The sequence below is a fragment of the Wasmannia auropunctata genome, unplaced genomic scaffold, assembly GCF_000956235.1.
Source record: "Wasmannia auropunctata unplaced genomic scaffold, wasmannia.A_1.0 LD336037.1, whole genome shotgun sequence".
Taxonomy (NCBI): Eukaryota; Metazoa; Arthropoda; class Insecta; order Hymenoptera; family Formicidae; genus Wasmannia; species Wasmannia auropunctata.
The window spans coordinates 346,703-417,388 of record NW_012026853.1 but is presented as its reverse complement, the minus strand read 5'-3'; the positions used below and the strand labels follow the sequence as shown (position 1 = coordinate 417,388).

Sequence of the window (70,686 nt, the reverse complement as noted above, 5' to 3'; positions counted from 1 at the left end):
TAATATTCCGACTTTTTTATTTTAGTGTACTAAGGATGGTGGTTTACCAAGTGATATCTTTTTAACAGTAATTAGAATAACGGACAATTTAGACGAATTAATGGCGACGAAAAGTATAGTCTGTAAAGAAATAGCGCACCTGCGCTCAAAGGATTCGGGCGGAGATGACGATCTGTCGGTGAAGCAGCAGCTGAACAGTCTGGTTTACGTGAAGAAAATCCTGGAGACGAGGATCATCGGTATGCAGGAGGGCTTGGAAACGGAAACGGACGGTATCGGCGCTCAACCGGAGTGGAACAGATTGCTCATACCGGGCCAAAAGCTAGTTAATTTACCATTAGATGAGTTGCTGAAGAACAATATCGCTCTCAGTTACTTCATCGATTACATGACCTCCATAAATGCAGAAGCGTACCTGTTCTTTTACCTGAATATCTATGGATGGAGGGTCTCGGCCGAGCAACAGATATCGGACATCGAGTTACAGAAGATCCATGCCCAATCTAACGCAGGTGCGATCGGCGCTAAACGTAAGAACGCGGATCTGGATAATCTGAAGGAGGCAGCCACAAAGATCTATCAGCAGTACCTCAGCGACAAGGCGTCGCCCAAGCTGCAATTGGATGATACTTTGGTGAAGGGCTTGCTCACGAGAATGAAGACGGAGTTGGTCAAGGAAACGTGGTTCGACGAGCTGCGAAATTGTTGCTACGAGAAACTGCAGAATGAAGACAGATTTCTGCCGGGTTTCAAGAGATCGTTGGCTTACGTGAAACTGCTCGCGGAGCTGGATCTTCTGAAGGATCCGGTGTCCGAGGACGACGCAAAATCCTTGGACAGCATAAGCTTGTCCAGCACGAATCTCGAATTGGACACTTTGGAGGAATTGTCCGAGACGTACAAAGCCGACGACGCGAAGCTCGCAGCCGCAAAGGAGGGCACTAAAAAATCGAATTCTTCGACGAGCTTGACGAGCATAGGAGAGGCGAACGAAGGTAGGGCATCCGATGAAGTTGATGCGGACACGGGCAGTCTTAGAGGCGTGAGAAACACGCGTACGGGTTTTACCGCGGAGATCGACCAAATCGGTGAGAAGAAGGACGTTTCGTTTTACGTGGAGACCAACGCGGAGCAATTCGTCAAGCTGGATGAGAACAACTACGATCAGAATGCGATCAAGAAGCTGCAGCAGGGCCGATTCGAGATCACCGCCACGATCATAGAGACCGGTATCGTCAGCGATCGCGGAAAAACGTACGGCATATACGCGGTGGCGATCACGAAGAATTACGATTCGGGCTACAAGGAGAAGTGGCATATCTACAGACGGTACTCCGACTTCTACGATTTGCATCAGAAGATCAAGGAAAAGTATTACGATCTGGCGAAAATACCTTTCCCCGCGAAGAAGGCCTTCCACAATATGGAGCGCACGGTGTTGGAGAGACGAATGTTGATGTTGAACGCATGGTTGTGCCAACTGACGAAACCCGCGATCATGGATGGGCACATGGGATTGCAGAATCTCTTGTTGGCCTTCTTGGAGCAAGGGGATTACGATAAAGGTGTCACTGGCGGGCAAATCTCGAGAACGGTAAATATGAATAGTCTATTTATTTAGTCTGCTTAATTTTTGTTTAAAAGCGAAAAATTAATTCTGAAATTAGGAGATGGGAAATTATATATACTAATCCTTATAACGATTTCGAATACATAATTAGAAAAAAACTAATTGTAAATAAATTTGCTTTATACAGATAGATACCTTAATGAATCCCTTGAAGACGTCTATGAAAAGCGTCACGCAGGCGGTTAAAACAATGCCGGACAACATGCTGAGTACGGTGGACGGCGTAATGGACAATCTGAGCAAATTTTTCGGCAATCCTAAAAAGACCAGTATATTTTATGAGAATACCAAAGTTAGCGCCGGTCTCGATACAGAGGTATTTCTCTATTTTACACATTCGCATTACATCTCTAGGATATCGATACAACTGATCGACTCGTTCGATTCGTATTTTCCACAGACCGATGACAATATCCCGTTGCGAATTATGCTCCTGTTAATGGACGAGATCTTCGATTTAAAAGTGCGAAATCAGTGGCTGAGACGGCGGATCATAACGCTACTGCGCCAAATCATTCGCACGATGTTCGGGGACATAGTGAATAGAAGGATAGTGGAGTACGTGTCGTTCATGACCAGCCCGTCAAAAGTCGCGGGATATTTGCGCTTATTCAAGTAAGTGGGATAGTTGATGTATCTCATTAATATAATTTCCATATAAAACTGCCAATTCATCAAAGAACATCAATTTATCAAGAACATCAAAGAACATTGATATTTCCATATAAAATGATCTCTATGTATATTTTATCATTTTAATTGTTCTTTACGGTGATTATAATTATTTAATTTTCACTCAACATTTAAAAGTAAATCTGGGAATATATAGAGGGAAATTATTAAGTGGGGACATTATTAACGTGAATTAATAACAATTTTACAGGAATAGCTTCTGGCCGAACGGCGTGAAGGCCGAGAGTAAACCGCCGCGAGACACGGAGATGAAGAACAGAACGCGAGTGGCAGCTAAGATAGCTTTGCTTTCGTGTCTCTCGGATGAATTGAAACATATCATAGGCAGCGAGACGACGAGGCGCGGTTTGCTAAGAGTGTTCGAGCTGTTTCAGCGGCCCGTACTAAACAGAAGGCTGTTGTACGTGCTGCTGGAAGGTATCGTCGAGACTTTATTCCCGCAGAACAATCTAGTGACAGTTTTCAGGAAACTCTATTCGGTCTCGCCGCGGGTGAGGAGTAAGAGTAAAGCGAAGTCCTGATGGAAGAATAGGGCGGACTGATGTCCGAATGCAATGGTGTGAGAGCGACTCGTGCGGTCGAAAGAGATCCACGGGATTAGAAATTTCGACTTCATTAGCAATTTTCAATAAAGTGCATCTCTCTTCTCTTTGAGTAGCTTAGAGATTCACGATATTAAAAAAAAAATACTCGTGCAAAGTGTCCAACGGAAAAGAAACATATTTAGGATATCTGTGCTCTTAACCCATTGAACTCTTATTCTACTTCACTCTTGTATTTTCTCTACAGAGAAATGTATTTGAAAATTTGATAAAATATCTGCTTGTAATTCGAAATCTTGATTATTTTTGTAGGAAGACTTCATTTTTACTCTTTTGTTTTAAAAATGGTAGCAATTAATGTATATTAATTATAAGGTGTACTTAATAAGTGTGTGAGTTTAGTAGATTATGACAGTGTTCAGACTCTTCATCATTTCACTATTTTTCTGAGATAAAACACAAAGTGCTGAATGCGGAGCTCAATAGGCTAAGGAATCGTCACAATCATTACGCTTATTAAGATATTGGATGTTTTAGCCTCTTCAAACAGTTCTCTGAGCTGCAGTATGCATATATATGCCATTGCATTGGACACCCGTCGCGCCTATAGCTTTCGACAGGGAACAAAACGAAAGTCATACGCTTTCATATTTTGACGATTTATATACGTTCAACGATGCGCACGTCGGAAAAGTTCCTGTTTTCTTCATTAGTTAATCGACGCCGAAAACTTTTTGGAGTATTCCCAATGGACAAAAATATCTCAAAAATATTGAAGCTTTTTGAAAGGAGATTTGCAACGTAAGAAATAAGTAAAAATTGTCTTGTGAATAAAAGATAAGGTACTCTCTAGATTTTAGAAAAATATAAATTATACATATATATAGAAATTATACATTGGAATACTAAAAAAGTAAGATATTCAAAGCAAGCTTGAGCTTGCTTATTTACAACTTAGCTTCTTTCTATTATCTCGTTAGGTCACTTGTAGGTAGGTCGTTTCTTACATAATGTGTACAATAATGATAAGACTTTTCTCTATTATATTCCTGTTGAATGCAATAAGATTTTTCTATTTCCTCGAAAAATAAATTACACTCAACGAATAACTGACTGCGCGCGGTTAGGGAGGCAGGGCAGTGCCGAACTTTTCCAGACGTGTGCAACTATTCTAAGTGATCTAGTGGCCAAAAAGTACGATATGTATATATATATATATATATATACATATACATATATGCGATTTCAATTGCGTAACCGAGTCTACAGCTCGGGCTGCTACTCTCGTCGTAATTAATGTAGGGTAACATAAAAAAGAAACTCACGAATTTCTTGTGATTACCTCGTAGGAGAATGCAATAAGGTCCATGGTAACATTCCACTTGCATTTTAAGTGCTACACCGGCTAGTTAGTTAATTATCCTTTTTACAACTATCCTCCGAAACTGCAACGTGCTACGTAGACGTAAAAGGGGCACCGTATACACACATGATAATTTACTTAAGTTCTAGGACGATGCGCGAAGTGACGCGAAGGAGATCAGTTTAGACGTATAATTTACCGCCGACGTTATACTTAATTATATATTTATGTTGGGGACTATATACTGAAGTTTATTTTGTGCCATCCGATTGAACAGTACCTATTTATTTATTAGCAAGAAAAGAAAAATTACTAACGGTAGTCTCGATGGCGCCCTTCGGATACTTCTATGGAATTTATGAGGACTCTACGCCCTTCGTTAAAAATGCGAAACGCAATTGTATAAAATTGTTGTACATTACTCTATCGTACGTCTGTATAAAAAGTTATTTCTATTTCATGTTAAAACGCCATACACTTATCACGTTTACTTATTAAAGGAACTATTTATAACATGGGTAGTTCCTGGTTTCTCCTGAACGCATCCCCGTACGCCAGAAGTATGCGACGTCTATTTTTGTAGATAAATACACCCTCGATAATTGGGTATGCGTAAAACTGCCGATGATAATTGATTTTAACATAATTTCTTTATCAAAGACTATTGTATTTTTATATTGATTACGTGTATGTATTATACAACAAAATTGCGTTTTACAGAAAAATTAGGAAAGTTTGTTTTAAAAAAGTCAGCGATGAAATTAATGTATAAATACTGGTATTAAAAGTTATTCCTGCAAAGAGATGCGAAAATTAAAATTTAATTAATCTTCTCGAGTTTTTAAGAAAATATACACATATAATACAACTGTTGCACCGAATTCCTAAATTTCTTTGGCTCAAATTGGAGCAATCATTAGCTTTTAGTCCATCTGTGCTAGGGTAAGTCGGAGCTAAAGCGAATGTTTCTGGTTTCGAGCTTGGTTGAGCGCAGAGCTGCCCGCCGATTCAAACGAGCGTGCGATTGTTCGCTCGTCGGGCACGCGCGGGCCCTCGCTTTGTCGTCGACTAAGAAGCAAAAGCAAAGAATGGGACGAGGGTGTTCGAAAACAAAAGAAGTTTATTACCGTGCTCGGCTTGTAGAACGCGCAGAGGGGCGGAGGGGACTGCCGCCACGAAGACGAGGAAGGCAGAAAGGGATGCTCGGAAAAGAAAGACTGGAGAGGGGGAGAGGGGGATCAGTGGTTCCGCCATGGGCAACCCCCGCCTGTACCGCTTCTCTCTTAACAAGAACTTGATGAGCCAGCATGTATTTTCAACACGCGGAAATGGAAATCGTCTCGCGAAGAGTATTTCCCATTAATAAATTTGCCATGAAAAATATCGTAATGATAAAACTGTAACTCTGGGAAAATGATTTTCCCAACTATGAGAGGGGAAAAAATCACTTATTCAATTAATTTTTCCTTGCGAAAGGAAAATTATTCTTTTATTTTTATCAGAGCAATAAAACAAATTAAGTATATCGATGTAAAACTACGCAGATTAAAATTAATCCCAAAGATTTGCATTTCCAAATTTCTGTGCGCGCTCTGTCTCGGGGACATTTTACTGGAGCGTAAAATAGCGTCGCAGGGGGGTTGAAGAAGTGATGAAGCGTCGGAGGTACAAGAGGGGGGGGGGGGGAAATAAGCGTCGAGGGCTTCATGCGACGTAACGAGGAGGGGTACGCGGAGAAAAGGACGAGGGTAGCAAAAGAGAAGAAAGAAAGAGAGAGAGAGTGAGGGAGCAAGGGGGCAAAAGAAAAGCGAGAATACGGGCCATTGTGCGAAAAGAATCAGGTACTGCGCGCGTATGCGTTTTCAGAAGGGGGGTTCACCCGTGGCGCGACACGGCCCCCGGGCTCTCCGTCAGAAAGAAAAGGGGGTGGGAAGAGAGGAAAGGGGCAAAAAGAGAGAGAGGGAGAGAGAGAGAGAGACGGGAAAGGGTAGCGGGATACGAGCATACGTGAGCGACTACCGAACGGCCCTCGCTTACTCCAACGAAAGAAAATCGATATGCATGATTCACGCACGCGAGAGCGTGCCGAAGAGGGTTGGAGGGGGACGAGCGGGACGCTCTTGCTAGGGGAGCAGAAGGATGGAGAGAGAGAGAGAGGGCGAGAGAGGGGCCGAAAGAAAGTCGTGCGACGGAGGGAGAGAATGATGGGGGAGGGGGTGAAGAGGGGGGAACGGAGAGTCCACGCTCTCCGTCGCCAGCGCACTCGTCTCTTCCCTCGAACCGCCTCGTGTTCACGAAACGAAATGGGGGGACGAGCCTCCGGGTGTACGACAGTAGTATACGCACACCGTGTCCGGACACACGCGTAATTCTATACATAAGCGTCAGCGCGCGTGTTCCCGCGCGTGACGGGGAGGGGTATACCCCTCGCGATGCTACCCCCTCGGTCACTCGATCAGTCGTGTCCGAGGTACGCGCGTTGTCACGTTAGCATTGTGTCGCGTCGCGTCGCGTCGCGTCACGTCGCGTCGCCGCGTGTCTCTTCCTCGCCCGGCGGCGATGCGCCACTTCCGGTTAACCGAGTTTTCACCCCCTCCCAGGCAGTGGAAACCGTTGTGTAATTCCGCGACGAATCCGCCGTCACGCGCGCGAGACACGGGAAAACGTGCGCTTCTACGCAGCAAAACTCGTCGCGTTCCCGGGATCATCCTCGACGGATGCGTCACCGAATTCGATATTTCATATTCAATTATTCTTCGCTTTTCCAAGAATTCTAGCGTGTGCTTCTCAGATGGAGTAGAAATTTTATCACGCGTGATTCTTTAATCGGACGTGTGTCGATGTAATCGACGATGTAATCGAAAAGTGTGTGAAAAATCTGACAAGAGTCCAGAAAGCGCTTGAAAAATTAAGGACGCCTTTTTTATTAAATGCCTCTGCATCATTCTTTTTATAGTTTTATTGATTCTCGCACGTAATTTTTAGTTTTTGACATTAATTGTTATTTGACGATCGAGAAATCTCGAATTAAATGTCGAAGCAAAATGCAAATTGCTCTTTATTTTGTTTTATTATTTATTCAAGTTAGTTCAATTCATATTAATCGTCAATTAACGTTGACGATCACCGCTTTGATCTGTGCGAAACAATATAGATCATTATTAAAATTATTAAAATTTGTCCATTTTACATGTAATCTTGAAATAATCAAAAAAATTATCTTTCTCATTTATTTCTAATTATTTCACGCTAGATACTATATATAATTGTTAGATAATATATTTTGGGAGCGCTTCTCTCATGCAAAACTGAGCTTTCGACGTCTGACGTGCAGCTACCTTAATGCGTTTCTGTCCAGTCAGGTCTTCGTGATTAGAGTGAACTTGGAACGAAGGCTCGTCGGAAGTGCGACGAAACAATTTGGAGAACAAAGTATCCGCCGCCAACGCGGCTGCGCGCTTTCCCGCCACGAGGTGTAGTAAGGGTGTAAGAATGAATGGAGCGGCAGGGTGAATCAGCCCGCGTATGTCGTTCGCGTTGCGAAATGCGCGTCACTTTCAATGAGGACGATCAACGCTGGTTTTTGCATGCTTTCGCGCTGAGACGTCTCGATCTGCTTCCTTTTTTTTTAATTGAAACAAAAATGATCGTTGTTATCCCTATTGTGAAAAATTCAATGGCTGAGGCATTAAACATAGAGGAACTAAAGGGAGCTTTCGTATAAAAATATTTAAATCGGTGAATTTTTTAAATCAAGGTTGATCGCTTCTTTTGTTCGTTTCGACGATACTTTATAATTAGAAAAAAAATCAAAATAAATAGCTGATATAAATATCGGTAGTATTTACAAAATAATATTAAGACTCAATAATTTCAAAATTAAATATTTAAAATGTTCATAGCGCAACAATTTAAAAATTATGGTTCGCATCCCGTTATAAGAATCTACAGCGATCGGATGCAAGAATTTGTATGCGTTGCCGTTTATGGGATAACCCTTCGATTGCGGAAGGACGATCGATTTCGAGAATTTGCGCAATCGTGCTCTCTTGAACCCTACGGCGTTGAGTTATAGGCGTTATAATAGGATTACGTAAGGGACGCGTGCAGATCGATTACGTGCAAACAGCGACGAACTTTTCCGCTCGGCACAGGATCAGTATGACTCAGACAGCGCGGTGACAGTTGCGTGCATGAGAGAAAAATGCGTATGCAACGCGCGGAATCTGCGTGACGCATCCTAGACGCTCGCGAAAGTGCGTCTCTACCATACTTTCTTTCAACACACAAATACTTTCGTCCGTGTCCGCAGCCGATCTCTTCTCGACAAAATCTTTCTGTAAACAAAGAAAAAAAAATAGATACCTTCCCAACTAAACTCTGATAGATTTTTTTCTTCGAGAGAATCAGTTTAGAGATATGTATTTATTTAAACGTCAAAAAGTGACAGAAGGAGATAACCTTGTTTTCTATTTCCGATTTGGGCAAATACATATCCATAACATGATATGATGATAACATGATAGTTAACGAGGATAGTTAAAACGAAACTGGGAAGTCGGAGCATATTATCGATCCACATCGTGTGTACGTCTGTGTGTATATGTGTGTGTACATGTGTGAATGTGTAGTTCGAAGGATCAAGGATTATAGCCCATTTGTTGGGAGATCGTGGAATAGTAATTCACGCCATAGGAGTGTTCCGAACAGAATGACTCGGCACTGCCGAACGGGGGCGATCCGATGTTCGTACAGGGGGCGGCTCCGGGGATTTCGATGCAAGGCGCGCGGCGTCGCGAATCAAACGCAACGCACGATGTCGGTGTCCCATGCCGCGTTGGTTCCCTTTTCCTCCCTATGCAATCGTAATTTTTATTTTATATAATATTTCTACGATATTTTTACAGTAGACTCGTAACAACAATACGCTACAATTCCGTGTTATTTCTATATTAATTCTAACCTACATGTGTGCGTCTGTACTGTATCTTCTTTAGGTCAACTGTGCAATCTTATTGACTCACGGATATCTTAAAATCAATATTCGCACGTTCCATCGTTAGATTAGATCGCACTACATCATCGCTCGCTTTATTCAGTCCCGATTTATTCAACTCGCGACACCTTAGATTTTTTATCACGTCCTTGTTTACGTTACGTGTTGTTCTTTATTTTTCTCGCGCTGCCTTCCGATACGTCCGCGAGATTAAAAACCGTCAGCGGGATTAAATTACATATTACATTTTTCGATTTTGCATAAATATCTCGAGGAAACCTTCAGACAAAGCGTAACTCCATTCCGTTTCTTTCCTCGACATTCCTCCGTTCTTCGGCATTATATCGCGCTCCCGATTTCTTCTTTCCGCTTCTGCCTTTGTTTTTCGCTTATTCCGCGTCGGCGTTGACACGGTACGCGCGTGTAACGTAAGAGAAGAAAACGGAAAAACGACGCCGGGGCCTGCGGTCGGCCGGATCTGGTTCAGAAACGAGATACGCCTGAGAGACTTGACGTAAACAAACGGTAACGTGTCGCGTCTCCGTGGACGATAGACTAGTACGTGATCAGCGCTCGATACCTGCTTATCGATCACCAACGCAATCAACTCGTAAGTACTCGATAACTAATTTTGTATACTATACTAGACAATTTTGAAAAACAGTTTCAAGATAGGTAACATATTTCCGCTTGTCGTCCTTTTTTTTGAGCCTTCCGATATGCTTTTCATATAAATTAAGATTGAGAAATCGCTTACTGAATACAAGATATTACCAGAGCTCGACATTTTTATTTATAAGAGAAATACAGTTTGGAAATAATTTGTAAACAATTTTTCAAGTTATTACAAATTACAACCGAAATTGAGAACGACAGAATTTCAGAGCCGTATCTCAACCGCGAGGTTTAGATCTTTATATAAAAACTGATATAATACATATTTTTTAATTTATTTCATATACATAAATCTTGAGTTTTTTTTTGTTATAACACAAGATCGATTTTACGGTGATATATTGAGTGAGATATGTGAATGATTTAAAAAATTTTTATTTCTCATAGGATATATATCTTCCCGCAAAAATTTCAAATCACACCCTTCCTGTTACCTCGAATTCCTGTGTTCTCTTCCGTTTTAATATTTTAACATTTTATACGGCAGAGAGAGAATAACAGTGACGTTCAAACACGTACGAACATCACTCGGATTCGCTTCACAGCCTTAAGGGTCAATATGCCTTTTCAATATGCCAGGCAACACCTGCGCGTTGTTGGAAAATGTGCGTTTTACGCGAGCATCTGCCCCAATGCGATCCACTGGCCCATTTCCAGCTGTGCTGCGTGTCCCCCGGAAGTGAGGCGCTTGCCTCGATTATAATTATGAATTATGCGGGATGTGTTGTATTTTCTCGGAGTCCTTTTTATTTACACCCGTCGTCAGCAACGAGTTAAAAAACTGTGAATAGAAAATACGTAATAGTAGCGCTCATTCTCTCCTTAGATAATTTTCGAAGTCATTCGGGAAAAAGTTGAAAATTTTGAGGAGCAACACTACTTCGGATACTTTAATTGCTATATCGTTTTATGGATAAAAAAAATATTAACAAATCTTATAATTAGTTAATATCGTCTGATAACTTTCTAAATACAATAAATAATTCGGTAATAATTTATCAATGTAATATCAATAGATATTGAAATAAATGAGAAGGGACTTTAATCAGCATATGAAATATACATAACGCGTTTAAAAGTCTAAAAGAAATCTGCGTTTTAAAATGTTACAAACAACATATAACAAAGAAATGCATAGATGATAACGTAGCTGACCTTAACGCCAAGGCCGTACTTTGAAAACACCTGTCTCGCATTTCGTTAAAAATCACTCGAAGACTACAAAAGGATAAACGTAACAACTCGCTTTGTCTGTAACAAAAGGCAAGGATTTATCACGATATTATCGCAATTCGTTATACGAATGTGATCGTGTAATGAACAGTTACCACATTTTAAAAAAATTTCTTTCTGTGCAAGCATATAGATATTCGAGTTAAAGTAAAAGCTTAAAATATACTGAAAAGAAGTCCGAAATTTATTTACAATTTTCTATATTATTAATTATCGCTAAGAAAATAAGTATATTATTGTTATTAAAATAAAATTTTGATGCGTGATTTCGTGTGAGAGTGGTCGATTTGACGGTTATCAGATCCGATTTCGATCCTCGTTCTAATAAACTTCGGTTTTCTAAGAGGTTGATTGGAGAAGTTAATAAAGAATTAAGGTAAGAATAATTAATCTATTTCGGGAAACTATATATTTTATTGTATTTTAATGCGATATCTGAGGGCGTGAGAGAGGGGGAGGGGAGGATACAAGGTGTAGACTTACTTTGGACTCGGGTGTGGGATTACCGTACTTATATTCAGCTGTAATATTAAGTTACCACTTCGCTTTACGGCAAGTGAACAGGCCGCCTGCATATAGGAAGCCATCCGAGCGCTCCTGGGACAGTCTGTCCCGTTCGTCTGGGCCCACCTACGATTAACAATATTCGTCCGTTCCGGGGAAAGTCCCGCGGTAGATCGACGAGCGTTGCTCCTTTCGTATCTTCAATCGCGAAGGGAGCTCGTCCCGATAATTGGAAAGGAGGAGAGCGTGATCGTTCTGCAAGACAGCCCCACCTGGGCCCACCCACGATTCGCGCTTTCTCGCACTTGAAACGCATCCCCGTTCGTTCATCTTAAAGGATAGCCAATCGAAATCACCGAAATGTGGGACAAGCGACGCAACGAAAAGAGGTACGTATTATATATAGCACCACGAGGAATAATTCCGTCAAAGAAAATGAAATTAAATAATTTAATAATAACACTATAACTGTGAAACAAAATTTGATCTTCTTTTGCATCACGAGTGTGAATAGTCATTTCCAATGTATTTTTGCTTGCTGAACAGAAGTCCGTTGGCAAAAGTTGGCTATCACGTCACAATTTTGAGAAAAATGCGTCAAAAAGGCCGAAAACGAACTCGTCGTGACATGATAGTCAACTTTTGCCAACGGATTCAGCAGGTAAAAAATACGTCGGAAGTCACTATTCACACTCGTGGTGCAAAATGTTCCAAAGTATAATAAATTGAACGAAACTGGATCTTGGTGTCTAATAATATATGTCTATGTGAATTCTAATTCCAACAACAATTTAATAATAATTCGACGCGCACTTTAAATAGCTGAAAAATGGATTTAGAAGTTACATAGACATATTATTAAGCGTCAAGATCTAGCCTTGGCCGTAAAAACCGCTCTCGAATTTAATTGTGTTAAATATTTTATTCTACAAAATTGAATTCTCCGCATTCAAAGACCATAAAAATTGGCCTCAAGAATTGTTTGTGATATCGTAAAAAAAAGTTTTTCGCAGATACTTGACTTTCTTCCGACGAACATCATCTCGTTAAAGCTTCGAGGTAATCCCGCTTGAAAATCGCGTTTGCGCAGCGCGCTTTACGTTACGACGATAGAGAGCGATAGAAATTTTGCATATAAGAAAGTAGAGGTACTGACTTCTGTGCGTGCTGGGGTATGCGCTGAACTTCCTAGCACCATTAGAAATCAGTACTACTCTTCTTAGCATTCGACAATTAGGGTCCAAAGCGAGGCAGGATCGTTCCCCGTGCGTGTAATCGCGCGTAACCCGGGGGGATCGGGAGAAGATAGGACGGAAATCAACGCACGCTGTGAAAATAATTAAACATCTTTTCCCTTTAATCTTTCTCATACATCATTGTCATCATCATTTACCTGTACACATCCTGTTCGATTGCTTTTCTTTTTTATCTTTGCAGCTTCGAGCGCAGTCCTGTGGCTCAAAGACATGACACTTATATAATATTTATAACTAATGTGGTGCCCTGCTTTGTTAAATTATAGTTCTTTCTATTCGCTTCCCTCTCATGGAGCTCTCTCCGGCATTACGGTCGTTATTATAATATGCACCCGTGAACAATGATCTGACCCCCCCTAGTTGGGACGAATTAAGCGCAGTCGCAGTTGTCCGAATTATTTTGGACAATTGTCCACACGCGACACATGCCTGTACTTTGCGAGTGAAATTAATTACGCAACAAACATCGTGAATATTTAGTATTTCTAATTGTCAAATTCATTCAGTGTTCGTCAGTAACTCCGCTCAATTTAATTAAAAGAGAAAATGTCATTATATGCAATCGGGCATTCGGTCGGCGAACTGTGCACGATTGAATTACAAAATAGCTGGCACTTTATTGAAATTACTTGTACTAGGAGGGGCCGTACCATTGTTTTCCACGAGTATAATATCGTACGCTTACTAACATAAGTAAATATTACATACACGTATGTATATACATATCTATGAATATATATCCCTCCGTCGGCAATGTGAAATTTCCAACTTAGATTCCCTTAGATTTTAGGAAATGAGTCCTTAAAGTCTACATCAAATATTTTTATTGTTCCGCACTATATGTAAAAATTTAAGATAATTCATGTATACTTGTGAAAAATTTTTAACAAGTTTTTACCATAACAGAAAATTTTTTAGGGCGGAATACCGAGAACTTCACCATCTATTTATTCTCTTAAAATTGCAATAAAAAAATCGGCTATATATTAAAAGACCAGGATTGCCGACGGAATGATATTTACATAAATATGTATACCTGTATAAACATACTATTTTGCGAGGAAGTATGAAATATTATAATAAATAACTTTATATTCATACACAACTCGGAACTATACGGTAATGACTGTGGCGATGGCGATAATAAAGGAATATGTGTGCCTATATACAATAATATTAAATTCGCCCGTACAAAATACAGCGTGCAACAGGCCAACCCTCCTGATGTCTTCTTATACGCGTATCTAGCGAAAAAGCGACGACAACGAGCACCCAGTTGAAAAGCGAGAAGATCAAGGACACTTGATACCCTCCTTACACAACGCGGTACGTACCAATTAAAATAAAATGTCTACGAAAGAGTCTGGATAGAGAAAAAGTATATAAGCGAATAATTATGAATTCCATAAGACACTTAAAAAAGAAAATATATATAAATCAAATATATAAGAAAAAATAAAAGGATTTAAATTTATATTATAAATAAATTTATATTAATTGTTTAAATATTATATAAATTTATTATATTTATTTAATTAGAGGTCAGATTCAAATTTCACTTGTAAAAGATGTAATTTACAAGAGGAGCGAATCAATGAATTTAATATTCTGAATAAATAGTAATTCCACTTTTTTGTAGGACGATGTTCGTAGTCGTAAATAATTTTCAATAATTTTTATGAATAATCAGAGATTTATAAATCTATGATTATTCATCATATAATTATCAACTATGAATACCGTCATTAGTCCATTATTTTTTAACTTTCTACTTATATTCTTTTTCTCGATATTTCCCAATTATCGAAATCAATATAAAAATCCAGTTGAAAATATCCTGCATTTTTATAAAATCATATCCTAACATGTGCGTTTATTTCTCTTTATTTATCCTTTATTAAATCTTTTCGTCCCTAATTATAGTTTTACTTGAACGTAGGAGTTCCTCGAATACAGTCGCGAATTCGGCTAATTCTTATCAGGTTATGACTTATCATTAATATATATTTAGCGAGACTGGAACGATTTTACCCCGAGTGGGTTACCACGGTCGTTAAGCGACGGCGAGGACGACGACGAGTAGGACGACAAGATTTCCGGCGAGACTGTCCGGTAGTTAGGTGGACTCCTTATTTCGATTGATTGCCTGAAGCCTCGTCCAAGTTTCGCCGAGCGCTTTCGCGAAATGATCGTCAACTGCGCAAAGAACGCTTAAGGGTTCTGGTCCAGGCAAAGGCGAGGCTAAGACAAGACTGGATCCAGATTGGGCCAGCCTGGACCATGGAAGTTATCGTCACCCAGGGCCGGTCCATCCGGACTGTCGTGTCTACTTTATCCCTCACGGGGCATACATATGTTTAATATCTGTCTGTACTTACCACTCAAGCCAGTTTCCTTGTCCGTAGTATTAGCGTTGAAGACGGCCGCGTACTTCTTCGGACCCAGAGACCGTTTGAAGTGCTCGTCAATCGCGGGATCGCTGACGCCACCCGCCATCCTGATAACGGTCCTCTGTCCACCCGAGGCCGTGGTAGACGTCGTTGTCGACGTCATAGCCGTATCCTCGATTGTGATACCTGGAGAAAAGAAACATGGAGAAATGTTTTCATCGTATGTTCAACTACGTCAATCCTAGTTAAATATTTATATATTTAAATAATATTATTTTCAGTTTGCACATACGTAATGTTATTGTACATATATGTAAATACGTATCGTACGTAAAATTACTTTCACCGTTTTACACGTAATATTAAAATAAAAATTAATAAATTACAAAAGCAGATATAATTTTAAGAAAAAATCTAAAATGAAGAATATAACAGTCATTTAAGTAAGTTAAATAATTTTTAACAAGAAGCTAGAACATGACAATGTTCTGTTCGAAATAGATTCTCCGATTAGACTAAAGAAATCTAATTGAAAATATCATAATAGTATATTATTTACATATTTTAGCTAATTACTTAAATAATATTTCATAATAATTTATCAGATATAAAGCCACTATTAGTTTTAGCAAAAAAATTAACTTCTAGAAATGATAAATCTATCTACTATATCATTATAATAAATGGATATCCGCATTAATTCCGTCTATAACTAATATGAAGATGAATGTTTTAGAAAAATAAACGTTAACACGAAGGTATGCCGAGGAATTAACTGTATTTCCGTTGAGATATATGTCGCATCTGCACAACATCCCGATGCAGCGGACGATGCATTGTCATAAAAACACCCTCCATCACTTCCAGACACCCTTGGCAACAATAGAGACTACTAGGAGATGCCTAACGACGACTGGTACCGTCAGATCTTTCGTTTTGTTAGTCGGAACAATTCGGTAAGAATATTTTGAAGATGGCTTAAAATTTTGAGACGAGATCAGTTAAACGCACATTTATTGTCTATGTAAAATGTTTCCTATTATATATAATATAATTATATATAATAATGGTAAAATTCAATTAAAATCTGATTGTCTTAAGTTATATTAGAAATCGAGCGGACGAATATGTCACTATTCGTTTGCTGCTACGAAGATTAATACGGGTTTCAAAATATTTAGTATTCAAGTTTCGTTTGGTAATTATTTACTAATAATCTTTATTTCGACGTCAAAATAAATCATTTTATTTCATTCTTCCTATAAAAATTAATGACAGTGCTAAAGGAAATATAAATTCAATTTAAACATAAATCTATTAATTAATCTTCAATGTTGAAATTTATACTAACATTTCCTTGCACGAATTGAAATTGAATTCTTTTCGTTGTTCATAGAACTATGTAACCTGACGTAAGATTCTCGCATCTTTTTTCGATATTAAAATTCTCAAGATCGAAACTTTTCATCGTCAGTCATGTAAAACGAAACGATATCACGCGTCAGAATCTTAAGTCAAAATTCGTCTTGCACTTTAATTGTAACTGATAGAGATAGTAATTACATATCCTTTTTCTTTTCAGAGATTTTCCTGTCATTATTAATTATTGCTTACCAACTTGCGTGGTAGGAACGATCACACTCGGTCTGTTGTGATGATGATTCGTTCTTCCTGCCGACATGTCCAACGCTTCGCTCTGAATTGGATCTCTTCTACGGTCTTTACGCCACGCGCTGCTTGGCTTTCGATGCAGATTCGTCACCTTCGATCTCTCCTCTGCAATATACGAGGACACCGAAAATACCACTATGAATGACAGTGTTGTTCCTCGAGATGGAAATTTCAGACAAGGAATAACAACAGTCTATCGATCCAGATAAATACTCTAAGTCTAAAAGAAGAGAACAGAATTCGTAAAGAATTCTATACGTTATCCCGACTATTTCATACTGATTGTGCTCGGTCTGCTGTAGCGACAATATCTCTATACTCTACAAACTACGCATTTTGTTTTGAATCGGATCGCTCCGCACTTCCCCTACCTTGTTTTAATTTAATTTTAAGCAATACGAGACAACATGTAGTCAATGAGATTGGCTACGCTTCCGAGAGATTGAAAAGCGAAATATGCACATTAAACCTCCGAAGAAGAGGCGCGTTTTCCCTTGTCTTTGTCGGACTGTAAAACGGTATGTAAGGAACGCCAACATTATTTCGAATCGACAACGGTCACAAAGTGGGGACGAGAGAGAAGAGTGGTGGACGTACGAGAACGAATTAGGTTGGCTGTAAATATTTTCGTAGGTACTGTCCATTTAGACAAGAGAGAGTGTAAGTGTAAGCACAAAAGCGCGCGTGTGCGTGAAAAGGATGAAGTAGTTTGATTGGCTACATCGACCGCGCTACCGAGTCCCGTTTACGTTTCGCAACTTTCGATAGCATATCTAGAATTCCTCTCTTACGTCTTTATTAACCGCACTTCGCGATGAGCCGCGCTATCGATCGGAAATCGCGAGGGTCGTCTATTTCCGAGCGGCGGAATATCTAAAATTGGAAAGCTAATCAAACGAGACAACCCTTCACGATCGGTTGAGGAAAGAGCGGGAAGATGAGGAGGAGAGAAGGAGGACGGCACACGAAGGACGAGGGAAGAGGGTAGTAAAAACGAGTTCGGTTTCTCAGGATGGGCAGGAAGTGCCTAATAGCCGTGAGAGGATCGTTCAGAAGATGGCGAAACTGGTTTAGAGGCGCGTATACTGCAGGGAAAAGATGAATGGACCATGGAGATGAACGGAAGAACGGGGCGGGAGGCCAGCCACGAGAGTCAGTTAACTCCTCGATATGTACCGCTGATAATTAACGAACGCGCACATGAGTCTCGTCCCTTTATGACTCCAAATCATAGGGCGACTCGTCGTTTCCGCTGCTGGAGCTATCCAGCGGATAAATCGGGAGAGCCGAAGGTCCCCTTTAGTCCGTAAAACGAAATTTGATGAGAGAGGCAAAGCACTCTTACAACATCGCTCAGCGTTCGACGTCCATGTATCTTTAATTGCATAATACATAACACAGTATATATTTTGTTAATAATGCTTTATTATTTTCAACTATCTCAAAATCGTAAAATCGAACATTAAAATGGAAAACCGAAGAATTGAACGCCAAGCGAGATCGTGCCATAAAATTATTGCGAATATTAAAATTTCAGAAGATGCGATATACGACGTGAACGCGACAATTATTCTCAAAATTTTTATCTTGAAATATTTGAAATTAATTCGCCGGAAATCTTTATATACAAAAAATATTCACAGAGGTTGTATTTTTTTTAATTTTAATGCTTTAAGTCTTATTAATTTAGTTTCAAATTGAACAATTTAGGATGAAGAAAGGGAATAAGTTTAATAAATCCATATAATAAAAATTATTTTAAATATGAAGTCGTATTTAAAAAGATTGGTCACGTTTTGATAAATAAATTCCAATAAAAATTTCTTTTGTTAGTAAAACTATTTTAAATTCAATAATTATTTTATTTGTATTTATGAAATTTAATATATCTTATTATCTATATATTTAGAATCTCAGCACTTGCCTAAAGTGTCTGGCATTCTGGAATGAATAGCATTCCTTGCAGTACTTACGATTATTAAGCTACTCAAGTTAATTTACGTCTTGCGTTAACAAAAATCGATTGTAAAATGTGCATGAACGCTTTGAGTAATACTACTTCACTAATAAAACATATTTTACGATTTCTGTCAAATTATATGCGATTAGCTGATTACGCAAAAAAATGTCTCCAATTTGTTTACTAAGAATTCAATTTTAGACATGAAACTTTTTTTGTAATAAAGTTTTTATTTATTCATTTTTAATCTATTTGGCTCCCATTAAGATTTCATCGCACTTTACAAAATGACGTACCTTCCGTTTTGCGAGGCAGTCGGAGGCTATCGACATTAAGCCACGGCTGCCAGAGATGCCTCCTCTTGCACGGGAGCTCCATTTTATTGGTCTTGGGAGCATTAATGTCGAAGCGAAACTGCGGGATCGTCCTCTCTTAGATATCGAACGAACGCTTGACGAAAGCAAGACGAAAATTCATTTCGTTCTAACAAAAGACGCCTTGCATTTTTTTCTGCGAATATTCAATCTATCGCCACGTTCTTCAGCTTCAGTGATATTATAGCACAGTTTAGACTAATTTTTACAACGGCACGTATAGTTTTATTTCGATCAGAATTTATATCCACCTTACAATTGTTACGCGCACAATTGAAACAAATGATAATCTGGGGAGTGTGTAAATAAAAATTAAAAACAAATTTAAGTGAAAATTTAAAACAAGTTATCTTCATCAATAATACGACTTTTTCCCGACGCACGATTATCTGCTAAAAGCAATCAAGAGTCGTAAAGCGTTTGTGTTCTGCGAAATTTCTCACGAACAAATTACAAATCAGCGGTGCATCGATTCCACTCTTATGTAAACTCCGATTACTCCAATTACTCTTATGCAAATTTTAATTGAAGTTTCCCAAACAGTATATGCACTGATCATTTAGATTAGCACTATAATGAATAAATAATCACCAGTTAACGAAAACTATACCTGAATAACTTTCGATGCACTTTCATTCTAGAAATAAAATTCTATGTGATACTCCCATTAAAAATCTTATTTTCGTGAAGATTCGTTCCTGGAAAAGTGCACTAATCTCCTTTCTTTTCTCCAAACATTTTTTTATTTTTCACACAATCACAACTTTTGATAATTAATACAATTACTTGCTCGCGGATAGACGGCCGATCACGTTGGCGATTGGCGGCATAAGACAATCGAGACATCGAAGCGAAGATCGCGGAATCGCCACAGAGCGTCGAAACAACTCAGAATTCAAAGAAAAAAAGAAAGAGAGACGCGGCAAATGAGAAGGAAACGGCGAATGCAGTGGGAACAAGAGAAAATTCAAAAACCGCGAAATGCGGAAAACGAAGCGGCGGAGAGCGAGGCACGCAAACACGCACACACACTCGTCGTTCGGCGTTCAGCTGCCGATAAAGAAACGGTCATTTAACGCAATCGCGAGGTGTGCACAATGCGGAGGAACGACGGCGACGGAGGACGAAAATGGCGACGACGCGAGGAGAAGCCGCGCGAGGTTCCCTCAAAAAAAAAAGCGCGTCCCTCAAAGGCGCGCTCGCGGTTTCGTGAATGCGCCACTCACGACTGTCTTAAGATTCATTCATTCATCCGCCGCCTCGGCTCGCCGTCCGCCGCCACCACCCTTCTCCCCGTGCAACACGTGGGATCGAAGGAGGTTGCCTTTTATACGTATACACGCATACGCGCGCATGCTGGCACCCGTACCAGCGTCGTATACACCGGAGGGTAGCCTGCACGGATACGACGCGAATTAAGCGTGTATTTATAAGGTACTATAAGCGCGCGCGCTCGGCTGGAAGCCAACTCGTCTCTTTTCTCGCTTTCTCTTTCTCTCGGCCTCTCTCTCTCCTTCTCTCTCTCTCTCTCTTCTCTCTCCGTCTCTTTCTCTCTTTCCCTTTTTACCAGGTAGACACGGTATACTGGGTGTGCAGAGACTAAAAATTCGCATATACATGTCCTTTGATCACTTAGGACCCCATAAAATAAATGAATGCTCGATATAATTTTTTTTTTTTTACGATCTTTAGCTGAACACATTGAGCCCCCAAGTCGAATTAAAAAACTCGTAATTATTCCCTCGTTTTTATAGAAGTCGCATATACATATACGATGTACGACTTGTCTCAAGTACTCTAATGAAGAAAAACACCCTGAGAAATTCGCACGTTGCAGACGCGATTGTTGAGCGATGAAAATACGGCGGAAAGGAAAAGTATAAGGACCAATAATCGAGAATTCTCTCTTGAATGCCTTTCTTCTCATTTTTATAGAGATTAAGGTTAAGGATCTTAGAAGGTAAGATACATTGACTGGATTTAAAATTAAATTAATTCGAATGAAAATACGTACGATAATTTTACACGGCTCTATATATATACATTAAAATAGAACAGCTCCGTGTCAAAAGAAAACTAACAGCCAATAATTGACCCAATTCATTCAAGCTCTTCTTCTGCTAATTTTTAGATTAGGCGATTACATGGATTATAGATTAGATTTAGAGCTAAATTAACTTGACTCGAAGGACATGCGATAATTCTGCACGACCCAGTATATATGCACAACCGGCGCATCGATGCGATGCACGCGCGAATACGTCGAGCGGTTGATAGCATGCGTTTATTTTAACCCTTTCGATATATCCATGTACCTACCATATATGTTATATCGTTCCATTGACTCGAACGCAAAAAAAAAGAGGAAGAGAGATGAAAGGAAGAAGCGCTATTCTTGTATATAAATTTCCCCTGCAATTTCGATTATTTTATTGCGCAGAAATTCATCGAATAAAATTCTGGCGGAATACATAAGATTTTCAAAATTGACAAGTAAAAATAAGGAACAATAAAATTTAATAAAAGCCGTTAATAATGTCTCTAAATCTTATTTATATTTATCTTGCGGTGTTATCATTTATATACTGATTTATATTTTTGCATTTGTATTAAATCTTGGATTTTATACTAAATATAATTTGCGATGTAATGCTAAAATTAAATTATATACTGATTTATATTTTTAAATTTGTATTAAATCTTGCGTTTTATACTAACAATAGATATAATTTGCAATGTAATGCTAATTAAATTAATTCGTTCGTTCGTTCATGCGCATGATTTATTAGAGTTATCTAATTTGCATTGTTTCGCATTCATTATTCGAGAAACAGAATACGCGAGCAGTAAAACGTATGCAGATCGAGGGTTAAGCATGTCATGGCACATTTCTGTCTAAACTTCCTGACAAAATGTATCGGTGTAAGCGGAAGACGCGTTTGCTTCGTCGAAGAATAAAAATTCGAGATCAGCAAATGCATTCGCGCGCGACTCGCGTCGACGCTGAACACGTGTACTTAATCCGCGGTACGTGGAATCGGAACTATAAACGGCGACTATGCGGAACACGTTGTGACACTCCGAAGTGATGTTCACTTAAGTAGACTAGGTTTCAGTAACCTTATGACGAATAAAGATCGTCTTACGAGTATTTTAAATCCATTAGTCCAATCGGATTAATATTCTTTTAATCAAAGACAATCGATTCTTACAAATTGAAATAAATAAGCAGAAAAAAATTATATATATACCAATCGAAATATTTTATATTTCTTATTATAAATGTTTTATTATAACTAAAATACATTCACCCTCCTAATTTTGCTCTTCTAATGTTAGCGTTCACGTTAATTTAAATCGTTCTATAAAGAGGATTTCGTAAGACGGATATAGCTGAATACAAAGCGAAGAATGCGATTGCTCACCCGCAATCGCGCGCGATCGATTCCATGTAAAAACGATTGCACGGATTGTGACAGTATGTTACGATCGCGAATTTATGTCAGGTAATAGCATGTTGCATTATAACAGGCGCCCGCGATAATAATACCCACAGCGATTCGCTGCCCCAGCTTGCATACGAACGAGCCTTCGTTAATGTCGTCGTGCACGCGCGTGAAATATAGAATGACTATTGAACAAATTATGCGTGGAATGCCGGCGGCATGTCGAGTAGTTTTGTCGTCGTTTCTGAAGTCCGTGCATTCCGCGCGAATTTGATCGCATTACGTTCCATTGTCTATATAGTTGTGTCTTTATATTTCGCATTCCCGTTGATCAGGCATTGATATTTTCTGAATGAGAAATAGACGGTATGGCGGGTGAAATGCAGTACTTCCTCGAGAGAAAGTGACTCGAAGAAAAATTAAAAAGATATAAATGGGGCACGAGAAAGGCACGAAAGAATTTCCGTGAATGACAATAGAATGTCCGACTATATAAGTTCGTTCTGAAGGCGCCTTTGTTTCTACTACTGCCTACTACGAGTTCGAAATACTTGGCACATTTTTTTCTTACGATCGTACATTTCGTTTTTTAAGGCAGTCATCACGGAGATAATAAAATCTCCGAGTTCCTTCTTAAGAATGACGAGGAAGGATGACGTAACGTATATTATTATATTTATTATTGCTAACGAAACCACCAACAATTCCACGATACCCGGCAAAACTTGATGAAGAGAGACGGGAAGAAACTACATTTTTTTGTACTTATATAATGACAAGACAAAAATTAGGTTCTGCAAAGTTTAAAAAGAGGACAAGGTTGTCTTTTAACGTGTAATTATCTTGTACCGTGCTGTCTTGGAACGTTGTATATTATCATTCCACGCAGGGAGTTAGAGTCCGCGAAAATAAATTGCAAAATAAAATTTCAAAAGGAGTATGAACTGACCTTGCATCATTGTCGCTGCTCTGGAAAGGACGTCCAAGGCACTCTCGACGGCGGACATATCTTCCTTCTTTCGTTCGTTCAGCCCGTTTCGAACTTCCTCCCCTTTTTCCTCTATTCTCCTCTCCTCGCGTGCCACCCTCGCGCGAAACTCGCGCGCACCCTCAAAACTGCCCCGTGGATCCTCCAACTTCTTTTCACGGTGCTCCCTCCCTCGTCGCCGTCGTCGTTTCTTGTAGCAAGGATACGTCGTCCTTGGTCCGTCTGCGCTTCTCCACGTCACAAAATCAGGCGCTCTGTATAATAGGGACAAAAGTCGAACTTTAACTGTTTGGGCCTTCCTCGCAGCTGAAGGCGGCGCAAATAAAGTAAAACGGGGATTAAAAAACGTGACATTGTCTGTGGAATGCGGACCCCTCACCCGTCGACGCCTCTCCCCCCCTCACGCGGGAGGACCCCCACCCCCGCGGCACTCCTCTCGCGCCACGTATCTAGCAATGGGATCGACACGTTCGCGTTCGTATAGCACGTTAACGCCAATTGATAATCGGCTTTAACTGATAGTAATCGACGTTATCGCTGTAATTTTCATATCACCGAAGGAATTTCAAATCGATTCTTCCTTAACCAAAATATTTTTGGCGTTAATCACTTTCCAATGATAAGCTGATAAAATAGCTTTTTTTCATATTAAATTTGTATCGATATTTATGTTAACCTTTAAATCACCACGCCCAAAAAAATCACACTAACCACAGTGTCGGTCTGACAGACCGCTATTATGCTCTCGCTTATCTTATAAGTTATCTATAATAAAAATGTATGTTTTCTGAATATTTGTGATGGGGAAAAAGAAAACTATGTTTTAATGTGAGGATTAACAAGAAAATCTCGTATACAATAAAAATAAAATATATTTAAATGGTGACAAATAAGAAAATGGTTGATAAGTAACGTTTCAATAGTGGTCTGTGAGCGGTCAATATAGTGGTTTAAAGGTTAAATGCATAATTACTTAAAGCAATCTTAGTTAAGACTGACATTAAACTCTAACAATCATAAAATCACTTTGTGATACGCATTTCGAGTTTAACTGCTAAAAAATAGTTACAAAATGATAGTTTTTCCCTTATTTGTTATATCGATCGTTAATCTAATAACAGTTAAAAAAAACTTGTCAACATAGAAAATTGCTATAAGAAGAAATATTATTTAATTACTTTTTAAGCATCCGTTTCTTCTGATAGTGCTCAAAAGTGCTTATATTTTTTCCGAGTTACAAAAATTGAAAGTTATATGATCATTACGTTCTTCTCAAGTTACAGAAAATGAAAGTTGTACATCAATGTCCAAAAAAATTCCAGAACGATGAAACAAACTTTCAGGTATGCAATGTATTGATTAATAATCAACAATATTAATGTGTACTTAGCGTCCAAAGATAACACTATATCATATCTACCATTTCACATATTGACATTCTACTATACGATATATGAGTAGAACGTAATAAACAAACTATGTGACAATTTATTTAGCTGTGATTGAACCTCTTTCATCGATGTAGGTATGATTTAATTCAATTTGATATCTTTAATAATCAATTTCTGTCTTGCATAAGTTTTCTAATGTTGAACACTTTTCTTAAAAGAGAAAAAAAGAAAAAATATGATCGCCCTAATATTGTACAAAAAGTGAAAGGGATATTATTATTTTTCAAATTTGAAAATAAAAGGGAAGGCTCGTGGCTTGACAGTGGCTGTTCAAAGCCATTGCTATCTGTGAATCGCGACCTCTCTCATTCCTTCTCATCCTCCTCGCGTGCTTTTCCCGCTTCTAGCAACACTACCGTACGGTCGACATCACGATTTCATCATAACAATATAAACAACCATTTATTCACCTCCCTACCCCTTTGCGCGCTCTGTTCTTTCCGGTGCTTTGGCTTTTTCTTCGTTCTCTTTAGAGAACTGCGAATTTTGTGCGAACAGATGGAAATTAAAACGACCTTATCTGATTCCTCCTTTTAATTCGCTCAACTGTTTTTTTTAATCCTTCTTTAAAAATTAAGATGCTCAATTTTATCTGGACTGAAATTAATTGACAATTTAAAAACTCTGAAACTCGATTTGGGATACCAATTGCCAAATTACAAGATTAGACACTACAACTTCGATTAAGGGTTGTTATTACATTTTTCTTAATAGCTGCAACTGCCATTTAGATTAAATATATCAATTTATAGTTATTTATATATAATAACTATATAAATCAATTTCTATAAATTTAAGTTGTTTTTTATTTAAATTATTAGTTTCGAAATTCTCGAAGCTAATTGTTTATTTTCTTGAAGAAAACCCTTCGACCAAGAAGGCACCGCCCGATTCCGCGTGTCGTTATATTTGTCGAGTTTCTCGCGTGATAAAGCAACGAGATAAGGTTGAAAGGATGAATCTGGTTTACAAAGGCGCGCCGTTCCTCGGGCCGTGCCCCTTCCTCTCAATTTTGCGCGAGTGGTGCGCAGTGTAAACGTTTTATGAATCACGGGTGTCGTCAGCCGGTATGCTACGAGTATTTAAACGAAAGGACGGCCCGAATAAAGTGTATCGCGCGAACGCGAGAGTCGTTCCGCATAATGCAACATTATTGTGCGATAAATGATGTGCGTTTGTAAATACGGATCGACGTGAGAGCGTCGGAATTCGGAGGCGTAACCCTTTCAATACACGGTTGTATATACGTGAAATTCAGCTGTAATTCACTCACAAATATTTTTACTTCACTCCCTCCCTCGATCGGCACAATTCCATTCGAGAGAGCGAACCTGATCTTTTTACAGATTGAATTTCTACCAATTCCAAACCGACAAATAAGCTTCTGTTATAAACTTCAATTAATTCTAAATGTATCTAATTTATTCGATTTTTTTCAATTGTATTCTCGTTTTGCCGTATGAAAGAGAACCGCGAGAATTCATCTTTATATTTAAATTACCTTTCGTTTTTCTTATTAAGTACTTATTACATCCTGTAATTTACAAAAATTATAAACTAAACAAATCATGTATCAATCAAAAACATTTAAGAGTTTATGAAATTTAAAAAGACGTAAAAGTTTATGAAATTTAAAGAGACAATAAATCTCGATAGAATCAAACAAATTGGAACTGATTGAATGCTCATTAGGCATTTGATTTTTTCAATTTAAATTCATTTTTTATTTTTCGCGAAGTTATTGCAAGCAGAACGTATGTGTTCAAATCGATTACCGAGAACGTTAAATTAACGGTGTGTGATCTGCAGGAAGAACGGTGAATCTTCACACCTTCGACTAACGTCACGCACGCCGCTCTAACCACTCGATCGACATCAGATTCCCACGTGTTATCTTGACCAAAGATTCGATTGGATATACAGGGTGTTCCGAAATTATTATCTTAATAAAAAAAAGCACAAAATTTCAGAAATCAAGCTGAAAGATTGAAGTCAACGCTATTAATATCAATGTATTAATAATTTTTAAATTATGTGCTTCAAATTAATGTGATTCTTATGCGGATTATCCACGAAGATATTTGTAGTTGAATGTCGAGAAGTGGTTTGACCAGCGTTAATATATTAACCGTTACGAGAGCCTTTTTAGAGCCTTTTTAGAGACATTTAAAATAAAGATTGTAAACAGATAACAGAAACTTGTCTTTAAACAAGTATTTGACGCAATATTAATAGAAATTTATTCGTCAGAACATTAGAAATTATAAATTATCCTGATAAAACCCAAGTTTTCATCTAGGGATACTCCTGGGAAAGTTTTCAACCAAAAGAAAGAGCGATTCCGTCGAATAATTCGTACACCCCGTATATACACGTACATATATACATATATATACGCACTGAATAGCACGTGGTATGCGGGCGATTATACACGCGACCGCGGTGTTCGAGAACGCGAGAGCTCGAAACCGCCGATCGAGATTTCTTCGTCGTTGACGAACTCGTGAAAGAAAAAAACTTCAATTCAAATGGGGAATTATATAAAGTCTGTACATTTAAATCCCCGTCTTTCAACTGCCTCTCTCTCTCTCTCTCTCTCTCTCTCTCTCTCTCTCTCTCTCTGATTTCACCCGCACGTGTCCTCGTCATGGTAAAAACAACGGCAATGTAATAAAATGTGAAATCGATTTTCGTACAATTTGTATACAGATGCGTTTTATCGGAATTACTGCGAAAAAAAAAGTAGAAAGGGATCGAATAATGAGCACGCGATGTTTTTACGGTCGACTTCCCGAGAAAACGTCCGATGACAGAGCGATGCGATGTATCGCGTAGATTTCTGCTTTACGCGTCCTCAAAGTTAACAAATCGACTGTCGTCCAAGAAAAAAAAACAACGTCGCGGTATGCGGGAGCATGAATCGTAAAAGAATCGCAAGAATTCCGTTGCGTCGGGAGTGACGAAAAGGCGCGATAAAATTTCAGAAATGGAACGAACGGAACGTGCGGAAGGCGCGTTAACAAAGAAATTTTCGTAAGCGTGAAGGACACCTCGCTTGAAGCGCATTCTTTCCTTTCTGAAGAAATCCGTTTAATTGTTGCAAACATTCCACTTGCATTGCAACGACTTTTCCCTAAACAAAGATCAGCGTGATCATACTTGGGGAAAAGTTCGACGCACCCGATGGAATTCCAAACGCGAGCGCGTTCCACGGAATTTTTACGCGCCGACGAACGAAACGTCAAGCGAGTTAATCGTTTCTCTTCTATTTGCCGTAATACGTTGCATTTCTACCGAAATGTAGGAACGTGATAAAAAATATACGACAAACATATTTTTGAGGACAAGAAGTTACAAATATTACATGTAAAAAAAAATAAAAATTTACTCTATTCCAAAATTATTAAAAAAAGTAAAAGAATTAATTATTTCAAATTAAAAGATAAAAAGAAAATTAAATGTCTGATCTCACTTCATAGTAAGTTTTTTTTGCTTGCTAAAACATCCGGCAGGAAGGTAGCCAAGAAATACCCACATTTATTTAGAAGAGAACAAAGTCCGAAGCTGCTGTAGATCTTAATCTCTTAATGCCTCGTGCACTATCTAAATTTTCAAATTTTGAAATTACGAACATCACAGTTTCAAGAAAGAGTAGAGGCAAAATCGAATGTATATCTTATTTTAAAAATTATTGAAAGTAAAGACAAGAAGAATATTTAAATTATAAATATAAAACTTAAATATTTGATTTGACTTCGTGACAAGTTTTCTCTATGCTAAAACTTGTCATGAAGTCAGAGCAGATCATTTTATCCGCAGGAGAAGATAATCGAGAATATCTAACTTTATTTAGAATGGAACAAAGTCCGCGGTGCTTCCATAGATTTATCTCTCATAAATGTCATCATATCTGATGCATTTTTTAAATTTCCAGATTTTGCGAATGTCACAATCTTAAAAAAGAGAAACTAGCAAAATCGAAGTTATCTTATTCCAGATGTTATTAAAAGTGAAGACGAGAGAATACTTAAATATTTGATTTGACTTCATGATTTCAAGATTTTTGTCAAAATAGCCGGCAGGAAGGTAACCAGGAAACGTCTACCTTCATTTGAAAGAGAACAAAGTACAATACATTGCTTTCGTAGATTCAATCTCTCATAAATTCTTCCGCGTCTGCTGTGCACTTTCTAAATTTCTAAATTTTGCACTTGCGAAAGCCGCAATTTCAGTAAACAGGAAAAGATAATAAAATCGTAGAAAGATACACAGAAAGGTGTCGCGAAATGCGGTAAATTCTACACGAATCATCGCGTAAGGGTATCCGTTCTTGTACGTCCGTTCACGAAAATCCATAAATCGAAAAATCAATCGGTCCCCGGACGAAGGGAACGCGCCGAGAGGAATCCCGCGGCGGAATTCCGACCGTCGTGACTTCAAACATCACCATTTTAAGAAATGCCGATTCGCGCGATCACCACGACGTCGTGGAATTCGGATTTCGTGATACGCGCGGATGGCACGTGCGTGCATGTCGCGCCGAGTTTCTCCGGTTTCTCCCAAGCCAACGCCAGACTGCATAATTCGCGATTCGCGATTCGCTAATCACATGAAATTCGCGAACAGCGCGAACATCAGGCAGAGATTCGTCGAGTTCGCATTTGTTGTTTATCACTTGTGCCGATTTGCGATGGCGCAGCGGTTTTGTAACGAGATCAAAGGGCGCGAATCACCACGAATCAATCGATTTACATTGACTCGCGTCGTCGCGTGTAAAAATTGCACTGTACAATTGACAAACCACGAATCGCAAATATAAATGTCTCGTCCTGGCGAACGCGACGAATTTCTCGTCGCGAGACTCGCTGCGAAATTCCGAGACGCGAACGAAACGTCAACATCGGTCGTGGGAAACCGTGCCGCGCTCGACTGACTTTATCAGAACGATTTCGCGAAGGCGAATTCGCTCGGAAATCGCGTACCTGCTGCGAAATTCCTCGGCAAGTGCGACGACGAGAAGAGGTGCCGACTCGCGCGCCTTTTCGATGTATATCTCTCCGTCTCTTTCTCTCTCTCTCTCTCGGAAACGACAGATCACCCCGCGATCGCACGAAGCGGTTTTTTTCGAACCTCCGAATCCGCCGATGGGCCTCGAGATTCGCGGAGTAAAAACCGTCGACGACGACGATGACGGGTCGGGCGCGCTACTCCGAGCGATCGTCGCCGTCGGCGCCACCGCCGCGCGGCGCGTCTCTCGACGTTCGCGGGGAATCAATAGAGGAATGCGGCGTAGCGTAGAAGAATGCAAAAAAGAGACGAGAAAAAGGAGAGGAGGAAAAGAGAGAAAAAGAGCGAGCGAGAGAGAGAGAGTGTGTGTGTGTGAGGAGGCGTACGCGCGCGGCATTCCTCAGGAAGGATCCTTGCCGGCACGTCGTTTATTCCCGCCGCGTCGTCTTTTATTTGACAGTGCGTGCGGGCATTTACGTATGCCGTATCGTATTGGCGCGCGCGCGCGGACGCACGCCTATACACTCTATGCGTGTGCGTTTATTATGTCTCTCTTTACTCACCCGCGGCGGCTCGTCGCTCCCGACGTCGCTCCGCTCCGCGAAGCCGAGGGAACCGTGCGCCGCGCCGCACCTGCGAAAAACACGCAGGTTTCACGCCGCGACAGTTGCCCGCCCGCCGCCACCGCCGTGCTCTTGACAGCCCGGGCGGTGAACGCTACGTCCGATCGTATACGGCGCACTTCACGTCGTCGGCGCGTCGTGTCGCGGCCGGTTACCCGTTCCCATTGAAAACCACGAAAATCTAATGGTATGCGGGCGGGTGGACGTGCGCGCGCGGCACGGCCCGTTTGACGCGACAGGCAGCCTCGGCTATTCGTCCTCATCCTCCCACCCCACCCGCCTACCGCGCCGTGCCCTCCTTACGCCCCCACCCTCGCCCGCGTGCGCGCTCGGGCATTACGCCGGAATGCACGGTATGCGGCCGATCGCCGCGCCGCGACGGCAAGATCGTCAAGCTCCCCGCGACGGCTCGCAGCCTTGTAAATACGCCAGCGCGCCGCGCGGCTCTTGTGGCTCTGCGGTCGCGTTTTTCGACTAGACTAGAGACTTTTCTGCGCACGCGTGGAAGTAGTGTCACTAGTGTCAGCCGATCTTAAGTAACGTACACATTTCACAAGCATGTATGGTATCATTAGGCTCGTCGTGGAAAGAAATAGAAATTGTCGAAAAAATGATATGATAAAATTTCTGTCGATTAAATAATACAGATGGTTAACAAAATTTATGAGCTCGATGCTGAGACGCATTTCTCGTGTGTAGTTAGCAAATTATTTAGTTAAAGTTAATTTTGTGTTTCTTGCGACTCGTTGCATGGATAAAAACAACTACAAAATCTTATTAGAATATTTAAAAAATTCTTTTAAATAATTACATTTATATAATATAAATATAATATATAATAATGCGATATATACTTATAAAATGTTGCGTATTATTTAAAACAATTATAATTATTATAATGCATGATAGAGATAAACAGTTTAAACAATTTTTTTATTACATGAGTCTAATATACTTACAGTTTTATTTAAAATAAAAAAACATACATAAAAATTAAAAAATAAATTATTAATATAAATTACTGGAAATTATTAAAAAATTTATTTGAACCTTATGAACAGCGCTCTACTTATCTAGATACGTCTGTTGAGTAGTCACGTGGTCCGCTGCACGGCCTGCACGTGTTATGGCATGTTGATGATTCCGTGTCGACTGCTCCAATGTGTCAATTGGTCTTCATAATTTCCTTGCAAACCATGTCGACAAAAAATAAAGTAAAATTCTCTTCTATACAAGTCTACTGATGAAATGTCTAAGTGACAATAAATTTTGCAGTAATTATTACAACTTAATATGTTTTATTAATAAACCTCTTGTGTAATATAAATGGTTTGGTTAACTTGTATTTGTTCTTTTATAGAGAGGTCCTATTAACAATGCAATAAGAAATTGGTGTAAAATGAGTTTAAACGATAACGATTGTGACAATGACGATAATAGACCAAAAACTCCACTGGAGGAAGATTGTTGTGGTAGTGGCTGCACACCTTGTATCTTTGACGTTCACAAAACACTGCTAAGAGAATGGGAAAATGGAAAGACACGAGCGAAAGTTAAAACAGTTGGCAATTTATTATCTCTTTTATCTTACAAAACCTTCGTTATCACAGATATATCTGATGCATCGGAAGATTACATTTTAGTTCGCTTGGAATATCCAGGTATAAATAATGTAGTTCCATAAAATCAGTAGCAAATGAAATAAATTGTATAAAATGTACTGTAAATAGTTAATAGAAAGTACAAGAGCCTATTGCTGAAAAAAAACTTAAAAAATTTCTTATTAAACTACAATAACGCAATTATATTATTTTAAAAAATTATAAAACATTTTTACATTTAAAACAATACTTTGTTTGTATTACGTAGAATGCAAAGTAGAAAAAAATATTATTTTGCATCTCACACCTGGCCAGTACGTCATGCTACACTCCTGGAGTAAATCCCGACCATACACCCCGATTGCTTGGACATACAGGGGTTTCGTTTTCTTAATAAAATTATATACAGACGGTGAATTCAGTTCGCTTTTGAAAAATGCACCAATTGGTAGTGCAGTTGACGTCAGAGGTCCTTACGGAGATTTTAAGTATGAAAGTAATAGGTGTGTAAAGTGTGGATAAGTAAAAATAATTTGTTTTCCATTAATCAATACGTTGTTATGATAGTTTTCAGCAGATTGTCATGTTTAGTATCGGCTCGGGAATAGCAGCGCTTTATCCAGTTGCCAAAGCGATCGTTGACGACGAAACGGAATTGACAAGAGTACATCTTGTTGCGGGATTTAGGTCGGTAGCGCATGTGCCTCTGAAAAAAGAATTGACGCATCTAGCGGGTTATTGGAATTTCAAATGTACGTTACAGCTGTCCCAATTAAATGGTACGTGACATTAAGATCTAATATTAAAGGAAAAACCTAAAAAAATTATGTACATATGTCATACAAGAATTGCACTCAAGTTATAATTTTCTTTCACACTTTGATAGTTAAAACATTAATGTTTAATCATAAATAAACGATTAAAATTGTAATATTAAGAATTTTTTAATTATATGAACAGAGTTAAAGGATTCAATTACATTTTTAATTATTTCAGACACGACAGTCAACCTTCATGGTTTTAATATAAACGCCGGCCGTTTGAGCAAAGTACTTGTTGCCGATTATCTCCAATCTAATGATACGGAGACAACATTAATTTTAATATGTGGAACTTTGAAGTTCAACCAGTCCATGAAAGAATGGCTCCAAGCAATGAATTATACGCATATACATATATTTGAATGAAATTAGGCATTTTAAGGATTATAAATTAATATTTACCTTTATCATTTAATGGGACAGGAAATGCTTTCCTTGCAGTGTGGACAATTGCCATGGATATGGTCGAACACAACTTGATTCGCACCGTTTCTTTGTAACCACTGTTATAAAAAAAAAAAAAATTTTATTGAAGTACATTTTGTTTTATATCACGTTCAATTCTGTTAATGCTCTTTTAGAAATGTCTACCCATTTTTTCTGTTTTGAATGTTGAAATATATAATTGTTATTTTATGCAAAGCATTTTATTATTAATGTATATTATGATCTCTGGCGTACCTCCGCCAAACACGCCGTATGAAAATGTTTTAAGCATTTTTCGTTATCGCATATCTTATTCGGCAATTCATCGGTCTCTGATTTTTCAAAGAAGCATATACCACACTCGCGACTGCCGATAATGCCTTCCGCGTCGTCCAAACTTTCCATCCGTTCGGGAAATTCGTACATATTTAACAACATCCTCAAATTTTCTAAAACATTACAATCTGGATTCCAGTTCTGTAAAAACATTATACATAATCAAAATTATAAATAAATAAGTTGCTGTTATAATCTACGTTATGCATGAAACATACCTCAATATTAACGGAAACATCGTCCCTTTGTCTTTTCACCTTGTTATCGCTACCCGAGAATTCCAATTTCGGCACAGCAGTAGGATTCAATGGATCTATTGTAATTGTCACAGATATAGATTGCGACAAATGAATGCGTCTGTACATGTGACTTTTGTTTGGTTCTGGTGGGTCAATTATCCAACAATTCCTGATAATAAGATATTTCATATTAAAATATTTCAGCATAACAATTGTTGATATGTAATTCCTTCAGTCGTGGGTTAATTAAAAAGAAATTTTATAAAACATTTTATCCAGAAATTTATAGATATTATTGTCTCTTGTAAACGTAGTGAATATAAGCGAGAAGCAAAATCATTTACTCATCAATTTCTTTTAACTGTGCCCATGCTCTTTCCAAAAATTCCACTTGCAATTTGAATTTTGTTATCGCAACGCTCAAATTTTTTACATTACTGTCGAAGTCTTCAAACGTTGGGATAGCAGGCATGTTAGAAGACACCACTTTCCAGGGCGTTCGAATATCTTTGCATCTTTGCATTGTAAGAAATATTCCTCTCAGGGATAACTTGATAGTGCTCAGATTCCAATCGCATGACAATTGCACATCCTTTAATAAGATATTTTATCTTCAACAATGAGATCATATGAGAATTTATAGGAAAATATGGTAAATTTACTTACAGATGGATACTGAAGAGCCTCTTTCACATCTTGCAAAAGATCTTTGGTAAATTCAAAGTCAATTGTCGTACAAACTTTACTCTCTGTGTTATCGATATGTTTACCCTGTTTGCAAAATGTATAATCACAACACAATTGTCAAAAAGGAAAAAAGTAGCAAAAAGCAATATATTCTGTACTACTTACAATGAGCGTCTTTAAACCAGTCAAGAACGATAATACTGTTTTTTCAGACTCTATCAGTTCCTTCACTTTTCTGCTGAATTCTTTGTTCCGTAGGAGAGCAATCTCCTTGCCAAAGATGATTTGTGCATTGTAGAATAACGGATAATTGGGTATAATTAGTTTCACTTTTACTCTAGGACACTGAGGCTTGCCAGCGGGATACAGATTGGAAATGATAAGAAAGCCTTGCCAAGTGACAGGCGATTCTGAGACAAGTATCATCTCCGGATGCAAAGTCAACATTGCTTCATAATTGTAGTCATGCCTTGTTGCCATTGTCAGCAAATGAATTTATTCGTTTGAAAAATTCGTAGTCATACACGAAAGTGTCATTCGCATCTGAAAGCATTAATATCACAGTCATAGATACATTTACTAAAACTATATACTATCTGTAGAACTATACATGTACTATAAGATATATTTAAGATTTATTGATACTTTTTTCCATAGTTATCAAGATTTATCTTCTTGATATCTTTCTGCTTTTCTAGGAAAAATAAATAAAACTTACAGGCGACGATAAGAGATATTGTCATGTACTGGACTAGACTACTGGACAAACTGCAGGGAATCCTTTGTTCTTTGTAGTTTTGAGATGTTCCGGCGAATATATATTAGTTTTCAAAATACCAATATTTGGTAGACCTAGTAAAATAAAAAAAACAATAAAATTATGTTATATACAGGCTGCATTCGATTTGGCACTTACAGCATTCACAGCATCACTGTTTTGTTTATCAAATGTAAACAAACAATTGATATTCACAAGCGCTGCAAAGCGCAGTAAGCACCAAACTGAACGTAACCATATTATAGACTAGATTTATTTGATATTTAATTCTTGAATAAAATGATCTTTTTTTAATGAGATTCGGGACGCACTCGGTATCTAATGGAAGAATTTATTTTCCTAGGGATAACTAAAAAGCAGACTCTCCCATTGGATGTCGCAACAATTATAGTGTTCGAATTTTCTTTCTGCGATTATGGCTGCGTTCCCTTTGGCGCTTACAGCTGGTTACAGTGCTCACAAAATCATTTCATCCTTGTTGTTTATCAAATATTAAATAAAGACAAATAATGCTTATAAGCGCTGTAAGCGCCAAGAGGAACGCAGCCTATATATACCTGTACTTAGGAAGAAATTTAATTATTATGTACATATGTATTTCTATTTTAGGTTTAAAAGGAAACAAAATACAAAAAAAGAGAGACTGACATGTTATTAAAAACGGCCTGTCAAAGGAAAATTTTCATGACTGTCAAGTGAGCTCGGCGGGCTCGGGAGGGTAATTGAAGAACGATGACATTACCAACCATTTTGGCGTACCGAGGATAACAAACACGATCTGTTTTGTGTGACCAAATCACTGTTTTATTATCGACAGTGAAAAGCTTACAAGTATAATAATTAATATTCGCAACGTTTGTTGTACATATATATACACATATATAAACATACAGCAAACGTTGTGAAAATTAAAAAATACATATATTCGTACAGTAAAAATTGAAAAATTGAAAAATAATGTAAACTTTTCACTGTTGGTAATAAAATATATAGTGATTATATTTGTTACCCTCGCGGTACAGATTAGTTGGTAATATCATCGTTCTTCAATTACCCCCTTCAATTATCCACTTGACAGTCACGAAACCTGCCTTTGACCGACCGTCTTTATTTAATAATACCTCGTCGGTACAAATTGTAAAATCTGCTTTCGATATATGAATTAAGTTCTGTTAAACCGAACATGGCGAATTCATCACAAAACCGCGTGCATGCAGAGGGTCTACGCGCGTGCGCCGTAGATCGGCAAATTCGCGGTTTCAGATTAACCTAACCTAACCTAACGGTACATACACAACAAGCGTTGCGTTGCGGGTAAGCGTACGGACGCTGATATTTGGTCAGGTCGACTCTCCGGACACTTCAGTCGACTTGAAACACGCGTAATTTCAACCAATTGCACGCGAGATGGGTCGACGTAAGAGCAAGCGAAAACCGCCTAGCAAGAAAAAGGCGATTCAACCGTTGGACACGCAATTCAATTGTCCGTTCTGCAATCACGAGAAATCGTGCGAGGTTAAGATGTAAGTATTCCGTGATTACGGGATTGTTTTCGAGCAACGAAGCACCGGATCTCGCTGCACAGTAAATTATCTTCTTTCTTCTTTTCGTATTGATATAGTTTTTTCAACCCCGTGCGTGATACTTTGGACTTGTTAAATTAACAAGTCTTGATCGTACATTTTATTGTTTATCAGTTTATTGCTCCCGCGCGAAATGAATTACAATAGCCTTATGTCCGTTTCTACCAATGTAGATTAACTTTAATTCAGGTTTAACTTGCTTTGTATCTTTTTTTTAATTTTAAGAACTAGAAAAAGATAAAAAGTAAATAAAACCGAGATTGAAGTTAATCATTGGTAGAAATGAACATTACACTCTTTCGCTCAAAATTCTTAACTCTTATTAGAGATTAATTCTTATTAGAGATTTAATAAATCTCTAATGAGAATAAACCTGAAACCCATCGACACGTTGTCGCTTGTATATGAAATTTCATTTTGTCCTGTCAGAATCAAGTTTTAGTAAATTCGAACAAAACAACTTTTATTCTTCAAGTTTCTTGATTCATATTAGCTTTATCAACTTGATATACACTTTGTTTAAATTATTTGTGGGCAAACTTAATTGCTTAAGAATTTAAAGAGAGACTTTATGCAAACTCGACAAATTTATGTCAGAGTAATAAACTTAAATTTCCTTTCTCAAATTCTTTTTTTCATGATATCAGGGATAAATCCAGAAGTACCGCCAGGATAACCTGCAGGGTATGCTTGGAGGACTTTCAAACAACAATAAATCTACTGTCGGAACCTTTGGATGTATATAATGATTGGATCGATGCTTGTGAGACCGCTAATTGAATATTAGTTAATGTATGCATAGGACTATTTTATCTGTAACATGTATTGTCAATTTTACTTACATTTTTATTCACGTCACCTTCTACATTTTATAAACATAAATTGTATTACATGAGTGAAAGTGCAAGTCTATTAATGTACTACTAAATGTGACTGAATCGCAAAATTGGATAAACGCAAAATAGATTACACGCATGCTGTCATTGTTGTTGAGGAAGTAATGTAAAATTTATCATAATTACATGGTCACATTTAGCACTAATTAAGAAGTCTAATCTTGATAATGTATATTGTATTATAGAATATCAAGCTCTATTTCTATAGTATTTACCTACATATATTATAATTATAAATTGAAATATATACATATATTATAAATGATAAATATATGTATCACATTTGATTATTTAGCATCAATTATACTTTAATGTTAATCTATAGGTAATATATAATATAATATACTGTATCATTTGTATATAATTTTAATTCTTTTACATGATAAAACAGCACAAAAAATACAAAGATATATATTCTATTAAATTGTTACAAAGAGAAATTGCAGAATATTTTATTCAAATCTTCTCTTTACAATCCTGCAATTAATTTTTAATTGAAAAAAAAAATAACTCAAATTACATTGCACAACAGCATAAGATTCGAAGGTATAAACGATCGCGTGGATTGCGATTATAATTAATAATTATTAAATTCCTAATATAGAAATGTATATAAAAAAAAAAGTAAAATACGTGTTGTGTGTGTGACAAAGCAAATTGCGTACATTTGTGTCGAAGTAAAAAATGATTCTTGATAGTTCAACGAAAATAATGGTAACATATTAAACGATCTTGCTGCATGAAACGTATATACGGCACAAGTAAGAAAGGTTTCAATCAAAATCAGACATCTAAAAAAAAAAAAAAAAAAAACGCGACCCTGAATAAACGGAAGACCACTGAAAACACGGCCGCGCAACGATAAAGTTTCAATGTTATCAATGCCTTTGTTATCTAGTGATTAATAAACGTATAATCGCTCGCCGAATATAGATGGGAGTCTACTACATGTTTAATACGATTTCCCATTAGCCCTTGGAGAAATGTACGGTGCTTATCTAAGTGGTACAAATTAGTCAACCGTTCCTATGAACTAACGCTAGGTCAAATTCCTATTCTAATCTCATTATATTCATACATAATTCGAGGATTTTATCGTGCGCGGGTCTCAGTTGGATGACTCGTATTATTATCCTCGGTAGGCGCGCAGCCAGTTCGGCGTCCGACATTATCGTCAATTGTCGCGTACGTTCGTTCGCGGCTCGCTCACTCGCTCGCTCGGGGCTTCGGGCCGTTCGAGAGTCGTTCGCGACGACGGACGGCGACGACGGCGGCGGTGGTGGTGGCGGGTGGCGGTGCAGCGCACAACGACGGTGGTGCAGCCAAGATGGCGTTTCGCCGAGCGGAGTACGCCGTCGGGTGAGGAGCGCGTGAGAGAAAAAGGAATGCCGCGGGGTGCCGCGACGACCACCGACGCTTCGCGCGGGGTGCTCGCGTGAGGTGCGAGGACCGGCCGACGGGAGTGCCGTGCGCTTGGGAGTGCCGTGCGCGCGGCCGCACCGGGTTATTCGATACGTCTTTAACCTAAGAGTGCGGTGCGCGCGGGGAAATAGATCGGCGCAGCGCGGCGCGGCGCGGAGCGGAGCGGAGCGGCGTGGCGGCCAAGTGACGTGAAGTGCGGCGCGGCGCGGCGCGGCGCGTTGCGGACAGTGCGGACTCTGCTCGGCTAGGCGGCTCGGTTCGGCTCAGCGCGCGGCGCGGACGGGGACGACTCCTCCTCGGGCCGCCGCCGCTGGCATGGAAGCGACCCGGTCGCGCGGCCGAGCTCGTCGGACGTGAGACGATTGACGACCACCGCAGCTCGGCTACGAGGAACGCGACGACCGGCCATGGCGTCGGCCGCGCGCGCGTGATCGCCGATCAGGCGGCTGATCCTCGTGAGAACGAGGGAAAGAAAAGGAGAGAGAGAGAGAGAGAGTGAGAGAGGACATCAGGACGCGTCTACGACGAAACACGGTGGATAGGGCACGCCACGGATGATGTGTAGTTAGACCCACCGCGTAAACAAACTCTCTGGCCTATCGCCTTGTCTCCCATCCTTGCAGCTCCTTCCGCATCGGTGCTCCACGTTCGATTGGATACACCGTGATCGTCATCGTTTCAGACACGTGCTCGGATCGTTTGACTCACGTGTGCGATGTCCTGTGCTCGGAGCTGAGACTGGCCGTTCAGCGGATGAGATCATTGGGTAAGCTGCGAGATAGTGTTTTATCAGATAGAAAGTTGCGTCTATCCTGTAACTGCGTTTCTCCAAACAAATCGGCTGCAAAGATCTACGAGAGTTACATTTGATAAATCTTCGTGCTGGCGTATCGTAGATTTAATGGATGCCGTGTCTCTAGGCGATTTTTAGAAGACACTAGAGAAAATATCTCTAGTTTTTAAGTTAGCGTCACCACGTGTTAAATGTATATAAACTCTTTGGTTAAAATACTTGACGAGATTAGGAAGTTTTGTTTCGTACAGAATAATTTCTGATATCCCAAGAATTGAGTTCTCCAAAGAATGTTAAATAAACGGATTTTGATATATCGTACGTGTCGTTATGTATAATAAAAGTTGAGACAGAGAATTTAGAATATTTTGATAATGCACATTCTATCTATACGGAAAATATTGACTGAAGAAGAGAGCTTACACGCCAGTTTTTTTGTTAAAGTTTATTAAAGTTTATTAAAAACGTTCATTTTATCAAGTTTATTACATTAATGCAATTTACAGTTACACTACTAACAATAAGAGTTAGAACTTTCTTGGTATTGATAGCATTAGCATATTAAATTTCTACCGTTTGCCTATATAAAGACTATATGATTGATACTTTACTATTTCACACATATCTTATCTCTTTGTCGCAGTTTCTAAACATGTAACAGAGTTTCTAAACGCGTATGTTAAATAAAATAGCATTTCAAGAATGTAAATATGTGTGTGTCGTTACAGGAAGGGAAAGGCATTTCAAATGACAATTAAACGATATGAGTGTTAAGCTAATAGATGATTAGTGTTGTGTTTAAACGTGTGAGACATTCCATATCAGTAAGGTACACGTTGTGACTTCGTGGACGGTGCACACCATGTCTAATAGTCTAGACAGCTTTCTCACACGCATAGGGGACGTCACAATTGAACGTGTGACTCCACGCGGTGGCCCCAAGCCTGGTGAAGCGAATATGATGACCAGTGAGACTGCGACAAGTGCAAACATGAACGCTGAGCCACAGGCGACTAATGACGAGAGCTCGGACGAGTCGAGCGGCGAAACGACAGATGGGGAGCAAGAGAAGAAACTCGATGCTTTGCAATCCGAGGAAATAGAAGAGATACGCTCGGAGGGCTCGGGAGACGACATGGATCTCGACGAGACGATCGACTCGCAGATCGGTGTGAGAGTGGAGTCGGAGAGGCAGCAGCACCATCCATCTCCAGAGGAGGACGACGAGGAACAAGTTAATATTCTGGATACCTTACCACTGGAAGGTTTGTAAGAATATACTAAATAACATGCGGTGTTTATTTTGATTAAGTAAATTGAACTTTAAATTAAAATACTGCATTAATATGATTTGCTGTTAAATTATTTTTTATAGGATAAATTTTAATTTTGTGATTTTCTATCTAATATAATTTAATTAGATCAGATTAATATAATGATTGACAAATAATATTTTGAGTTATTGAATCAATAAAATATAATTCTATTTTAGTTTAATCTAATCTTATATTTCATTTCTTCGAATTTTGTTGATTGAATAATAATTTTGTATAATTGAGTTAATTGAGCTAGTAATAGATTGTAAATCTGGAAATCCAATGTTTTAAAAAATATATTTGCACATTAATCTTTAGCATAAATTATAAAATAGAGGAATAAATAGTAGCTATATAATATCTATAACATCCATATCATATCTGATAAATCTTTTCAATATTAAATTATATAATAATGTAGCATTGTAAATAATTATTTAGTTGTAAGTATTAAAATTATTTTTATTATATCATTATTGTATTTTAATGCTTCTTGTTCTTGTATTATCAAAAGGAGCACCTATAGAAGGTCAAGAAGTATCAGAAGCCGATCTACTAGGAAAACCGATATTAAAGGATTCAGATGATGAGGAAAGCATGGATAACGATAACGAGAAGATGGATGGACAGTCGGGGGACGAAGGCATTGATAGTAACAAGAGACACGCCGATTCCGATCATTCCGACAGCGCGAAGAAGAAGGCGAAGAAGGATGACGGTAGCACTGAGGGTAGCACATCGGAATGCGAGTTAAAGTCGGAGAAAAAGCTGTCCAATATGCGGAGGAACATCCGGGAGGTGATGGACGAAACGCAACTGGACGAAGCCACGTTGTCCGCTCAGAGGCAGGAGATGGAACGTCTCAGGCGAGTGCAGGAGCAGCAGAGGATCATTCGCGAGGTGCAGCGTCAGATAGCGATCAACCGGCAGAACAATAAGTCGCAGACGCGCGTTATCAGTCTCTTGCAAGGCAAGCAGAATCAGGCTGGCGCGACTATGATCTCGCAGTCGTCTTCCCCGTCGTCGTCATTCCCGTCGGCGACATCGCCGTCGTCCACGCAGGTCCGTTTGCCAAGCACTGTCCTGCTGAAAGTGAATTCTGCCGCCGGCACCGGTGCTCAGACCACTCAGACGACCGGCGGGATGCAACCGGGGCAGATGCAGAGGAGATCGATCGATGGCGGGATGCGTTGGCAGAAAGGCAGAGGCGGCTATCAGGGAGCGCAGACATCTATTTCGCGTGTCGCGAATCGCTCCGGCGCGCCCAATATGTTGCAGCAGAGGATCCGCATGATGACACCGTCCGTGAGTATATCGCCGGTGGTGCCTAAGAAGGAGCCGATGGACCGTGCGGACTACTATTCCGACTCCGAGTTGTCCGACTTGGAAGCCGAGGAGGCGATGCGCTGCGAGAAGCAGTTGCACGCGACGCGAAAGATGTCCAGCGCGCCCAAGTATCAGAGACCGCCTAAAGGCAAGGACGTGGTGACGATATCCAGCTCGAGCGAGAGTTCGGACGACGATTGCATAGTACTGAGCGATCCTAGCGGCGAGGAGGAAACCGACACCGAGGACGATCCATCCAACTCCGGGATGCACACCAACGATCGTTATAACATTCCAGACGAGCTCGGCCGGGTGTTGATCAACGTGGGTCATCCCGAAACCGAGCCGGACGTGTTTTTAGCACCGCAGGTCGCCCGCATTATCAAGCCGCATCAGATCGGCGGTATACGCTTCCTCTTCGATAATATCATTGAAACGATCGAGAGGTACAAGACCAGCAGTGGCTTCGGCTGTATTCTTGCCCATAGTATGGGCCTGGGCAAGACTCTCCAAGTCGCCAGCTTCTGCGACATTTTTTTTCGATGCACCACTGCCAAGACTGTTCTCTGTATCATGCCCATAAACACCCTTCAAAATTGGCTGGCGGAGTTCAATATGTGGTTGCCGTATGAAGATTCCGCCGTCACCGCCGAGAAGCAGGCCAAGGCGACGAATGTCAAGATGGAGCCAGGAATGGATATGAAGCACGAAGTGAAGGAGGAGAGTTGTGGCAATCAGAGCGACATGTCTAACATGTCGCGGCCTATCAGCACGGAGTCCGCGCACCGTTTTGGTCATGACGCAACAGCTGTCGGTGCATCGCAACAACCGATGAATGTTATGCCGGAGAATCCCTACGCAAATCCTCATCACGGTTACGAACAGCGCAACATGATGCCGAGTTACATGCATGATCCTACTATGATGAATAAGAATATGGCTGAGCCTCATGTACCGCATATGCCGCCGAGCTATCATCAGGGCGAGATACCGCAGAATCCGCTGTACAACCCGAATCCGAATCCGCTTTCCAGCTTTCCCGATCCGATGAAGCCGGATCCGGTAAACTGCCACGGTATGCCGCCCGGGCAGAACATGACGGGGCCAAAATTCGGCATGGAGAATCAGGCTACCAGCCTGATGTATCCCGGCATGGAGAATCGGCCGCAGGGTGTCCCCATGTATCCCGATATGGAGAATCGAAACGCTGCGACGATGTATCCGGGCATGGGTAATCATCATCCCGGTCCGATGTATTCCAACTACAACAACATTCCCGGCACATTCGCGAGTTATGGCAGTCAAACGAATCAACAGCAATTAGAACGAGAACCGAAGAAGGAGAACATGCTGCCGGGAGGTATGCCACTTCAAAGTACAGAGGTGAATGTGAAGAAAGAACCAACGGAAGAGACAATCAAAAAAGAAGAGGGTACGTCGACAACGAAGGAGGAATTAGCGGACGAGAAAAAGGAGATGATAGAAAAAGTGAAAACGCCGTACAGCATAGACGCGCCAATCGGCATGGAAATGCGTCCGAGGCATTTCCGATTGCACATCTTGAACGATTCGCATAAAACTATGACGGCGAGGGCGAAAGTGATACAAGAGTGGCAATTGAACGGCGGTGTTCTACTAATAGGATACGAATTGTATAGACAGTTGTCGTTGAAAAAGCCCAACAAGGCAAAGCGGAAACGCGGACAGCCTTTTAAAGACACGGTAGACGTAGAGGAGGAGGACAAGAACAAAGGTTTGCTGGACGAGATGCATACGGCTCTGGTGAATCCTGGACCGGATCTGGTAATCTGCGACGAAGGTCATCGAATCAAGAATTCGCACGCGAGCATCAGCATGGCACTGAAGCAGATGCGCACGAAACGCAGAATCGTACTGACCGGTTATCCGTTGCAGAACAATCTGCTGGAGTATTGGTGCATGGTGGACTTCGTCAGGCCCAATTATCTGGGCACCAAGAGCGAGTTCTGCAACATGTTCGAGCGACCGATACAGAACGGCCAGTGTATCGACTCCACGCCGCAGGACATACGCTTGATGCGATATCGCGCACACGTACTGCACGCTTTGCTGGAGGGTTTTGTGCAGAGGAGATCTCACTCCGTGTTGCAAATGTCGTTGCCGCGCAAGGAGGAATACATCCTCCTGGTCAGGATGACGCCTCATCAGCGCAAATTGTACGACACGTTCATGAATCAGGTGGTGAAAACGCGCGCAGTTCCGAATCCGTTGAAAGCTTTCGCCGTGTGCTGCAAGATCTGGAATCATCCGGACATCCTGTACTACTTCCTACGTAAGCGTCAGGCGAACGAGGAGGATGACTTGGACCTCGAGGAGACGATAGCAGAAAAATCCGCGGCGGGTGGCAAGAAATCCAAGGCGCGCCAGCCGAAAGGCGAGTCCAAGAAATCCAAGAAGGGCACGACGATAAAGAACAAGCCCGCGGCTAGCGTGCAACCGAACGCTTCCTCATCGTCCAGTAACGATAATTCGGCGGAGGCCGAAAGTACGCATAACACTCCGAAACAAAATAATTACAACAACTATACGATGCCAGTTTCCAACTCAACTCAATATTCTAACTCCATGCCGCAGACAGGATCTTATCCTCCTCATAATTATCAGAACTATCCGAACCGTCCGAACGAACAAAATACATACTATAGGAACGATAACAATAATCACGGAGAATATAATCACGGAGAGTTCTATAATAATCAAGGACAACAAAGGTATGGCAATCAACCGTTCCAGTCATACACTCAGACGTCGACGAGTTACAACACGTCGCAGGGATACGCGAATCAGTCGCAGAACTACATGCAGTCGAACGAGCAGTCCGCGAATCATCCTCAGAGGTACAGCGGTGCAACGGCTGGATCCGACTTCCGATCGGATCAAAATCAAGGAACCAATTACGAGACACCCGGGATGTTTCCACGACAGAATTATCCTTATCAGGATCAGCAGCGCAATTATACGCCAAATCTAAATCAAGGACCTAACAATTATTCCCAAGTTCCTAATCAACCTTCCTTCCAGCCTCAGATGCCGAATCAATCCTCGAGCATGCCAATGCCGGATTACTCGCCGTACGCCGCGAATCAAAATCAAAATTACACGCCGGCGCCGACGCCCCAGACGAATCCGATGTATCCGCGAAACGATGCGCAACCGCTGCAAAACTCGACGATGGGATACCCGACGTCTCAGCAAGGTCAGCCACCAGCGCAACAAACGCAAACCGCAACTGGCTATAATATGGCGCCGCAGCAGAATCAGAACGCACCGTCCGGTCAAAATCGTGGCTTCTCGCCGAATCAGCAGAATCAGAATTTAAGTTTGCAAAATCAGTCTCATCCATATACGAGCCAGCAACAGCAGAATGTGCCTCTTCAGGGCCAGACGCATGGCTATCCTACGCAGGTGAATCCGACTCCTCCGCAGACTCCGCATGCGTTTAATCAGCAGTCCGCTCCGATGCCGCAAACCCCATCACACGGTTACATGCAGCCGAATCAATCGAGTCAGGGGCCCATCTCGCAGGGTCCGATGCGCGGCTATACCCCGGCGCCGCAGGGCCAAATGAACGTGGCGCAGAACCAATCCAATTACCCGGCCAATCAACCCGCGCAAAACGTCAATGCACAGAATCAGACGCATAGGTATCCTCCAGATCAGACAGGTCAGGCGTCGAATCCACAGAATACGGTGCACGGTTACGGTCATCATATGGTGCCTCAGTCCACAGCTTCCAATCAGGCGGGATCGTATCCTCAGCAGAATCAGCCGGGTCCGACGGTACCGCCGTCGAATCAGGCTCACCCTGGTTATCCGTCGAATCATCCAGGCACAGGCGCGATGCCACAGAATCCCGCGCATCGATACGGAGCCGCGCAGCAGACACAGGTGGCACAGAATCAACCTATGGCATATCCGCCGAATCAGCCGCAGCAGCCTAATCCATCTCTGGGTCAGAACGATCAGCTTTATCCCAGGCCAGATGCCGCGGTGTCGCAGCAAACGCAGAGTTACGCTCCAACGGCGGCAAACGAATTTTCGAACGACCGTACGAGCGCAGGCACCGCCGGCAATTCCGGCAATAATTACACCGCCAGTCAGCAGCATACGCAGAATCCCGTTATGCCGAATTATCCGTCGGACGGCTCGCATCAGAATTCGGCGTCGATCGGGCAGATGAAGAACGCGGACGAGCCCTATTATATGCAGCGCAATTATCCGCAATCATTCCGACCGGATCAGCAATGCAGCGATTCGTACTATAGAGACCAGATGAATCCCGGTATGAACCGTTATCCGAACAATTACTTCCCGCCGCAGAATTATCCAAATCAGTCGTACGACTACGCGACCGGTCATGGCACGGACATGAATTCGCGGCCCGACGAGTCCAAGACTTCACAGCAACCCATCGGCGCTCACGCACCTCCCGGCGCGCCGTGTGACAAGAGCAGCAAAGAGATGACATCCAGCATCGGTGTGCAGAGCCAGCCATTGCATCAGAATAATCTCACCGGCGCGCCGAGCTACACCGCGGAACCGAATCGCCAGAGTTCGGCAACTCCCGCGCCCAGATCGGGACCGGGAATTAATCCGGCGCACAGTCCTCGACTAAATCAAGGCGAACTGACGAAGGAGGATGAGAGAGAAAAAGAAGATCAAATAGAGAAGGACAAAGAGGATAAATCTGACGATGAAATTCTTACGAAAGACGAGGAGAAAGATTGCAAGAGCTCTCCCAGTGGGAAGGAAGATCCTGGAATTCCATACGATTGGGTATATCAATAAAATATTATTAAAAATATATTCTATTTTAATACTAAATGATATACTGTTGTATCATAATTTACTGCTGATATTACAATATTATTATCATATTATATACTATTTCAGTATCAAATAATGGAAAATTTTGATTTTATTACGTTTTAATTTTTATAGCCTTGTTAGAGTTAATCCTTATTTTGTATTTTCTATAGTAATTCTGTAACGCTTAATTTTATTACAGGCAACAGAGTTGATGAAAGGATATGTACCCGGATTGATAGATGCGTCCGGAAAAATGACACTCTTCTTCTGCATCCTCGACGAAGCTATTAAACTGGGGGATCGCGTACTCGCATTCTCACAGTCGCTATTCACATTGAATCTCATAGAAGACTTTTTAGCGCGAAATAATTTGAAGTATCCGGATGGTCAAACCGATGCCTGGATTAAGAACGTGAATTATTACAGACTGGATGGAAGCACCAGCGCGCTAGAACGAGAAAAACTGATCAATGAATTCAATAACAATCCGAAGATTCATCTCTTCCTCGTTTCTACGCGCGCTGGCTCGCTGGGTATCAATCTCGTTGGTGCAAATCGCGCGATTGTATTTGATGCTTCCTGGAATCCCTGTCACGATACGCAAGCTGTATGCCGAGTCTACCGATACGGCCAACAAAAGCCGTGTTTCGTTTATCGACTGGTCACCGATAACTGTCTGGAAAGGAAGATCTACGATCGACAGATTAGTAAACAGGGCATGGCAGATCGCGTGGTCGATCAATGCAATCCCGATGCGCATCTTTCGCTAAAGGAAGCAACGACATTATCGTGGGACTGGGAGGAAGACAGTCAAGTGCAGGATTTCTCGCAGACTAAAGACAGCTACACGGACGAAGTTATGCACCTCGTGTTAGAACGTTATTCCTCGTTGCTCACCAAACAACCGTTTCACCACGAGAGTCTGCTCGTTGATCGGAAGGACAAGAAGCTCAGTCAAGCTGAGAAACGGTTGGCCCGTCGCGGCTACGAGCTTGAGAAGATGGCAGCTAATTGTTCTAGGCCGAGTTATAACTATGTTCCTGGAAATACAGCCACGCGAGGTACAGTTTATATTTTAGGATAGAAACTTTATTTTTGAAGTCAAAAGATAATCGTACTCTGTATATATACATCGATTATTTATTCCAGCAGGTGGATTACAAATCAGAGCAATTCGCGGCGGCGACGGTGGCACCACGCCGAAGCCCGTTGCGTCTGTCAGACCTATGCAACAGCGAGGTGCTGAAGGATTAGGTCCGCGTGGCGTTACTGGCAGCAGGTGGATTCCGGCGGAAGTATGGCAGAGACAAGGAATGAGCGCGCAAGAGATGACGCTACCTCTAGATGTAGTTATACCAACAAATTCTCCCGACAAAGGAAGTATCGTTCTTAAAGCGGGTCAACGGGTAATGGTGCTGAAGAGTCCAAAAGGCATTTACATGCAGCTTGAATCCGGCAAAATTATAGCAATTCGCACTGCGCTTAAATTGAATCAACAAAAGCGAGAGGAGGAGCCGAAGAAAGGCAAGTCAAATTAGTATATTGCTAATAATTATTCTTGATTATATTAGATTATTTGAAAGTATTTTACTATATTTAATATTAAATTTAATTTTTAATTTTTAATATATTTAATATATTAATATTTTATTATATTTAAATATTCAATATTTTTTTTGTATTACAGGAGTTTCCTCGATGATACAGAGAAATTCTAAACCCGAGGTTGGCTTTCCTTTACGGAATAATTCGGCTATTTCCATAATACCCAAGTCATCGTCTAGCAATCAACCCAGTGGCCGGCCTCTCAATAAACCATCACCGAGCCCGGGTTATAAACCGTTTAGCGATAAGGAAATCTCTAAGAGACCCAAACCAGTCGCTACAGCGACAGCCAAACCTTATTTGAGCCAAGTAAACTTGACCAACCAAGTTTCCCTGTCGAGACTACCCAAAGTGAAGCAAGAGCCTATGGATCATTCCACACTCGGGGACAACTCTAACTCGTCCGACGGTCAACTGAGGACCGAGCAACGTGTCGAGGAAGTCAGATTAGAAGACGTGGTGGCAGAAGTGAGCTCGAACACCGAGTACAGTCCTTCCAGTCACACCCGAACCACTAATTCGGATACGGATACATCTCTGCCGAAATCTTCTGAGGAAGGCACACAGGTTTACACGCCTGACACCGTTTCCCTCACGCAAGGTGTTCAAACACAACATGACCAGTCTGAACCAGAAATGCCACCAACCGCTGACAAGCAGTGTTTGCCATCGGAAAAGGAACCTTCTAAGCCGGATACGTTAACAAACTACAGTCGATCCTTCCACAGTCAAACGGAGAAGCGAGAGACTTCCAATGAGGATATCGTCGTCGAGGAAACGTCTCAAGTGACGTCACAGATAACGCCGCAGATGACGTCGCAAATGACGTCGCAGATGACGCCGCAGGTCGCGACGCAGACGCACGCGATTGCTCCTGGTCCGATGCCTTCTCTGTTGCCGCAGCCAGTACCGTCGGCCATATCGGTACCATCGACCATGTCAATACCACCAAGCTTACCAGTACCATCAAATATGCCTCCGAATATGTCCTCGAGCATGCCGATACCATCAAATATGCCGTCAAGCTTACCACCGAATATGCCGGTATCATCAAATATGCCACCAAGCATACCGTCGAGCATACCGCCGAGCTTGCCGGTATCATCGAGCTTACCACCGAGTATGACGGTATCATCGAGTATACCGTCGAGCATGCCGGTATCATCGAGCATACCACCGAGCATGCCGATTTCGAGTATGCCATCAAGTATACCATCAAGTATGCCGTCAAGTATGTCATCGAGTATGCCAGTAACGTCAGGTATGTCACCGAGCATTCCGTCGAGCATGCCGATACCATCGAGCATACCGATACCCTCGAGCATGCCGATACCATCGAGTATGCCGATATCGTCGAGCATACCAGTATCGTCGAGTATACCGGTATCGTCGGGTGTACCGGTACCGTCCGCATCTGCAAGAAGCACGGAAGCACCTAAAAGTCTCGTCGATTCAATCGCGACATCGACCGCTTCCGTATGCACCAACACCAATATCACTTCTCCGAAGAGCGCTGAGCCGACACCGAGTATGCGAGACAACATGATCCAGGGCGACCCGACGCCGAGCGTACCCCAGGGATATCCCTACGCTCAATACCCGAGATACTACGACTACAGCGATCCGCGATCCCGCTCGCTGTCCAACCCCTATGGCACTTACTTCCCCAGCGTTCCACCGCACACGGCAAATCCCAGCAGTAGACTGCCAGTAGACACGACGAAGCCTCAGCCGGACTTAGGCAAGCCTATGGACGAGAGGAACGTGATGAACGTGCCTACCGCTTACTCTTCTCAGATACCGAGCATTACTGCCAAAACGCTAACGAGCAACTCCGCGACGGAGTCTAAGGGTACGGACAGCACGACGGTGACTACCACGGTGGCCTCATCGAGCAGAGACGAGACGCATATACCTACCGCATTTAGTCATCCCACTAGCGCGCGGTATCCGGGGCCGTATCCGCCGGGCCCGTACGACCCGTACTCGCAGCACTATCCACCGGCGCCTGGCTCTTCCGCAGCTTATCCTCCAGGTGGTGAGTCTTAGTGTAAAATAAGACAAGAAGTATGATTTTATTATCTACCTATCTTAATTTTCCCGATGTCTTTTTTAGTCTTAAGAGGTCTTTTTACGTTTAAGAAACAAGCCAAAATACTGAATAAAACTTTCAAACCTTTTGAAACCTTTTTATTCAGTTACATCCATTAGAGAATATTAACGGTGAAATTAATCTGCAGGAGCACCCGGTTATCCGGCATATGGTGGACCCAGCTACAACACAGATTATGCTCGCATGTACTCGGCGTTCCACGGTCCGCCACCCCCGACGGATCCCTACATGCACAGAGGATACGCCCCTCCCTCTTCGCATCCCCCTAATTACTACACGCCGTTCCCGCATCCTCCGCCGCCCTATCCCAATTATTCGTTCCTGCCGTATCCGAATCCGAATATGTCCAGCGAGCCTCAACCACCCGCACAGTAGGGAAGCAACGCGGTTGAGGGTAATCCTGAGTTGTAATGGCCGCGGGCGAAAGCCGTCGGAAAGACTCAAAGCCGCGATTGCGAAGCTTAATAGACTGAAGCTGTAAAACGCATCGATGTAAATATTTAGTCAGAAATATTAAGGAGATATTAAGGAGATATTTGATGGTTGGTATTCGAGTACTTCGCAATACCGATATGTAATGTCGTGAAGGACGAGCGCGACCGCCGTCAGCATTGATGAACTGTGCATTGTGCAATCTGTTGAAATGTTCAAAATATTTTAAACTCTTGACTTTGTCGACGCCGTTCTTGCGATGCGTTTTTGTTCACTAGTTAATTACAAGAAAATGTACTCGTCAAGCGGTACAAGTCACTCCTTTGTTTGATCCTCCAGTCTCATTAGAGCGGCGTCAAGTGAGATTTTTTACGAGTGCTTAGACGACTGCAATACGTTTCATACATAATTGCGTTCCTCGTGACTTTTTCTACTTTTTGTACTTGCGCGCTGTGCTTTATCAGATTAGCCTTTTATCAATAGCTTCTTAACGTTGAAACTGATGAGTTATTGACGCGTATGATTCTGAGAAGATTGAAGGAGGAGTAAATTGTACCATAATCGAATGAACGAAGGGAGAGGAGGAGCGCTGTATATTATCGTTTAGCCTCACACATTCAATCACTTGGCTCATTTTTGTATATCTTGTATATCATTTTGTATAACGAAGAGGGGGATGGTCATTACATTAACTGAACAAAATTCTCGTAAGAAGGATTTAATGTCCATGACGCGTTTGTTTCTAATTCATAAAATATATTTCGTGAAGAATTAGGTAACGACATGGTTAAAGGTAGATTGATGAGATTTTGAGTTTAAATTTGTTCAAGACTCAATTATGATATTAATCAATAACGATTTACATTTTACGGGTAATACTTTAGAATTTATATGTGAGAATTTATATGTGAGAATTTATTCTTATATTAGCTTTTATAATTTTTTTTTTTTTTAATCAGATGATGGCATGTCTATTTTGATTTATCTAAGCTTTCCTTGATTTCCAAGAGGAAATAAGAATTTGTATGAAAAATTTCATATAGGAAACTTCCATGACAAATTTTTTGCGATTTTGTATTTTGATCGACTGGTCCCCCTTCATGATGTACGGCAAGAGTAAACGAATATTTGCAAGCTGTCTAAACCGCTGAAATTGTGCAACTATATTATAAAATGCAGATTGAAACTCTTTCGCGTGTGAACCGTGTTAGAATTCGCTGTTCAATGAGATGCTTTCTTCTATTTTATCGTACATCATACATCATTCAATATACACAATTGTTACACAACTCTTTGTGATTTGATGCTTTCACCCTGAAATTGTTTCTCTAAACATCTGGAAAGCTCCATTTCATTTGAACTGTGCTTTTCAGCACAGTTCTAGTTTTAGCAATGGCTCTATAATAATTTTAATTTTAATCTATATGTAAAATTTTATCTTGCGGTATTTCAAGTAATTATCATCTGAATCAGAAATTCCAAGAAGTTTCTGTTTAGATAATAATTGTATTGTTTACTATTAAAAAAATTATTTAAATAAATTAAATAATTTTGCTGCAAAGAATAATTTCGGGGAGACCGCACAGGATCGCAGATTTAAATTTGATTTGCATTATAAATCACTTTTCTATAAATATGATCTTTTTTTATAATGCGTATCATATTATCTGTACTCTTTTTCTCAGTGAGAGCCGAAATCAGTTACTGTTCTCCGCGGCACGCGTCACGCCGCGTCTACGTGTGTCGTCTCTCTTTCAAAACCATTTTTTCACATACATACATTTAAACGCGTAACACGTACGTACATACAGTATTCATGGAACATTTAGCAGCCAGTAAATTACAGTCTACAGCATCCCTAGTGAGGTGTATATGGACTACGTATTATACTATTAAACGTTACGGTTTCCGAAATAGATAATCTTACAGTAGAGCGTAGGATTGTTGTTAACTAGGAATGTCTTACGACTTATTAAAAAAAAAGTGGGGAAAAAGAAGCAAGGAGAACTCGCCGTCTCTCGGACGTGTAACGTAAGCGTTAAGGGGAGAGCCATGATTTTCAGGAGCGACTCTTCAGACTCGGAACTGTGATATTTTATTATTAATCTCGTGTTGAATTCGCGCTGCACGCTCTTGCCCGGAATACGAGGCCGCCGATCTTGGCTTCTTGGCGGGAATTTCGCGGGTGGGCCCGGAGATTCACCCCTCCCGGCCCGCCCACGCGACGCTCGGTCGAAATTGTTGCATTTACGTTAGCGTAAGTCAATCGGGTGCACGAGATGACTAATCCGTTTTTCCAAGTGGGACGCAGAGGCGCGCACGGGTCTATCATGGTGCTCCCTGTATACATAATTATTATAGACCAGTGGTATTCAACCCCTTTCAACCCCCGAAAGCAATCCGCCGTCATGCCCTTTGAAGATGTATTTTTTTTATTTTTCCTCCTAGAATTTTATATACTCTTCCGAGAAAGGCATCCCTCTCGCCCGCGAGGGGATCTTTTATAGAACTTTTTATTTTCTACGACGTTTTGTATTCTCGTTTAGCGTACCGCGCTTTTTTTTTTTTTACCGTGTTCCTCTTGCACGTTTTTAAGGACGAGGGAGACGACAGGCAACTCATACAAATTCTTCGTGTATGAATAGAAGTATTTGTATCCCCTTTTTTATACGTTTTTCGTACTTACCAAAGTTCTCTTTTAGCGGGATCGCACCTGCGAATCCTCCTAGAAAGTCTTAGCGCCCCTGCTCCAGGTTGAATACCTCTGATTATAGACGAATTATTCTAGCGAGATAAGGCGTTTATGCTGGATATATGATAAGTAATACTATGTCTCCCGTGGCGGGTCTCGGTGTTGTCTGTTTGCCGCGCGACGAGACGCGACGTTCCCACCTTCCTCTATCCTCCTTCCCTCGTCTCCACTTCGTTTACTTGGGTGGCGTCGCGGTCAAACGTTTCGTAGGTTCTAAGTGTACAGGTGTTACGTTTAAGCGCGACGCTTAAGTAAGCTGTGCAATCCCACGCGGAACAGGCGACAAGGAGACCGTCGCATAAAACGCGAGAGAGAGAGAGAGAGAGTATCGTTGCGTAATGCGAGCCGTATCATTGTTCTGAAAGCGGTTGCGGAGATTTCCAAATATCCCCCGGGATTCGCGGGTCGTCGCCACACGGGCCATCCACCCTCAGGCGTCGAGGGTACGGCTGTCGAGTTCTGTTTCGTGTAACATAAAGATACCCCCTTGATAGCGTCACACACCGGAAATGCGGTGTTGTACGCGACGACCCGGCCTCGAGTCCCATTCGCGAAACGTAATGAAAATCACATTCGATGTTACTTGCATTGTTTAAGGCTGAATTAATGTGAATTGCGAAACGCAGATCGGCGACTTGATATTTTTGTTAAAGCTAATCTTAATCGATTAGCTTTATCTGCACGTCGCGTGTAATGTATATAATTTATTATATAATTCGTTATATAATTTATTATATAATTATATTTTTAATGACATGAACGAACAAAGCGATACGAGATACCTCTTCAGTGAGACCTTCGTCAATCGACTTGCGCCACTCTCGGAACAAGCGGCTCATATATCTGCAGAAGGAAAGCAATTATTTCATCTCTGTTATAGCTTTTTTGCCATCTACATACTTGTACATACCCATTATTTACATTTCATACTTTATTTATTATTATACATTAGCCATTATTATCGCTTTTTTTTTCGATGTCAGAGTATTACCCTTATGTAAAATAAATTGTTTATACACTGATGAGAATATCGTTTTGCTCATACTATTATTGTTACGTAGAACGAGAGACAAGAGAGAGAGAGAGTGTGTGTATGTGTGTGTGAAAAGAATGAGAGCTTACGATATTTGTTTTTTTTTTTACAGCATTCATCTTTGCATTTAAAAACAAGCATTAGCTCGCAGCCCGTATTTTCGCCGCATTTTTAACGCTAAATACGGCCGTCCGATTTCAAGAACTCGGCTATTTTTGTCCGGCAAATTTCTTGAGAAACTTAAGACATAAAATCGTCCAATAGACAATAAACGAATCTCATTGTTCCAAAAAATCTTTGGAAACTATAGGAGAAAGTGATCGTAGAACTTCGGAAATTAAAGATTGAAGGATCGAAGGCTCAAAGGTGGGCTTTCGTGACGTACAACGCCTCGAAAGAAAACGCAAGACGATTTCATGGAAATTCGAGAAATCTATACGATTTAATTATAGCGCAATTGTAATGAAAATCTGGAAGGAGTATATCGGATGGCCGCCTTCAGCGTGCGACGAGAATACACGCCGCCGGTGCACGTGTAAATGCTTAGTATATTGTAAGGGATGATTTATGTGGAGTACGACATTATGGAATTATTAAGCGTGCAAAATTCGTCTTTCAGTCCGAAATTCTGGCGTTAACGTGATAAGATTTTCGTGACGCACGCTCTTCGTCTGTACACGTTAAGATGACTAAATGCATGTTACACGCAGGCTGGGTTTATTGAAGAATTATAATAAATTTGCCAGCGGAGGATTAACAATTATGCTTCGTGTCGCAATCTCCTTTTCTTCGTTTACTTTTTTTTTTCTAACGAGCTTCGCGTTTCCATTGTAATTTTACTATAACTCGCGCTTTTATGACGTATGTGAGACAAGATGAGATAATTAATTAATGAAATAAAAAGTATTCGGATATTAAACGAGCTTTGTTTCCTGCGGATAGCTTGATCAGTTTCGTACTGTTTTATAAAATTAAAATCGCATTTATTTCGTTTCGTTTAGAAGCATGTGGATATATGGATAATGTTCTTTAAATGAACAGTTGAATTTAGAAATGATTTATACATAATACACAAGAGTTACAATGGTTTTCATTGCAATATTGTTTAGTTGTCGATAAGTAATAAGCTCACAACAAGATTACTATATATTGTAGTAAATGTAAATAAATATTAGATATTTTTTATAAAGTACGTTCGAGAGTAAATTTTATTTTTTAATATTAATATGCATATAAATAAAATGAAGTGAAGTAGTGTGTAATTATTTTTTTTATTTCCGCTTTTATTATTAAAAAACGTGAAACATATATAATTTTTATTGAAATAACGCACTAGAAAACAAAAGAAGAATATATACCACATAACTATACTAAGTATAAATATTTGCTAAGTAAATTTATTTTATTTTATTATTTCTTTTGAAAGTAAAATTAAAATTATTTCTTTTAATAGTAAAAGTACAGTCTTGAAATAAAAATCGAATATACAATGTAATAAATTATGAAATTATATTAAATTTATTATAATAAATTATAAAACTAATATGTTACGAGCTAATCGTCTAAATTTTAATAGTCACACAAATTTTCATAAAATCATTGGTTTTTAATAATACCTCATCGGTGTCAATCACAGACATCTATATAATATATAGATCTGTATATTATAAATGCTGTGGTATCAATGTTATCCTATTGAGGTTATACCGATTTCACAATTTCCCGCGGAAAAGCTGTCAGTAAGTGTACTGTCGGTACTGCAGCGTATGATTTCGAATGCTCCTGCACAGTCTACGGTACCCGGGATAACCTAAAAGCCACGGTGCGAAACCTCGTGGCGCGCGTGGCGATCGCGTGAAGGTGTATCGTGCAATCACTTTCGCGGCGAATGCAGCTTCTCAGGCGCGGTTTGCATCATATCGCGCGTAGGGTTGCTGCGCACCGCGTGTCCGGCGACGTTCCGCTTGCGAGACCACCTGTCAGACGCGTCGCGGCTACCGTCAGTCTTCTTGATTTCAGCCGGTGGGGCACCAGGAAGGCGAACAGAAGCGTGAAGATCGCCCTCGTCCTCGACATGACGGATCCGAAGGTCGAGGAAGTCCTAGCGCCGCTCCGGGCGAGCGTCAAGGAACAAGTGAGTGGCCATATGGATGCAAAGTAGGGACCGCCTGCCTTCTCGAGGCTTGCTAGTATCGTCAGTACTAATTTTTAACCTTACTTTGGCCAGTATCTGATAATCTTTGGTCAATCTTTTCGTGCGCGATGTAACTGTTTTTTTTTTTATTTAGGGTGACTATGTGCGGAAGTTGAAATCCGATGGTGCTCCAGAATTGGACGTCAAAAAGGCCGTAGCCGAACTGAAGCTGCGCAAAAAGATACTAGAGGATAAAGAGCTGTCTCTGGCGTCCAGCAATGTAACGTTCGACCGGGCGCGGATGGAAGATCTCCTGAAGCGTAGATTCTTTTTAGATCAGTCCTTCGCGATTTACGGCGGTGTCACCGGTCAATATGACTTTGGGCCCATGGGCTGTTCGTTGAAGACGAACCTGATAAACGCCTGGAGAAATTTCTTCGTGCTGGAGGAACAGATGCTGGAAGTCGACTGCTCCATTCTGACACCCGAGCCGGTGCTGAAAGCGTCCGGCCATGTGGAGCGATTCGCCGATCTGATGGTGAAGGATGTGAAGACCGGCGAGTGCTTCCGGCTGGATCACCTGATCAAGGCGCACTTGGAGAAGATAATCTGCGACAAGAAAACGAGCGAGGAGACGCGCGAGGAATGCAGGGACATCATCATCAAGCTGGACGGTATGACGAAGAGCGAGATGGCCGCAGTGTTGTTGAAGTATAACATGAAATCGCCGGTTTCCGGTAACGACTTGACGGAACCGATAGAATTCAACTTGATGTTCGGCACTCAGATTGGACCGACGGGGCTCATCAAGGGCTTCCTGAGACCAGAAACGGCCCAAGGTATCTTCGTGAACTTCAAGCGATTACTGGCGTTCAATCAGGAACGACTGCCGTTTGCCGCGGCGCAGATCGGTAATGCCTTCAGGAACGAGATTTCCCCACGATCCGGACTTATACGCGTTCGAGAGTTCACCATGGCAGAAATCGAGCACTTCTGCGACCCGAACGACAAGAGTCATCCCAAGTTCGAGACGGTCAAGGACATAAGTATGCTGCTGTATTCGGCCTGCAATCAGATGGACGGCAAGAGCGCGCAGCGCCTCACCATAGGCGAGGCCGTCTCGTCTGGCTTGGTGGCGAACGAGACGCTGGGCTACTTCATGGCTCGGATCCATCGGTTCCTATTGAAGGTCGGCGTCGATCCGAACCGCCTGCGTTTCCGTCAGCACATGAGCAATGAAATGGCGCATTACGCCTGCGACTGCTGGGACGCCGAGTGCCTGACGTCCTACGGATGGATCGAGTGCGTGGGATGCGCCGACCGGTCCGCCTATGACTTGACGCAGCATACCAAGGCCACCGGTGTGAAATTGGTGGCTGAGAAGAAACTACCCGCTCCGAAAACGGTGGACGTTTGCGAGATTATACCGAACAAGGTGTTGATCGGTAAAACGTTCAAGAAGGATAGCAAAGTAGTGCAAGAGGCGCTAGCAGCATTAGGCGAGAAGGAGATTGTGTCCTTGGAGAAAGTTCTTAGCGAGAACGGAGGACACGAGCTGACACTGCCCAGCAACGTCGTCGTGAAGATCACCAAGGACATGATAGAAGTAAAGCGTTACCAGAAGACTGTTCACGTTGAAGAGATTATACCCTCGGTGATCGAGCCTTCCTTCGGCATTGGTCGTATCATGTATGCCCTGTTCGAACATAATTTCAAGACGAGAGAAGGTGACGAGAAGAGAACGTATTTCGCCCTACCGCCGGTGGTAGCGCCGTTGAAATGTTCGGTATTACCGCTCAGTGGCAACGACGAATTTGTGCCGTTTGTGAGAAAATTATGTGAGTGAAACATACGAGTCAGATTATTATATTGTATTGACATCCTGATATTAGAAAACAAAATGTTATTTCTTCTTTTGATCTATAATCTTCACAGTTGAAAGTGTAGATAATAGATCTGAAGACTTGTTGTATATAGCGAAACTAAATATATTAATGTTTCTTTGCAGCGCAAGATCTTACAAGAGCAGACGTCTCGCACAAAGTGGACGACTCTTCCGGAAGCATAGGACGCAGATATGCTCGTACCGACGAGATAGCGATACCGTTTGGTATTACCATCGACTTTGACACTTTGAGGACACCGCACAGTGCAACACTTAGAGACAGAGACAGCATGGGACAAGTCAGGATAAATGTATGTATATTTTTTCAATGTGTAGAATTTACGTGAAATTTGTACGTGTATAAATTTGAATTGATTTAGAAGCAAACTTTAATAACTTTCATCAATAATAAGCATATAAAGAAAATCAAAGATATTTTCTTTTTTTCTTTTTAACTTGATAAAATTATTTATTTTCAATATTTATTTTTAATTACAGTTGGATGAGCTGCCTGGCGTTGTGAGGGATCTCTCTTATGGAAGAACTACTTGGACGGAAGTGGAGGCAAAGTATCCCAAGTTTGAACAACAAGAATCTACAGAATCATAGAGAATTTAAATAGACTTGGGAATAATTTATTTGTACTATATATATAGAATTGTACTATATATATATAGGACTGTATTTTGAATGGCGTATATACAAAAGTTTTTATATATTTATCATATCGAGATGATCGAGGTGCTTATCAACGAGAAAAAGAATAATTGCTAATTTTTGGAAGATTCAATTTCCATTTATTAATCAGAAAATTCACAATATTGCAATTCTCTGTAAATTTTAGAAATCTACGTAATATGTACTTATATACTTATCACTTCAAAAAACAATGTGAACTTTGAGAATTTGCAGATATTTTATATTGTTAGCCATTGATAAAATACTTCTATTAGTTTCACATCTTCGACTTGTTAGCGGTACAATTCAGTCACTCGCATTTTTCGAAAGCATTTACTTATTTAAAAGTTTTTATAAACGCTGTGTAAAAAATATAGATCTGTTCCTTCATGATTTCATCTGGTTTGATAATTGAATAGCCTATATTTGTTATTAATAATAATTCATTATTGAGAGAGGAGATAAAAGACAAAATTAAATCATTAAATCTAACTTAACAATAAAGTGCATTTTTATTTTTATGACTAATATTTTAAAATTTTCTCCAAAATTAGTACATGTCAAGTTATAATTCCTATTTTTATATATATTATATATATAACATTTTATATGAAAACAATTTAATTTTATAAGAGTAATAATAACAAGCTAATGATTGAGGGATTATTGAACGGAGAAGGAAAGAGTCACATTAAAATTGAAATAAAAAGTAAATATACCTATAACTTTATTTATATAAGAGAAATACTGTGAAATAGAAATCATTATTACATTAAAAATGATAATTCGTTTTACATTTCGAAGTTTGTAAAGTGCATATTAGTTGGCGTACATACGCGAGGTAACGTGGACAGCCAATCAGTGTTCGCATTTCGTGTAGGTATGTATATCACAGAGTAATGTTGGCAATATGCTAATAACAGTGGACGCGGTCGTTATCTTACATGTCTATGGTCGAGACACGCGTGAGAAATCGTTCGTGAAATTCCAACGCGAAATTCGGCTTACGTATATAATCGAGGTACTTTGGCATTGAAATTACAATAATATACGCGCGGAAAGTAATTTTACACATATGATTCGAGCGGACAAGAATGCGGTAGGGCGTCGTGAGATCGAGATAAATCAAGCAAAAGGTAATAAATAAAACATAATTAAGGCACTTGAATTGTCATATACAGCACAAACAGATATTATACGATATATATATTATTATATTAAAGATATTTAGACGTAATTTATGTCGGAAATAAACGCGCGATCTGTTTTACTGAAATTTGCAAAATGTACGTCAGAGCGCGAGAACCAATCAGCGCTCGAATTGCATTCAGTGCAAGTATTGCAGAGTAATGTTGGCAGTAAGTGGCAGCTTGTGCCAACTACGGTGTTAAGCGGCGGGCGAGACGCGCGCGCGAGAAATCGCTCGTGAAATTCCAACGCGAAATTCGGCTTATGAATACAATCGAGGTAGTTCGGCATTGAAATTACGACGTGTGGCGTATCGCGAGTAAAAATGCGTCAATATTTTTCAAATCGCGTCAATAATATATGCATGGGAAGTAATTTTGTGATTTGAGCGGACGGGAGTATGTCGGCAGGAGACGCGAGACGCGCCACGTACGAGAGCGAGATAAGTCAGGCGATAAATGATGCACTAATAATAAAAGGTAATTAGTAGACATTTGAATTGCCGTATACAGTGGAAAGAGACAGTATATACGAGGTAGACATTATTATTGTATTAAAGTTATTTAGACGTAATTATGCTGGAAATTAATTACGATGTCTGTTTTACTGCGCGAGATTGGCAAAATGTACGTCAGAGCGCGAGAACCAATCAGCGCTCGAATCGCACTCAATGCAAGTGTGCAGAGTAATGTTGGCAATATGTGCTAATTAATACAGTATAGCCGGTATAGCGGCGGATGAGACGCGCGTCGTGCGCAAAAAATTGTTCGTGAAATATCGCAACGCGAAATTCGGCTTACGTGTGTAAAGTATTTCGGCATTGAAATTACGATGTGTGGCGTATCGCGAGTAAAAATGCAGCTAATGTTTTTCGAATCGCGTCCATAATGCATGCGCGGATAGTAATTTTGCGTGCATGATTTGAGAGCGGAGTGCGGACGGAAATACACAGGAGTACGGCAGGACGTCACATGAGATCGAGGCTAAGTCAATCGATATAAATGGTATAATGATAATGCTAAATAAATACTAATAATGAAACATATAATTGAGGCATTTGAATTTCCGTATATAGTATATATATATAAATCGCCAGTGTATGATGGATACCATTATATATACATTAAAAATATTTAGACATTGCTGGAAAAATAAACGCGATCTATTTTACTGCGTGAAGTTTATATAAGATCACGTTAATTATCCCAAGTAACACACGATTGCCTGCACAAGAAGCTCAAGATGATGTCATCTTGATTGAATTTTGACGAAAAATTTCGTCAAATCTTAGATGACAACATCTTGATCTTCTCGTGACAATCGCGTGTGATTACTTGGAATAGGGCATGAGAGCTAATCGCAACGTTCGCGATTACATTTGTTGTATCTTGGATTGATGTCCATAATTAGTGTGCACGAAATAGCAGACGAGATGTGCGCGAAAAATTGTTCGTGAAATATCTACGCGAAGAGTCGAGCTAGAAATATAATCGAGAGGTTATGACAGTATAAATATTGGCACGCGGCGCGCGTCGCCAGTGGAAACTTGTTAATATTTTCCGAGCATCATCAACGATTTACGTGCAAAAATCATTTATTATTCGGATTCTATGGACAAAAGTATCAGCACAGATAAAAGATTGAATGGGTCCTATAACAGCTTATATACTCAGACTGTGAAGTTCGCGAAATGTGTATTACTTATTCAGCGCCCGTGACAGTCGCGAAAGTTAGCGTCGCGACTCGCGAATCTCATTCAATATATTATGATACATAAAATTTTCGTTTATCAGCGTTTGCTAAATAAAGGCTAGAAATATTTTAACTGTACGATGAAATGAATATAAATACTGTTTACGAATACGGATTAAATATATAGTGACACACAAAAGTATTTTCGGATGGTTTTCACAATTTATAATTGTGCAAATTAAAAGATTAATCAGCAGTGTCCTAATTGTATTTATCTTGCAGGATCGTATTTTGTATCCTCGCGTACACTATATCACATGTATACGACGCCACGGTGTCGCATATTCTCGCGCACCGCGCGTGTCGGATCGAAAGATTTCGTGGGAGCGTGAAAGCGGAAGGAAAAGAGAGGCTCTTCGTGGGTGCGGATCCAATTATCCACAGTGGCTCTCAAGAACGAGAAAGAAGGACGTGTCCTTAGGCGGTAGGAAGGACGGGGCACGGACAACGGGATTTTTCACTCCTCTTTCTCTTTCTCGGCGTGCCAGCAACCCTCCGCGCGCGAGGACGTGTCGAATCGATTCTCCGCGACTCGTTTACAAGTTGTTCTGCGAATGGCACTTCGCGAACTGCCGTGTGCGTTATCCCGCTTATTCGCGAACCCCGCGTAGGCGAGGACACGAATGCACCTTGCTTTATGGTGCGATATTTTCGAATTGATCACTTTGAGGAAAACACAAATTTTCGAAAGTCGAGATATACATGAACGTCTTCTCGTTATCCTTAGAGAGTCTTATTTTTAATGATGATTCATTCAGTACTATTTTGTATTCAATAAGCGAGATGTTTATACTTTCTTAAAAGCTAAACATTTTTGCGAATTCGATAATTTTTGTACGATAAAGTTTTTATTACATTCTTAAATTAGTTAATTTAATTAATGAAAGAAATTGAAACATTTGCTTATAGCGTATCAATGTTTTCGTATCACTCCAGATTACTTTATAAAATTTTATTGTAGAAATTTATATATTTGCTCTAAGAAGGTTAAATTTCTAATTTTGAAAATATGATCTAATTACCGAATGTTTAAGTGACGCTTTATAAATTAATTTCAAAATTGTCATCGAGAAAGAAATTTTCAAGTAATTTGTTTCTATCTCTTAAATTCTGGAGGAAGAAATAACATAGAAAATCGATTCGAATTTCTTAAGATTTCTGGTAAGTAGTTTTTTTTTACAGAAATAAATGATCGATCCCTCGCACACACAAGTTTGATAGGCATCGTAGCAATCTTGAATGATATCGTCACCGACTGAGTTTACAGCTTGTATTCTTGGCACTGGGTTATAAAAACATTGTTTTTGTTTCATCTGTGAAGCAGTTCCGGCGCGGAATCCATTCGGCACGTCCATTGGGAACTTAAACGTTTTTTTCTTCTTTCTTTTTTTTTCGTAGACTCCCCCGATTCTGTTGCTATCTTTTCTTCGCTCTCATTCAGTTGCAACCCGTTGATGCAACCCCGTTGAATTACGACTTTCGTAATTCAACGCCGCCGATCCCAAAAATAGGTCCACCCAGGAAGAACCTCTATTTGCGTCGCGTCAGGTCCGCGCGACATTATTACTTTTACACCAGCATCTATAGAGTGTCCCGAAACAATTGATTATAAATTGCATGTTGCATACAAGAAAGAACAGTTTTGAAATTTTTCGGATCTTTTATTGAAAAATTTCAAAATATTCTCTAGAAACTAAAAAAAATTTTAATAAGCAAGATGTGTAAAGTTTATATTTATAATTTAAATTTCAATTTAACAGAGATTGTATCGAAAAATATTATTTATTTATATAAAGTATGTTCATATAAAATATCAATTAAAGAGAAAACATGTAAAATAGAAATCTAACAGTAGCTTTATTACTATGAGACAAAAATAGTGTTGCATTCGGAATTAATGCTGCTACATTAATAATTTGGCAATAGATCTCTGTTTCGAGTTAAAAATTGAAATGGAAATTGCGATAAATCGTGAATATATTATATATAAATATATATTCAAATTTCCGTGCAAGCTAAATCAATCGCAACCAAGTCTATGGTTTTTGGATATATATATATATACGTATATATATATCCAAAAGTGCTAGTGTTACGCTGAAATTTTCGTTTGCGAATTCCAACTACGCTCCAATAAATGCTTTCACAAAAACTATAAAGTCGCGATCTGTACAGAGTTTCTCCGAACTCTCTCGAGAGAGTTGAAAGCATTTATTGGAGTGTAGTTAAGGAATACGCATTCGCAAACGAAAATTTCAGCGTAACACTAGCGAATATTTCCTTAAAGGTATAATTTTATGCTGACGCTTGACGCTCATTTTTAGCGTCAAAACAGATCACATGATCAAAATTGACGAATATCAAGCATCAATTTTGCTCGATCTGTTTTGACGCTAAAAATAAGCGTCAGAGCGTCAGTATGAAAAGGCACCTTAACTCTTGTTCTCCGCCTTCTCGCTTCGACTTTCCACTTTTGAGGATACAACTGTTTACGCGTAGGTGAATGAAGGTCTTCTGGATGTTCGCGAACGGGTTGTTAGCGCGCAAAAAATCCCGCCGGTTTTCCTGTTTCTCGAGTTTTAATTGGTGCTGTGTAATGCGTTTGTATACGTCGCATTATGAGGCAGTGCGTACATTATTAATTCTAAGTCCGTCTATAGGGCGGCTCAGAAAAGATAAAATCAGGATGTGCACGTTAATTGAGTCATTTCGACTCATTACCCGCGATCTGATAAACGTCTATTAGTCAACATTAAACATTTTAAATCACCAATTAAATTAATTTATTATGGCATTAATTGCTATTAATTGCTATTACTATTGCTTTATTCTATTAATATCATTATTCATTAATCTATATTAGTGTTATATTATTATTGCCGCAAATTTTTGTGACTTTTGTCGCAAGCAATTTGTGTGACACATTTGCAGAATACGAAACGTTTTTCTCGGTGCACCCTGTACATACGCGTCGGAGAAAAGATCTTTGCACCACATTCGTGCTACTCGGGTTTTAATTGCGTCGCATAATGCATTCATACAACACGTTACGAGACGTTGTGCACATTAGTATACTCCTAATTGGTTACCTTAAAGCGAAAATTAGTCCGCGGCCGAGAAATACTTGTCGCTACTCGCAAAGTATCTTAAACAGTTTTTAAATATAGATCTTTTTATAGAAGCGTCTTTTTAAAAATTTTAATAATTTTTAACCATTGAGATTACAATATATAATCATTATCAGAAAAAGTTAATTTATAAATATGCAATAAAATTATAGTAAATAAAATTATAGTAAATGAGAAATTACTTGCGTCTACTCAGATTGTTATAAAACGCTATTATATTATTTAATATTTTTTAATAAATTTTTATATATGTAAATTTTTCAAGTGTTACAATTTAAAAAATAGCTTAAGCGCAAAAAATAATAAAATTATATAAGAACGGGATAAAAACAAATGTGAAAAAATAACGCATAATTTTTTAATATCAAAAAATCGTCCAATTATGAATTACGGTTTATCTATTGTAGAATACCACAGCATTTATTTATGTAAATTATGCAAACGTTTTGAAGAAAATCTGTCTCACTATCATCATCTCCATAAAAAAGATATATTGAATGTACGAGTATCATCTTTGCTTGCGTGCTCACTAAAAACGTGTTCGACCGCAGATACAAACGTGGCGTAACGACGTCTCGTTAAATCGTGTCGCGATCGTTTTGCGCTATGAATTTGCATAAATATCTTTCGGTCTTACGACTTCGCAAATCGTAACGTCAGTTATACCCGGGCCGCGACTTTCCCGGCAATCTATCTGTTGCGTTTAGTTAGTCTCTTCCTCGCCTGTGCCTCTTTTCCTCCCGTGTTTTTCTTCCTACCGGCGAAGGGTTGCGTCATCGCGTGCAGAACTTTGTGTAGGATTTTATGGTCGGCAGAGGTGCTCTAAAGTCCCCTCGTACTATCCGGTTTGCGCAGCGTAAAAAGGTATTAATCGTCCCGGCTTATTAAGTGCGCGCGCTCTTGCGGGACGTTATCGGATAAATTATTACCGGGACATCGGGATTAATTAACAGAGGCGTATCGTTGCGCTGATGGAAGCGGATTTAATGCCGCCCGCTCGATAGGAAGAGCAAATAAAGACTTAACACTCTGTATACATGCGTGGACGGCAGTTCCTGATTTTTTGTTATTCTTAGTATAGATAGAGAAACTGTAGCCTCTCCACAGATTTTATAGTCGCTTAAATATACTTTTTATAAATCAGAGTTATTTAGTGTGAAGCTGGTGTTGCAGTTGAGAAGGAAATCGACCCTTCTCAAATATATTTCAGCTTGTTTTGATCGGACTTGTCGGTTCTCCCGACCAAAGTTAATCGCTCTAACACTCGTTCACTTCTTTTTCTGTTTTTTTTTTTTTTTGGGTGGACTGAACGGTCTCTCGATTTTACATGGTCGTTCGAACGTTGTCGAGACGTCCGCGCGCATTCCGAAGATTTCGTTGTTCGGTCGCAAAGCATGTTGCCGGCGCTCGACAGCTTTTCGATCACCCGGTTGTTTTACTTGTGCGTTGGTACGGAACAGGTACGCGCCGGGGTGGGAATTTATAGACGTTAATTAATGTTATTCATTAGGACTGGTCGCGCGCGCCTCGGTAGCCGAATTCGAACTGTCGATTAGGTTGCCGGTAGTACGCGTTGCCCCGATAGACCACACAGGACGAACATACACTCGCGTCCCGCGAGAACTGAAAAATGTCGCCCACACGCTTAGGGACGCGAAAATGTCCCGCGAGAATCTATTAGAACTCCCGTAGTTTCGACATCTCGTTTCACGTACAGGTTCGGCGCAATCTCGCGGTTGCGAAAGTACGGGGAGTTTTCGAGTTTAACGAATTTTTATATCTCTCTTAAAAGCCATTTCAAAGCGATATCGCCCCAAAATCGATTTCAGATAAGAACGTTTATTATTTCTAATATAAAGAACTTTCCGCAATTTTTCTTCAATACTTTGTAGCAAATGGAAGCTACATAAAAAATTCTTATATATTTAACAGTAATTTCAATAAGATCGCTAATGTATACAATAATCAAATAAAAGGAAAGCAGCACCAAATACGGTCAAGATTATAAATATTGATGCCCGTTATATTTTTTAATTTTAAATTTCAGCTACAGTAAACCGCGAGTCGATTACTTTCGAATTTTTTAGAACGTCATAATTTAACGCTGAAATAATATTAAGTACATATTAAATTAATCTTTAATTCTTTGATGATCGAACTACGAAGTAATTATTAATTTATTATACTCTTATAATAGACTCTTGAAATATTTTCTGTTACTAGGAAGATCGATTGCTGCTAACTTTTAGCGGGAAAGAATTCGAGGTTTGCCTCTTCCTCCCTCATAACTTATCGAAAAGTGGGCCTGATGAAGCGGTCTGATTAGCAGGCTTGATTTATCGCTTCTTTATACATATATCTGGCGCTCGCAGCAACGGGTGTCTTCCCTTTTCTCCCTCTCCTCGGCTCGCGGTCTCGTTAAAATTTATTCATGATTCGGCAGCGCGGGGAGGCACCCTTACCTTCTCCCGAGAGAGAGACTGGTTCGACTGGTCGCGGTCCAAATATTCGTCGGGGCCCCGGCCTATTTTCCGCGTAACGCGATAGGGGCTTTAATACCACTCGTGTGAACCGGTCGCGGGGGTCTGATTTATCGAACGGCGGTATCGACTTTGTTCGGGCTAATCCCCCGCGTTTCTCTTCGAGCCGTTATCGCGGCGCTCTTTCATTGGCCCGCCGACGTGCCGACCGGGTACTTTGCATGTTAAAGAGCGCAGTAATGAGTGATCAAATCGGCCTTACCGAGAACTTTTAAGGGAATCGCGTCCTCTTGATTTATGACGCGCAATGCACGAGAGTTCGCGTTGCCGCGCGATTTTATGAAGCGTATTCTTTTCTTATCTCTCAGGACACATCCTACGAATATGTAACTTTAACGCTCAGGCTGCCTTTGGGTGCCTGGTGGAGATTTAAATTCGGGCGAGGAGAATTTCGTGTAGTTCGGAAGAGTGATGCACCGACACCGCTCCGGCTTTGTAGGCGTACGCCTGTCTTTCCTCGTGTCTTCAGCTTGTATTGTACAATGGCATCAACGGGGTACGGAGAAAGAGGAAGAGAGTGAATCGCCCACCTCTGAAACTAATAAGTATTGTCCATCAGACGCATTGTTTTGGTGCCCACGTAGGGCGTACATTTTCGAGATACGAGTTACACTTTAGATCGCTAATGTCATTAAACCATCGCGGATCGGCCTCGTTAGAGCGTGTCCGTAAAAATCCGATAAACCATTTACTCATTCATTCGATTATCATCGTTAGATGCGGCGGTAATTAAGTCCTTGAATTCAATTTTTAATAATTAAAATTTGAGATTTATAGATCGGAGTAGTCTCGAAGAAATAAAATTAACTGTCGTCGTTCAGTATTTTGATTAAATATTTTCTAGCCGAAAGTTCAATTGAGATCGCGACTATTTCCAACAATTTCAGTTATTAATCATAATATTAATTATATCAAATATTGAATAATTTGAATATTCGCCGTTTTCGGATTCACATTCTTTATTTATTATACTGTGGCTTTATTATTATAAATTTACGAAATGATATAACATTCACGAAATCCAACGAATATTTATTAGTTTACAGCACCTTGCGACATTAATATACAACACACTGCTTGCAATACGAACTGTTTCCAATTTCACATTAATTCATGATTGATGCGCCCATAATTCTCGGCATAATTCCCGATTCTGCTTTACGGCCTTTATTTAAGGCACTTTAAAGCGCTCGTTACGGACTTACGGCTATCCGCATTTTAATTTTTACACTCCTAAGGTGTCATAAATCAGATGCAACACTTCGATGCCTTAACGGAGGCTAAGTTACATAATATTTTACGCGGTTGATTTTCCTGCGTAAATTCGCCAATTGGCTTAGAGTTATGACTAGAGTCACACACCCTTGTATAAAACTTTACTTTATTGTTTGGCCGCTTTTCATAAAATTATACAATTATGACGTAATTATAAATTATGACGTAATAATACATAACGAAGTACTATTATAAATAGATTTCTACGACATTTAGAGTCAGTTACGTGTGACACGTGTTAATTATTTGTTTATTAAAAATTTTTACGAATTACGACATTTACTTGCTAATAATAAG

The 70,686-nt window shown here is 40.3% G+C and overlaps 7 protein-coding genes across 16 annotated transcripts in view; 5 read left to right on the top strand and 2 right to left on the bottom strand.

Annotated features, from left to right (window-relative positions):
- LOC105452135 (sorting nexin-13-like) overlaps positions 1–4,741 on the top strand; it is an 8,914-nt gene extending 4,173 nt beyond the window's left edge. For both annotated transcript variants that reach the window (XM_011692999.1, XM_011692998.1), the window contains 4 exons: positions 26–1,594; positions 1,758–1,946; positions 2,031–2,245; positions 2,514–4,741. In XM_011692999.1, the coding sequence (XP_011691301.1) occupies positions 26–1,594; positions 1,758–1,946; positions 2,031–2,245; positions 2,514–2,844 (2,304 nt within the window). In that variant the 3' untranslated portion in view covers positions 2,845–4,741. The remainder of the gene's footprint in view (positions 1–25; positions 1,595–1,757; positions 1,947–2,030; positions 2,246–2,513) is intronic.
- A 9,982-nt stretch (positions 4,742–14,723) lies between these two features.
- On the bottom strand, positions 14,724–31,014 carry LOC105452134 (transcription cofactor vestigial-like protein 4). 5 transcript variants are annotated; one of them, XM_011692996.1, is made up of 5 exons: positions 30,743–31,014; positions 23,683–23,975; positions 16,897–17,058; positions 15,271–15,468; positions 14,724–15,088 (listed from the first exon to the last, which is right to left on the bottom strand). In XM_011692996.1, the coding sequence occupies exons 2-5, from the start codon at positions 23,738–23,740 to the stop codon at positions 15,009–15,011; spliced, it is 498 nt and encodes a 165-aa protein (XP_011691298.1). In that variant the 5' UTR covers positions 23,741–23,975; positions 30,743–31,014; the 3' UTR covers positions 14,724–15,008. The 5 variants fall into 5 exon arrangements, with proteins under 5 accessions (XP_011691298.1, XP_011691299.1, XP_011691295.1 ...); XM_011692997.1 differs by lacking the exon at positions 30,743–31,014 and adding an exon at positions 30,155–30,400; XM_011692993.1 differs by lacking the exons at positions 23,683–23,975; positions 30,743–31,014 and adding exons at positions 19,210–19,577; positions 19,898–20,497.
- Positions 31,015–31,896: 882 nt separating this feature from the next.
- On the top strand, positions 31,897–33,860 carry LOC105452131 (NADH-cytochrome b5 reductase-like). Its single transcript, XM_011692989.1, has 5 exons — positions 31,897–32,076; positions 32,163–32,463; positions 32,672–32,906; positions 32,971–33,182; positions 33,400–33,860. Exons 2-5 carry the CDS (start codon positions 32,202–32,204, stop codon positions 33,588–33,590), a joined length of 900 nt encoding a protein of 299 aa, XP_011691291.1. The 5' UTR covers positions 31,897–32,076; positions 32,163–32,201; the 3' UTR covers positions 33,591–33,860.
- On the bottom strand, positions 33,023–36,098 carry LOC105452132 (E3 ubiquitin-protein ligase FANCL). Of its 2 annotated transcripts, XM_011692991.1 has the most exons (9): positions 35,829–36,098; positions 35,631–35,764; positions 35,078–35,455; positions 34,892–34,996; positions 34,570–34,817; positions 34,205–34,394; positions 33,906–34,127; positions 33,627–33,727; positions 33,023–33,109 (listed from the first exon to the last, which is right to left on the bottom strand). In XM_011692991.1, exons 3-8 carry the CDS (start codon positions 35,390–35,392, stop codon positions 33,632–33,634), a joined length of 1,176 nt encoding a protein of 391 aa, XP_011691293.1. In that variant the 5' UTR covers positions 35,393–35,455; positions 35,631–35,764; positions 35,829–36,098; the 3' UTR covers positions 33,023–33,109; positions 33,627–33,631. The 2 variants fall into 2 exon arrangements, with proteins under 2 accessions (XP_011691293.1, XP_011691292.1); XM_011692990.1 differs by lacking the exon at positions 33,023–33,109 and having other exon boundaries at positions 33,617–33,727; positions 35,829–36,096.
- An 853-nt stretch (positions 36,099–36,951) lies between these two features.
- On the top strand, positions 36,952–38,522 carry LOC105452130 (transcription elongation factor 1 homolog). Its single transcript, XM_011692988.1, has 2 exons — positions 36,952–37,213; positions 37,921–38,522. Exons 1-2 carry the CDS (start codon positions 37,098–37,100, stop codon positions 38,051–38,053), a joined length of 249 nt encoding a protein of 82 aa, XP_011691290.1. The 5' UTR covers positions 36,952–37,097; the 3' UTR covers positions 38,054–38,522.
- Positions 38,523–40,086: 1,564 nt separating this feature from the next.
- LOC105452129 lies at positions 40,087–56,728 on the top strand. Of its 3 annotated transcripts, none has more exons than XM_011692987.1 (7): positions 40,087–40,357; positions 41,113–41,649; positions 42,215–47,841; positions 48,074–48,935; positions 49,027–49,398; positions 49,562–51,517; positions 51,720–56,728. In XM_011692987.1, the coding sequence occupies exons 2-7, from the start codon at positions 41,247–41,249 to the stop codon at positions 51,965–51,967; spliced, it is 9,468 nt and encodes a 3,155-aa protein (XP_011691289.1). In that variant the 5' UTR covers positions 40,087–40,357; positions 41,113–41,246; the 3' UTR covers positions 51,968–56,728. The 3 variants fall into 3 exon arrangements, with proteins under 3 accessions (XP_011691289.1, XP_011691288.1, XP_011691287.1); XM_011692986.1 differs by having other exon boundaries at positions 49,024–49,398; positions 49,562–51,514; XM_011692985.1 differs by having other exon boundaries at positions 49,024–49,398.
- An 861-nt stretch (positions 56,729–57,589) lies between these two features.
- On the top strand, positions 57,590–60,530 carry LOC105452128 (glycine--tRNA ligase). 2 transcript variants are annotated; one of them, XM_011692982.1, is made up of 4 exons: positions 57,590–57,943; positions 58,098–59,781; positions 59,952–60,139; positions 60,327–60,530. In XM_011692982.1, the coding sequence occupies exons 1-4, from the start codon at positions 57,698–57,700 to the stop codon at positions 60,435–60,437; spliced, it is 2,229 nt and encodes a 742-aa protein (XP_011691284.1). In that variant the 5' UTR covers positions 57,590–57,697; the 3' UTR covers positions 60,438–60,530. The 2 variants fall into 2 exon arrangements, with proteins under 2 accessions (XP_011691284.1, XP_011691286.1); XM_011692984.1 differs by having other exon boundaries at positions 57,925–58,003.
- The last annotated feature ends 10,156 nt before the right edge of the window (positions 60,531–70,686 follow it).

Coding starts and splice junctions, on each gene's coding strand:
- LOC105452134 (XM_011692992.1), bottom strand. CDS start 19,291: ATGGAGCTCCCGTGCAAGAGGAGGCATCTCTGGCAGCCGTGGCTTAAT. Junction 15,469..16,896: donor CGTTCCTACCACGCAAGTTG/GTAAGCAATAAT, acceptor TCTTTTCTCCAG/GTATCACAATCGAGGATACG. Junction 15,089..15,270: donor CAAGGAAACTGGCTTGAGTG/GTAAGTACAGAC, acceptor TTCTTTGCGCAG/TTGACGATCATTTCGCGAAA.
- LOC105452131 (XM_011692989.1), top strand. CDS start 32,202: ATGAGTTTAAACGATAACGATTGTGACAATGACGATAATAGACCAAAA. Junction 32,907..32,970: donor TTTAAGTATGAAAGTAATAG/GTGTGTAAAGTG, acceptor TTGTTATGATAG/TTTTCAGCAGATTGTCATGT. Junction 33,183..33,399: donor ACAGCTGTCCCAATTAAATG/GTACGTGACATT, acceptor TAATTATTTCAG/ACACGACAGTCAACCTTCAT.
- LOC105452132 (XM_011692991.1), bottom strand. CDS start 35,392: ATGGCAACAAGGCATGACTACAATTATGAAGCAATGTTGACTTTGCAT. Junction 34,818..34,891: donor AGGCTCTTCAGTATCCATCT/GTAAGTAAATTT, acceptor ATCTTATTAAAG/GATGTGCAATTGTCATGCGA. Junction 33,728..33,905: donor ATACGGCGTGTTTGGCGGAG/GTACGCCAGAGA, acceptor TTTTTATAACAG/TGGTTACAAAGAAACGGTGC.
- LOC105452130 (XM_011692988.1), top strand. CDS start 37,098: ATGGGTCGACGTAAGAGCAAGCGAAAACCGCCTAGCAAGAAAAAGGCG. Junction 37,214..37,920: donor AAATCGTGCGAGGTTAAGAT/GTAAGTATTCCG, acceptor TCATGATATCAG/GGATAAATCCAGAAGTACCG.
- LOC105452129 (XM_011692985.1), top strand. CDS start 41,247: ATGTCTAATAGTCTAGACAGCTTTCTCACACGCATAGGGGACGTCACA. Junction 41,650..42,214: donor GGATACCTTACCACTGGAAG/GTTTGTAAGAAT, acceptor TATTATCAAAAG/GAGCACCTATAGAAGGTCAA. Junction 48,936..49,023: donor TGGAAATACAGCCACGCGAG/GTACAGTTTATA, acceptor TATTTATTCCAG/CAGGTGGATTACAAATCAGA.
- LOC105452128 (XM_011692982.1), top strand. CDS start 57,698: ATGCAGCTTCTCAGGCGCGGTTTGCATCATATCGCGCGTAGGGTTGCT. Junction 57,944..58,097: donor GGGCGAGCGTCAAGGAACAA/GTGAGTGGCCAT, acceptor TTTTTTATTTAG/GGTGACTATGTGCGGAAGTT. Junction 59,782..59,951: donor GCCGTTTGTGAGAAAATTAT/GTGAGTGAAACA, acceptor GTTTCTTTGCAG/CGCAAGATCTTACAAGAGCA.